Source organism: Amblyomma mixtum, chromosome 9, assembly GCF_055824585.1.
Source record: "Amblyomma mixtum isolate Tamu chromosome 9, ASM5582458v1, whole genome shotgun sequence".
In the NCBI taxonomy this organism is placed as follows: Eukaryota; Metazoa; Arthropoda; class Arachnida; order Ixodida; family Ixodidae; genus Amblyomma; species Amblyomma mixtum.
Window position 1 is genome coordinate 66,698,616 of NC_143020.1, and position 51,002 is coordinate 66,749,617.

The 51,002-nt window shown below is 50.1% G+C and overlaps 3 protein-coding genes across 3 annotated transcripts in view; 1 reads left to right on the forward strand and 2 right to left on the reverse strand.

Moving 5' to 3' along the window:
• Positions 1 to 4,631, reverse strand: part of LOC149329452 (TNF receptor-associated factor 6-like) — a 5,557-nt gene extending 926 nt beyond the window's left edge. The window contains exons 1-2 of the mRNA XM_089562230.1: positions 4,309 to 4,631; positions 1 to 629 (exon numbers count right to left, since the gene is read on the reverse strand). The exon at positions 1 to 629 is cut by the window's left edge and continues 926 nt beyond it. Coding sequence (XP_089418356.1) covers positions 1 to 629; positions 4,309 to 4,596 — 917 coding nt within the window. The 5' untranslated portion in view covers positions 4,597 to 4,631. The remainder of the gene's footprint in view (positions 630 to 4,308) is intronic.
• A 12,752-nt stretch (positions 4,632 to 17,383) lies between these two features.
• LOC149329453 (TNF receptor-associated factor 6-like) lies at positions 17,384 to 24,840 on the forward strand. Its single transcript, XM_089562231.1, has 2 exons — positions 17,384 to 17,703; positions 23,265 to 24,840. The coding sequence occupies exons 1-2, from the start codon at positions 17,419 to 17,421 to the stop codon at positions 24,372 to 24,374; spliced, it is 1,395 nt and encodes a 464-aa protein (XP_089418357.1). The 5' UTR covers positions 17,384 to 17,418; the 3' UTR covers positions 24,375 to 24,840.
• Positions 24,841 to 28,935: 4,095 nt separating this feature from the next.
• Positions 28,936 to 45,361, reverse strand: LOC149329454 (uncharacterized). The gene is made up of 3 exons (XM_089559247.1): positions 45,250 to 45,361; positions 30,323 to 30,678; positions 28,936 to 29,809 (listed from the first exon to the last, which is right to left on the reverse strand). Exons 1-3 carry the CDS (start codon positions 45,359 to 45,361, stop codon positions 29,753 to 29,755), a joined length of 525 nt encoding a protein of 174 aa, XP_089415373.1. The 3' UTR covers positions 28,936 to 29,752.
• Between the last annotated feature and the right edge of the window lie 5,641 nt (positions 45,362 to 51,002).

Sequence of the window (51,002 nt, forward strand, 5' to 3'; positions counted from 1 at the left end):
TTGTCGTTATTTTCCTTCAATTCAGCTTTCATGACAGTCACAGTCTGTGTCATATGGTCTCCAGTCCCGCTCGTCGCTTTGACAACTTCATCTCTCAGCGTTTTTTCAAGGCTGTTGATGCTTGCTGAAACAACGTTAATCTGAGTGCCCTGTGCGTCCCAAATCTTTTCCGCTTCCTGTTTAAAGACGGTGAGGTCACGTATCTTCTCATTAAACATGTCTTGAGTTTGCTGTCTGTGAGCCACCAGTTCTTGTTCCAGAATTTCTTTCACGGCGTTTATGCCCTGACATATTCCGTTGATCCTGTCATCGTGCATGGCGTTACCAACGACCATTCGCTGAAGAAGTTCCCTCATTTCTTTCGCCTGTTTTTCAAACGACTCTCGGAAAGATTCGAAACACGCTTTGTCCTCCTTGCAGCCGAGTGGTACTGGGTCTTCCATTTCAGCACGCCTCCCAGGCGACAAGCAGTCTGATCTCAGATGCGAGCCTACGTCACTGCATAGAATCCTGGTAGAGCACTTGGGGCACGATACAGAGTGGTGTCCACAGTCCTGCTGGAAATGACGGGATATCTCCGAAGCTGCGATCACAGTTTCGCAGCCATACTGCTTGTTCCAGCACGCCACCTGCAAGAATAAAGGCGTCAGTATTTTTCCATTTCATTTCTTACCTTAAACGATAGAGTATAGGAATGTTACATACGGGTGGGAAGTACTGGGTTAACATTGCTATGATAGTACTGATTTTTTTTTACACTTTGAATGATCTCGGATGAGTGCGTCAGACAGGAGATAGTGCTGCTAATAGGTGCACACAAATGTGTTCCGCTCGCTGTTATGTATTTCATCCTGAGGATTGAGTGCGGAACTTCAGAACGGCTCCACCACCTACTTTGCTAATATGGCTTCAGGTCTGTCGCGTGAAGTGAAATTTAGGAAAAGGGGCACGGAATAATGAATATGCTACCAATGAATTATCTGAATTCAATGTAACTCGCGCAATTTCACTACGGAATGTTTAGGACGATTATGAGGAGATTATCATCATATAAATACATGCATGCAGCAAACTGCCGGACGACGGGAAGCTGGATGCCTTAATCTCGAACCATGCAAGCGCACAAAATAGGATCATAGAATAGCGAATTGCTATTGCTGGTTATTGTTCAATTAAACCACGTAAATGTTTTTACCAGGTGTTATCCTTTTATATCTGCCTCCAATCCGCCATTTCCCAAGCTCTTGACTGAGTCCAGATGCAGTCTCACGAGCGGCTGAACAACGTCGTTAATCTCGCAAACAATGAGCGCGTATTACCTATTTTCTCTTTCCTCCTTACCAGTGAGTTCTGAGTAGCTTACACGTTGTGGAGTTATGGGGTATTTCGATGCACTTTGAGTACACTGTAGGTGTGCAGCCTTTCCTTTATGGCATTTACGGATCATTTTCAGTGTTCAGAAACAGAAAGTTTCTCGTTTCCTTTTGAGCCATTTAGACCAGCAACAGCTTCGGCAAACTCCAGACTTCGCCACTGCTCGGTTCAGCTGGGGTTAAACGCAATCGTGAAAGGCACGTGGAGGTTCTGTCACGCATTTGAGCGAGAAAGTACATTCCTGCACATTTACTTTACTTGGACCCACGTAAATTATGTTCCTAAAAACTTAAGCGAAGGTGTAAAGAAAAAACTTGGGGGTGCAAGGCTGGCAAGCAAGAATTAAACGTGCACTAGAGTGGATTCTGAACTCGTCTTTTTACCGCCGGAATTTGATCTGCATGCTCTGAGCATTCTAAGAAACTTCGAATTACTGCCCTGTGCGATCTATTTCAATAATAAGTCGAATTAAACGTCGCGGTTCCGCCATTTTTTTTTAATTTACCCTACGAAAAAAGGAGGAGTCAGCCAACGCGTGGAGTACCTTTCAGCCAGTCGCGTGACGGCTTGCCGCTCTGCCGTCGGCGGAGTGATACGTAGTGGTCGGCGAAAGCAAAGAGTCCACGCGTATTTTTATTTCCGCGGGCCTAATTAGCAGCTATGTAGCCTCTGATTGAAACTATTTATTCGCGGAAACCTCAAAAACAATATAAAAGCGAAAGCAAAGCCGCCACATGACTGACTAAAGGAACTCGACGCGTTGGCTAACTCCTCTTTTCAAAGGTTGGTATAAAAAAAAAGGCGGCAGCCGAGACGTTTGATCCGACTTAAATTATTGAAGTCAGCCACACAGGACAATAATTCGAAGTTTCTAAGAACTCAGAGAGTGTAGATGGAGTTCATGCGGCAAAAAAAGACGATTTCAGATTCCTCTTTAGTGCACCTTTAAGCGGTCATTCAGAGGAGCCCATAGCGGTAAGAGGAAGACACAAAGAAGTGACCCCCCCCCCCATATCTTATTCACCCCTCAAAGCAATCCACCCCGATTGGGAAGTTGCAAATTTGACCTACTGCAGGAAATATCACACTTCACGAAAATATCTATTTTACTTCAATACATCATTTTAACTCCTCCTGGGGGATCTAATGGCGGAGAGCATTGCTAGAAAATTTCTTAGAAAATTGCTGGTTCATCCGGTGACGCAAGCAGACAGAGGCCGGGAGGCGGGGCTTGGTGTCGCCTGCTAGAGCGTTTGAGCAGCCTGTATCGTGCTGCCGCCACGTAGCAGACGACACAAAGCACCGCCTCGAGACTCTTGTGCGCCTGCATGCATCGCTTCGCTTCGATGTGCGGCCACTGTGGGCCCTGTTCGTACTAAGAGTGGACGACCATGTAGAGGTGCGGCCAGAGTAATTCGGAGCACGCGAAAGGCGGCGAAACTAGAAGAAACAAAGCACATGAAGGCTCTGCAAAAGAAACCGCATATAAGCGCCACCTACAACAGCCAGAAAAGAGCGACTCGCTCTCCACGCGCAGCGATAGTGCCCGCCGCCGTGGCCCCCTCTTGGCAGCAACCCTGGAGTTATCAGTGTTCGAAAGGGGCTGAGCTCTTTCGGGCAACACCGCCAGTAATTGCCTTTCTCCAAATGTATTCAGTTTAGATGTAGGGCTGAGTTTAGCGTCGTGGAAGCGATGGCACTGAGCGGGCTAGATAACTCGCAGTGCCAGACGGCAGTCCTGCGCCCGTTCCCAGCGTGAGCCGCTCTTTGATGGAAGCGACGAAGTACCGGCTGCTGTCACCTGAATATCAGTTAAGAGGTGATGGTAGGCATGCGGCAAAATGCGGGTCCGTCCCACTCGAGCCCTGTCTGCGCTCCCAAGTGAAGATAGTTCCAAACGGTACAGCTATGTAGCGCCCATAACCAGTTCTTCGTAATTTTGGCAGCGTTCCTGTCCGCCGTATTACTATGGCCGCACCTGTACATCAAAAGAGTCACGCGGCAGACGTATTTATCATGACGTGCGTCTGCCCCGGCTATAAATGTTCACCATTGTTCTTTCCCTTATTGAAATTGCGAAAGACAGCGCTATTCGCCTAGGCAGCTAATGAGGCTATCGCTTTTCGCCTTTCTGAGCTGAAACATTGAAAGCAATGAAAGTGTGATTCGATGCAAAAGTTCAAGATGAGCCGTTATTTTGTCATACATCGCATAACGCATTGCCGTTATCATGCATATCGGAATACGCATCGCTCTAGGCAGCCAGATTACTTATCGGCATGCGTAGTTCGCAGTTATCGCCATTCAGTGCCGAGAGAAACGCCCCCTCTCAAGCTTCGCTCATGCGGTTCGTTTGCCGCAAACATCTCTCTTTTGATCACAGAGTTCACAGACACATGCAACCCTCGTCGTTTCTAAATCTGATACACTGACGTTCACTGCATACGCACTGCGCAATGCGCGCGAGGTGCAAGACAATATTGTTATATCTACCGCCGCCCGCAAAGCTGGCACAAAGATTACGAAACATTTTCGCGGGATTTTAATCGGAGCAAAAGCACCGAAGCGTGATAATGGTTGCTGAACTGACACATGCGAGAATGCGGGAGTAACTCTGCTCTTAGAAGCGCAACAGTTGTCAAAGGCGCATGCGCAACTCAGCGCGCAGCTAAAATTGGTAGAATGCGCAAGCTCTCCGTAACGGCACTCACTTCCGTGTTGCTTTTCAAGCAGCTTCGGCTGTACTCTAAAGTAATAAGTGCGAAACGGCTTAGAGGTTACGCTCACATACGACCAAACGAGTCACTTGTCCCATTTTTAGTGACACAGAAGTCGCGTGCTTTCCACGTTATGTCTCAAAGCTCCGAACTTCCAACGAAGCGAGTAATAAAACCTACAGACATTTTTTCTGACTTATTTTTCCACCTGGCTTACCTCCCTTCGAAGTATCTCATCTGCAGGGCAGTCCCTCCACTCGACGTCCTCTTGCTGGCACTCGTAGCCGTCCAGCAGACAGACGTGCGAGCCTTCCTGCGTGCTGTGCTCGTAGCAAGATTCGCACAGTACATGGACGCATGGTAGGAACACGGTCTTCTTTCGCACTAGTCCGCAGGCGGCGCACACTCTGTTCGGGGCCAGCGGCTTGCAAAAGCTCAGGGGCCTCCAATCGAGCTCCGGAGAAAACCCGACCAGCGTGTACAGCGTACTACTTCCAGGCGGCATCGTTCGACACGCACGCCCGCGGCAGTGAGCACTGATGGAACATCCTGATGCACCCCGCCAAAGGCCGCTCTTATCTCTCTGTTTCTAAGCCGTCGCCATGGCGACAATCGCTAAACCGTGGCTCTGCACCCTCACCCTGATAGCTCCACGCAGTCTTCGACTGGCTAGGCTTGGGCAATCAGTTCTGCGTCCGCCGCGTGGTTTTCAGCGTTCTTCCAGAACAGTTCATACCCATCGAAATCTCGGTTTCTTTCTTTGAAGAAAAAAGGCAATAGAGTAGCGTAGAAATAAGTGTCGTTTGGCACTTCACAACTACATGCGCACTTATTCTGTGTCATTGGATTAACATTGTTGCTGCAGCTGGGTGCATCTCAAAAATCTCATCACGCCCAATTTTTATATCGCATTATCTTAGCAAAGCACAATGAGTGGGTTTGGTAAAGAAATTTCATATCAGTTGTCTCAATGTAGGCCTCATCGCTTTCGCATTTTAGAGGGATGAAAAAAAGGCAAAGTCCTTAAGAGAACATTTACGAGAAACTTCATAAACGCTCCTTGCATTGACATTTCCTCACACTTGTTGATAGGAAAGTGGCAAGTTTTTAGTTTGTATTAACTATTTTTTAAAGTAGGTTGCCAGCAAACGAAATTATTTTAGTATCAATAGAATGAATTCCTAGAATACTCAAGTGTGATCGTCTTGTACTTCAAGGGTGAAAAGAACTTTCTAAGCAAAAATAGTAGTGACAGTGATATTGCGTTACACAAGCCCAATAATGAGTTCGTTACAGCGAATTCATTTCAGTCATGGCTCGTCCACAAGAATACAGTGATTTCTGCTGTATATATTCGGCCTTGAATTCTGTACTAAAGCAGTCGTAGTCAAGATTAAAAAGATATATCCATTCAGAGCTAATATAGAGTTTTATCAGAGCTGGACTACCGCTCTGCCAATACGGTAACGCGTCCGTGTTGCCATTAGGCACCACTACGGCGTCTCTCATAGCCTTAGTAGCTTTGGGGCGTTAAACCCCATAAAGCAACCAAACCAACTTTTAGCATACCGTGTACTGTGTTAGAGAAACCGGAGTACCGGGAGCCCACGCGTAGCCAGTGCGCATGCGTAAATCGCCTTGACGGCGCCAGATGGCGCCAGGTACCCGGCAGCTGCACGCACGCCTGCAGCATCGGGACCAATCAGCGCGCGCGAACCAGCGGTGGGTGGCCTTCCTGTATTCCGGTAACGACAACGGTAACACGGTACATGGTACGGCAAAGGTGTCTGTTGTTGCAGTTCTTACTAGGCCATTTTACTATGCAGTCGTGTCTGCCGTAATTTATCGTACAAGCCGGAGAACCCGGAATCGAAGCCGACCGCGGCGGCCGCGTTTCGATGGCGGCTGAACGCAAAAAGCGCGCGTGGGCTGCGCGATGTCAGTGCACGTTAATGATCCCCCGTTGGTCTAAATTGTCCCGGAACCCTCCACTACGCCACCTCTTTCTTCCTTTCTTCCCTCAGTCCCTCTTTTATCCCATCAATTACGGCGCGGTTCGGGTGTCCACCCAGATATGCGAGACAGCTACTGCGCCATTTCCTTCCCACAAACACCAATTTTCATTTTCACACAAAACACTGCGCCAGCGAGACTGCCAGAGCGCTTCGCACGGTAAAAGAGCGTGCAAGGTGTCCAATGGTGTGAAGTAAACTCACATAAAACAGAGGCGATGTGTCATCGCGGGCTTGCAACGAGTTTCACACGCCACTCTCCAGTGGCGCGCGGGCGCTCTCAAGATACACACATGTACACTAAATGTCATGAGTCAATGTGTGCACAGTACAGTAAACCATAGAATATGCGCAAATCAAAAACCAACACCAGCGTAGGTAACCAACAACATCATCACACCTGGTACCGCGATGCAGTTACGGGGAACTAGGCAAAGGTCATACAAGCAACAGCGATGAGCGGCAAGGGACGTAGCGTTGCACTGTTGGCGATAGGAACAAAATTAAAGGAAAATTGAGATAAGGAGATTTCTGCGCAGCAGCAGCCCTGAGAGCTAGATAAGAATGTCGATGATAACGCTTCCGCGAATGGCGACAAGCTGCTCATGAAGGGTATATGCTTGGGCTTGTTGGTTCATATTTGAAAGGTAAAAAACGTAGCGCAAAGAGACGAGGACACAGAAAGACAGACAAAACACGGCGCTAACTTCCAACAATGGTTTATTTCAGAAAGAAAGGTGGTTTTATATCGACATCACGACCAACACGCCGTCAAACCATGTGCTAGCAAAGCGTATCAGCCAGATATGCGAGCTCTTTTGCCAGCAATGAGACAAAGGGGGTACTAACACAATCATCCTCCAAAAGTGATATCCATCCCGCTTCTATGATTTCTCGTGTCAACCGATTATTGTGCACTTTTAAAACCATGCATTGTTCAAGAAGCGGAATGCATTGACACGAACGGCAGTGGGCTGACAACCCTTTTCCACGCATATCATCTACGTCACGCCCATGCTCTCGAAGCCTATCATTCAGGCATCTGCCGGTTTGCCCTACATACTGCTTGCCACAGGAAAGAGGAATCTGATAAATGACATTTTCAATACAATTGACAAACTTTTTCCTATGTTTTTTCGTACAACCAGCACCCTTTTTAGATTTTTTCAAATGTTTTGTACACAGATGACTCAACTTCTTAGGCGCCGAAAAAATCACCCTGGCTACCGAACGTTGTGCTATTTTTTTGAGATTATGATAAAGCTTATGAAAATAAGGAATGACGGCAACTTTTCCTTTCTTATTTATGGCTTCAAGGTTATCCTGCCCTTTTCTTTTATTGCAGACTTTCTTCAAAACACCTTCCGCTACAGAGAGTAGGACATGGGAAGGGTATCCAGCATTCTCAAGCCTCTTACACTGCTCATGAGTTCGCCATTTTCTTCCTTTCTTCCCCATTTGGAGTTGCGGTGACGACTTTAATTATGGTTGGTGCGTTCGTAAATAAAAACTACCGAGATTGTTCACGACATTCGAATCAGTGCGGAAGCACGGATTTGTGCTACGTAAAAGACGACGATGAGCGGGCAGTGCAGCCGGACGGAATGCTAGCGCTAGGCCAGCTGCGAACCGTCTAGGGAACATGCAATGGACGATATTGCTCGGCATTCGTTGTTGCTGGTTTTCACCTTCTAGAATGGCACATACCCACACAGGGGGATCGGCCAAGAAGAGGGGTGCATAGGGAGTTGATACCCATCGGATTAGTGCCTACATACCAATAGAGCATGAAGTTCGTATTTAATTCTATAAAGGCAAATTTGCATTTAGCAGTAACAGAGAGCATCACGAAGGAACTGCTTCAAAGCCGTTCGTTAGGGCTATTATTATTAGAGCGAAAAGCTACTCCTCCCATGCTGAGCCTGAAGGTCATCTGGCTCCTAGATTTGACCTCTAACGGGAGGCGCGCCGCATGTGCTAAATCGCGCGTGTCAGGTGCATCGATCTTCTTCTCCATCGACGCCATAGCTGCGCGCTTGACAGTCACGTACGCCGCTGCGCCGATTCAATGCGAGCCGAAGAAGCAGCGATAGCGCTTGCTGCCGCCCACGCAAATTCCAGAATCATCATCACGTACTCCCGAAAAGCATGTGATCATTACCTGGCAGGGGAGATCTCCCCCTTAGCCGCTTGTATTCTAAGACGGGCTGCCACTGATCCAACACCGAAATAGTCATTTAGGTTCCTGGCCATCAGGGCTTACGAGGTAATGAGGCCGCTGACGCGGGTGCCCCAGCGCTTACTCACCGGGCTCCTTATTCAAGCTCTTCTGGATCGGACACAAAGCAGCCGCTGCTGCGGTTCAGGGAAACCATAACACATTATAACGACAACCACCGCCTTTTCCTGGCCCTTGACAAGGGGCTGAGTAAGACGGAGGAGCGATCTTTAAGGCGCCTGAAGACAGGTACTCAACTCTGTCCTGCAATCATCGAACATTACGATCCTAACATGGATGGGCGATGCCCGCACTCTGAACGTCGGCCCTCGCACGGGACGAGTATCTCGAGTTCTGACGTCATACAGCCTTGCAGCTGTCGAAGAGTTAGTAATGAAGCAAACTACAGGATTGTACTTAAGTCTGCTTAAGAGCGCAAATGCGATACCCTTTTCCTTTCTTCTCTTTCTCCCTGCCGTTTTCATTTCCAATTTTTTTTTCTACTTTATTTCTGATTTTTATTTCTGTCATTATCACTATCACCATCATCGCTATCACCAGCTATCGCTATACTCCTCGGCAACACTATCTCTAGCCCTGTCATTGTCTATTTGGCACTATATCAGTAGCTATCCTTATATCCCCATCATCGCTGCAATAATTTGTTGCTAATCAACTTTTAATTTTTATTCTAATTACCATAAAACTTATGTTTGGCAGTTCATGCGGACGCTTTTGCGGACGACAACTTGTCTCCAGCTTCTGTCTGCAACTTCCGTCCATGCAACTCGTGAGCCAAAAAAGGCTGTCGCCTCAAAATCGGTGAGCGACCGTGGCTGAAGCTCCCGGTGCTCTGGACCTTAGTATTGATTCAGCACATTATATCCCTCAACATGTGTTCTTGTTAATGAAAGTGTGTGTAAAATGGGCACCACGTAAGCTGACATCACAGCTGAATTAGGACGTTATGACGTCTGTGAAGAACTTGTATGGGGATTTGAAGAAGGTGATGATTTTGTTACCAGGCTTGTTACTGAGGCTACAAGATGGGCTCATTTCTATATCCTAGTAAAAAATTGAGCGCGTATTAAATGGCATTATTGTTCATCCGCGAACCGAAAAAAGTTTCGCACACCATCACTTTCTCTGAAAGTTACGCTTTTCTGCTGAAATACTTCATTTTTCGCTTGCCTGCTGAGATGCTGCAATGCAAAACGCTTTGCCTAGAAGACGTTCTGGGAATGTTTCTGTGTGAACACGCGGTATCTAGCAATAGCATTCGATTAAAAATGGAATGGATGTAAGCATTTTAAGCTGAACTCATTGGTTCTCGTTTTGATTTTTTTGCTTTCCTGATCGCAGCTGCTTTGGAATCTGCGGAGCGCACAGTTCGCTCTTTCTAGACACGAGTTTCGCCCACTGTACGTTTCACGCCTTCCGACAACGAAGTGAGCCAAAAGAAGAACGGAACCGAACCGATTACTCAAGCCGCCGCGACACCAGCTTCGCTTTGTTATCAACGGGCGACATCCAAGGTCGCATTCTACGATTGTCTACATGGTAACGGCTCGAAGTAAGAAGCAATCAGAGCGGACTTTGGCGGGCCATTAGAGGACGTCCTTTCATTTCCAAGCGAAGCGAACGGACGTGTAGAACAAGATGCCTCTCGGAGGCACGCTGTACACGCTTGTGGGGTTTTCTCCAAAACTCGACGGCGGCCGCTACTCTTCGTCAAGCCTATTCCACAGCACAGGGTATGCAGCGCCTGTGGATTGGTGCGCAAGAGGAGCGCATTCCTTCAATGCATGCACGTGCTGTGCGAGTCCTGCTATGAGCAGCGCGCTGCGCAAGCCTCACACATCTGCCCGCTGGACGGCTGCGACTTCCAGGATGAGGACGTCGATTGGAGGGACTGCCCTGCAGATGAAGTGCTTCGCAGAGAGGTAAGGGATGAGAAAAGAAATCAAGTGGACTTGCGCTTTAGGGTTTGATTCCATTAAACGTCGCATGGTTGAAGGTGACTTTCACGCAGTCGAGAGCTATATCATACGTATCAGCGAACACTTTCAAATTTTTTTTCCAATATAAGCTTTTTGGGGTAGAATGGACTCTTTTCAAAGCTGAATTTAGCTTTCCTGTTCCACGTACCACGCTGTTGTCTATGTTACGTCCTGGAAGAAGCGAACCTGTAAACCACGGTCATGGTACACTAGATTAAGTACGGTACTCTCTACAGTACTCTCGAAAGATTTTCTAATATCTGCGTAGTGGAGGATTCGTGTACCGTAAAAAAAAGAGCAGCAAGAAATCTTATTGAGATGTGTACAAACTAATTTCTCCGAAAACCAACACGTGACCACACATTGCAAACTAAATTTCAGCACCGCCCACCCCGCATACCAGCTTTCAGAAGCTCTTCGGCGCGACATTACTTACAGCTGACCTCTTTTTTCCCAGGCCATTGGCGCCGTCCAGTGGGCAGACGCTACCAACTTCCTCTCCTCACTGCGCTGAACAATAATCGCACAGGACATGCATGCACGGAAACAGCGCGCAAAAGTTGTGCACCAGTCCGCAAGCGCTGCATATCCTGTTCCTCGGAATCTGTATCACTAAGTGCTGTGGCCTCCAGTAAAGTTCGGCACGAGAGTCGACCATTGTGTGTGCAATGCTTGTGAGAGGCATACCACCCTGCGTCCGCTTAAAGCACGGCGCTCAAAAAATTGTGCCGCTCGAACGTCGTCCCAGGGATCTAATAAATCCCTTCCGTACCTACGGGAGGAATTTGTTTCGTAATATATGCCGACGCCTACAAGGCACAGAAGCGGCTGAAAAGAGTGTGGAGTCTGGCTTTCTGCGCGGCCTAACTTACGAAGTCTGTGGGCGAACTAGGACTCAATATTCATTCCTGAAAGATCATAAAATTGGAGCTCATAGCGAGGTGTAGACAGTTTTTATACATCTCAGTTGCTTTAGAGATCAAAAAAATAACTCAAGGTTTTTTTTACTTCTCCGCATTACTTGTTCGAGACTATTTAATCAGCTCATTTGTGGTAAATCAGTTTTTATAATGTCAGTAAAAATATTGAATGCTCGCAAAGCTGATTTCTATAGGCCAGAGAATATATATTTAGAAATTCGGGCTGAGCCCGCTGGAACTGCATTTTGAACATCGCGTAAAAACGAGGTCTAAGAAAGAAACACGCACACACACGAAGCGCGGTGTGTGCGTATTTCCTCATTTTTTCGCACTGTGCAAAATGCAAAACGTTCACCAACTCGCCAACTTTTTGGTTCCGCAGGAATAACCTGTTCTAAGCTATTCAAAACGAATTTTTCTTTCCCACTAGGTCCAATGGTCCATAATTTCCTCACAATTAGGAAATTTCCTTCATCTGTCTTTTTGGACGACTTAATCTGTCTTCCTCACTATCACGATCATGTGGTATAACTGAACCAGCAGCCGATGCGTCCGCATTGATGCTCCAAAAGCACTGCTCTCAGCGCTGGCGCCCTCTTTTTTTGCTAAAGCAACACTACGGAAGTCACCGAGCCATTTCGCGGAGGTGACGAAAGGCCATACTGCGCACGCGCGAGGAGCAGTGACGTCACATGGCGCACAGCTGGTGCGGCGCCGCCGTCGCTGCACGGGTGACTCAAGCGTGGCCCGCATGGAGCGTTTTTCCGGGCGAATCGTCGGTGTCGACGGCACGGGAGCGTTTTTTTTTTTGCCGCCGGAGAGGACGTTTTTGCCAAATCGTCGGTGTCTGTCGAAACAGAAAAAAACGTCGCCGCTGCGCCGACGGCGGGAGAGGGCAGCGACAGAGGGCCAATGAGAGCCGGAGCGGGCGTCACGTGACTCTGGACGGAGCCACGCCGGCCGAAAGAGACACTCGCGAGCTCTCTCTGGCACTGTAGCTTGACCACCAAAACTGCGTCGTGCTTCCCGGAAAGACGAGCGTTTGGCGCTCCGAGGGTACCGAGTTCTAGTTCACTATAGTACCGAGGCTTAGGCTTCGGGTTTCTCGGCCGAAACGGGCGAGCAGCATGTTGTCTTTGGGGGGTGTCGCTTTTAGCTGGCCGCACGGGGGCGCGCGTAAACGGTAGCGCCATCATGTGACAAGATGCCAAAGCACATCAACGCTATGTTGAAGAAATTTTTTATCCGTAATTACTGATAACTACGATGGGTGCATTGCGATCCTTTTTGCGTTCCAAGAAGGAAAACTGCAAATAGATGAAAATGTAGCAAGTGACTAAAAGCTAGACAACTGCTTCACCAGGTGTCGTTCTTGCGAGGTAAACACACTATACTTAAAAGAAAACATTCGACAGAAGTCTGTCTGGTTGGGAAATTTAATGTTAGGAGAAGGTAAGTGACGCCAACCAAGTAAAATACAGGAAAAACACGACGTCTCGGGACTGGCTCGGCCCCTTCTTCACGGTTTGACTACGGGCGAGCGCAGCTTGGCTTTTCAAGCCCCTGTGTGGAGGACCTGCGGGTCCATGGCCGCAGCCCATGGACGTAGGATGAGGGGAGAGTCCCCAGGGAATGATTAACATTCTCTCGTGTTTGTTGAATGTGCCACGACTCGAGTAGAAGCCTCCTGCGTGGGTTAGCTTCCGTTTCCAATACAATGGTGCTGTTGAAGTCAAGTGGTTGGTCACACCCATCACAGTGTTCGGCCACGGCGCTGCGTTGACGATTCATGTGACGGACGTCCGCTCTGTGTTGGTTCATCCTTTCCGCGGAGTTCTTCGTTTCCCCTGTGTACAACGCCGGGCAGACGGAACACGGAATTTTGTACACGACGCCCTGGGCCTTTTTTCTGGACTGCCGGTTTTTTGGGCGGGGGAGAAGGCGACCGATAGTGCTGGTCGGTTTGTGCGTTGCCAGCACCCCTTGTTTTCCGAGAATGCGAGCCAGCGTCTCGCTCACGCCTCTCACGTAGGGGATGAAACACGTTTTCGCTTCTGGCATGCGTCTGAGGAAATAATAGATCGGATTTTGTTTTGCCTTTCTTGTTTCCTGATAATGCGCCGGATGAATGAGCTTGGGAAGCCGTTCTTTTGGAGGTCAGAAATGACTCGGTTCTTCTCCTTCCTTTTTTCTTCACGTGAGGAACATATGGAGTCGGCTCTCTTCAGTAATGATGTAACGACAGATGTTTTGTGCGGGATGGGATGGTTCGAATCGAAATGTAGGTACCGTCCTGTGTGGGTTGGCTTCCTGTGCACCGAGAACCACAGGCCTTTGTCGTGCCTTGTAAGTAGGACATCCAGAAAAGGCAGGCTGCCCTGCTGTTCATGTTCAACAGTAATTTGTATGGCCGGTTCAAGTGAATTTTGATGACTCTGGAGGTTTTCTATCTCTGAGGTTTTCACCGCACAAAAGCAGTCGTCTACATAACGGAGGAATAACATTGGCTTGGGATTAAAGGAGGAGAGGGCCCGGCTTTCGACGTCTTCCATGGTTAGGTTAGCCACTGTGGCTGAAATCGATGCCCCCATAGCAGTTCCGGTTGTTTGCTTGAAATATTCTCCGTTTTAGGTGAAAAAGGTACTGCGCAGACTGAGGTCGAGAAGGCGACATACCTCATCGACGTTGAGTGCCGTTCTCTCGTGCAGCGTTTTGTCGTTTTCGAGTGCGCGGCGAGCAACGGACACAGCAAGGGGAACCGGTACGCAGGTAAATAACGACACCACGTCAAACGAGACTAGGCTTTCGTGTTCCTCCACGGTAAGGTTCGAGACAAGTTGGAGGAAATGCCGCGACTTCTGTACATGTGTGGGTGTTCTGCCGGCGAGCGGCGCCAGTACCTTGTGAAGGTAGTCCGAGAGACGTCGCAGAGGAGACAGGGTGAAGTCTACAATTTGCCGAAGGGGGACGCCAGGTTTGTGAATTTTAGGTAGCCCGTAAATGCCTGGAGCTGAGCGGTTTCTGGAGGTGAGGCGGAGGTAAAGCCATTTGAAATCAGGGTGCCGCTTGAATATCTCTACCGGGGTTTTGTTGAGTGTTGCCTGAGTGTTTGAAGTCGGATCCTTGCGAACCTTCTCATACGCCCCACTGCTCAAAAGGGCTGACGCCTTCTCCTCGTAGTGGCGTCGGTCCATCGCCACTGTAGAGTCGCCCTTGTCTTCCGGGAGGATGACGTTGTCGGTGTCGTCCCTGAGACCGCGTAGGGCTTTTCGTTCCAGTTGAGACAGATTGCTCGGAAATTTGGGGGTACCTTGGCGATGACACCAATCGCTTTCAGGCGGACCTCTTCCCTGACGTGCGGCTCCAGGTGCTGGATCGCATCTTCAACAGCCGCGACTAGTTTTGGGAGGGCGGGACCAGATGATATGTTGAACCCATGTCCTTTTGCGAGAACAGATGATTCGGGCGGTGTTAAGCGACGGGAGGAGAGGTTCTTTACAAAGCCAGAGTTATGGGGGTCAGGCTGTTTCTTCTGCCGCTGTTGTAGGCCAAACAACTTCTTGTTTTGACACTCGCAATGTTTGTTTTCTGCAGTGGAAGCCGCTTCCATGGCAAAGGCGTCCACACGCGGGAAGAGTTCAGGCATCCTGTGTTCTAGTTGGCGGCGGGCGAAGAACCGGTCCAGCTCCTTTTTGCGGAGAAGGGAATGGCAATCGTGTGTCCACGCACTTAATAACTGTTGCTCTGTTTTGGACACCAGCTGTAGACCTTCTGCGGTGGTTACAGGGCGCTTTAGGCGAAGGCTCACGGGTATCACATCCTTTTCCTTGCAGGTCTTTTTGAAGTGGAGGTGTGTCCGGAAGACAGCAATACTCTTGGTGATGTTGACGTACCGCTTCACAAGCTGCAGGGTCTCGATGCCGAAGTCTTGGCGTATAGACTCAAAAGAAAACATTCGACAGAACTCTGTCTGGTTGGGAAATTTAATGTTAAGAGAAGGTAGGTGACGCCAACCAAGTAAAATACAGGAAAAACACTACGTTTCGGGAACGGCTCGGCCCCTTCTTCACGGTGTGACTACGGGCGAGCGCAGCTTGGCTTTTTAAGCCCCTGTGTGGAGGACCTGCGGGTCAATGGCCGCAGCCCATGGACGTAGGATGAGGGGAGAGTCCCCAGGGAACGATTAACATTCTCTCGTGTTTGCTGAATGTGCCACGACTCGAGTAGAAGCCTCCTGCGTGGGTTAGCTTCCGTTTCCAATACAATGGTGCTGTTGAAGTCAAGTGGTTGGTCACACCCTTCACAGTGTTCGGCCACGGCGCTGCGTTGACAATTCATGTGACGGACGTCCGCTCTGTGTTGGTTCATCCTTTCCGCGAAGTTCTTCGTTTCCCCTGTGTACGACGCCGGGCAGACGGAACACGGAATTTTGTACACGACGCCCTGGGCCTTTTCTCTGGGCTGCCGGTTTTTCGGGCGGGGGAGAAGGCGACCGTTAGTGCTGGTCGGTTTGTGCGTTGCCAGCACCCCTTCTTTTCCGAGAATGCGAGCCAGCGTCTCGCTCACGCCTCTCACGTAGGGGATGCAAACACGTTTTCGCTTCTGGCATGCGTGAAGAAAAAAGGAAGGAGAAGAACCAAGTCATTTCTGACCTCCAAAAGAACGCCTACCCAAGCTCATTCATCCGGCGCATTATCAGGAAACAAGAAAAGCAAAACAAAATCCGATCTATTATTTCCTCAGACGCTGCCACGTCGCCTCTGTTTTGTGTGTGTTTACATCACGCCATTGGACACCTTGCACGCTCTTTGACCGAGCGAAGCCCGCTGGCAGTCTCGCTACCTCAGTGTTTAGTGTGAAAAGGAAAACTGGTTTTCAGGAAAGGAAATGACGCAGTAGGTGTCTCACATATCTCGGTGGGCACCCGAACCGCGCAGTAAAGGAAGGGACAAGGAGGGAGTCAAAGAAGAAAGGAAGAAAGGGCTGCTGTAGTGGAGGGCTCTGGAATAATTTCGACCACCTGAGGATCTTTAACCTGTACAGACATCGTACAGCACACGGGCTCCTTTTGCGATTCGCCTCCATCGAAACGCGGCCGCAGCGGTCGGCTTCGGTTCCAGGTAGTCCAGCTTGTACGATAAACTACGGCAACCACGACTGCATGGTAAAATGGCCTGGTAAGAACTGCAACAACAGCAACACCGACGCGTTGCCGTATTGGCAGAGCGGTTGTCCAGCTCTGATAAAACTCTCTATTAGCTCTGAATTGATAGATCTTTTTGATCTTTACTAGGACTGCTTTAGTACAGAATTTAAGGCCGATTACGCAGCAGAAAGCACTGTATTCTTGTGGAACGAGCCATGACTAGAATGAATTTTCTGTAACGAACTAATTGTTGGGCTTGTGTCACACAGTATCACTGCCACTCCTATTTTTGCTTTGAAAGTTCTTCACATATCCTTGAAGTGCAAGGCGATCACACCTGAGTATTGTAGTAATTCATTGTATTTATACCAAAATAATTTCGTTTGCTGGTAACTTACTTTAAACAGTGGTTAATAAAAACTGAAAACTTACCGCTGTCCCATCATTAAGTGTGAGTAAATGCAAATTCAAGAAGTGTTTATGAATTTTGGCGCAAATGTTCTCTCATGGAATTTGCCTTTTTTTTTTCAGCCCTCTAAAATGCGAATGCAGTGAGGCATGCATTTAGACAACGGAAATGAAATTTCTTTAGCAATCCCGCTCGTTAGGCTCGGCTATGAGAATGTGATGTAAGAGTTGTGCGAGTTGAGATTTTGGATATGCATCTAGCTGCAGCAACAATGTTAATCCAATGACACAGAATAAGTGTGCATGTAGTTGTGAAGTGGCAAACGACACTTTATTCTACGCACCTGTATTGCATTCTTTTCTTCAAAGAAAGAAAACGAGATATCGATGGGTACGAACGGTCCTGGACGAACGCAGAAAACCACTCGGCGGACGCAGAACTGATTACCCAAGCCTAACCAGGCGCGGACTGCACGGAGCTATCAGCCAAAGGGTGTAGCGGCCACGGTTTAGCGATTGTCGCCGTGACGACGGCTTAGAAAAAAAGAGATAAGAGCGGCCTTTGGCGGGGTGTAAGAGGAAGTTCTTTCAGTGCTCACTGCCGCGGGCGTGCGTGTCGAACGATGCCGCCTGAAAGTACGCAATACACGTTGGTCGGGTTTTCTCCGGAGCTCGATTGGAGGCCCCTGAGCTTTACCAAGCCGCTGCCTCCGAACAGAGTGTGTGCCGCCTGCGGAATAGTGCGGAAGAAAACCGCTTTTCTTCCATGCGTTCATGTACTGTGCGAATCTTGCTACGAGCAAAGCACGCAGGAAGGCTCGCACGTCTGTCCGCTGGACGGCTGCGAGTGCCAGCAAGAGCACGTCGAGTGGAGGGACTGCCCTGCAGATGAGATGCTTCGAAGGGAGGTAAGCGAGATGAAAAAAAAATTCAGGGGGGCACTTTGTTGACCAAAAGTGCGGTGAGGCGAAAGCCTTTAGCGCGGTGTTGCTACTTGTGTCACTGATGTGTGGTTAAGATGTTAAGATTCGCCTCTAAGAGAGGAACGCGACAGTGTCTTGCGACGCTTCCAGGGAGTCCACAGAACGGCATCGCCTGTTCAGCTCTACGCCTCGCTCGACGGTAAATTGGTTTTTGAGGAAAAGAAAGGTATCTGTCTCGCATATATCGGTGGACACCTGAACCTAGCCGTAAGGAAAGGGAGGAAGATGGGAGTGAACGAAGACGTCGTATTAACTAGTTGTTCATCCCATACCATCGAGCTGGCATGGCGGAGTGGTTAGCGCGCTCGTCTCGCACGACCAATTTCCTACTCGGTTTTGTTTTTAGGCATGCGTCCGAAACGCGGACACATTTGCTAACACGTCTCGGTCACGACAGTATGAGGCATTAAAGGCTTTCACCTTAATTAGTGGGAACACACGGTCTGCAGGTATTCGAGGGTTCGACGGCATACCGCCTGGTCAGGAATCGTGGCTTGATGAGATTCGCTGGTCACTGACTATGGTCAAACACAAATCACATTTCGGGGGTGCTACGGCTCCCTTGTTCACAAACGTTTTGCGAACAAGAGAGCCGTAGCGCTCCCGGAAGGTCATTTGTGTTTGACCACGGTCAGTGACCAGTGAATCTCATCACACGGTCTGTAGACTTTATTACCCGCTTCGCTGGAAGCTCGGAGTTTGGAGACATACCATTGACAGCACGCGACTTCTGTCACTAAACATGGAACAAGTGACGCGTTTGCTCGTATGTGAACGTATCCTCTCAGTCCTTTCGCACTTATTACTTTATAGTACAGCCGAAAGCTTCGTGAGAAGAAACACGGAATTACGTGCCTTTCAGGAGAACTCGCGCAGTCTACCGATTTTAGGTGCCGAGTTGCGCATGCGCCTTCAACAACTGTGGCGCTTCGATAACGAGAGTTTCTCCCGCATTCTCGCATGTGCCAGTTCAGCAGCCGTTAGCAGGCTCCGGTGTTTTTGCTCCGATTAAAAACCGGTGAAAATGTTTCGTAACCTTTTGCCAGCTTTTTGGGTGGCGGTAGGTGTAACAATGTTGTCTTACGCCTCGCGCGCATTGAGAAGTGCGTATGCACGGAACGTCAGTGTATCAGATTTAGAAACGATAAGGGTCGCATGTGTCTGTGAACTCCGTGAACTCTGTAATCAAGAAGACATGTTTGCGAACAGCATGAGCAAAGTAAGCTTGAGAGGGGGCATTTTTCTGGGCATTGAATGGCGATAACTGCGAACTACGCATGCCGATATGTAATCTGGCTGCCTCGAGCCATGCGTATACCGATATGCATCATAACGGCAATGCGTTCTTCGATGTATGACAAAATAACAGCTTACTTTGAACTTTTGCTTCCAGTTACCTTCATTACCATCAATGTTCCAGCTCAGAAAGGCCAAAAGAGATAGTCCCATCGGCTGGCTAGGAGAATAGCGCTCGCTGTCTCAAGTTCGATAAGGGAAAGAACACCGGCGAACATCTATTGCCAGAGCAGACGCGCGTCATGGCAAATACCTCCGCCGTGTGCGTGTTTTGAAAGTACAGGCGCGGCCAGAATAATACGGAACACAGGAACGCTGGCAGAACTACGTAGGGTGTGTTGCTGGGCGAGTTGGTTGGGGTACATCTTGAGAAAAACAGCGCTTGCAGACAAAGGACCAGAACAAGGACACACAACTGCGCAGTTGTGTGTCCTTGTTTGGGTCCTTTGTCTGCAAGCGCTGTTTTTCTCATGAACTACGCAGAACTGCTTATGGGCGCTACCTAGCTGTACGATCTTAAACTATCTGTGCTTGGAAGCGCAGACAGGGCGCCAGTGGGACGGACCCACATTTTGCCGCAGGCCTACCAGCATCACCTCTTAACTGATATTCACGTGACAGCAGCGGACGCTTCGACGCTTCCATCGAGGAGCGGCTCGCGCTGGGAACGGGCGCAGGACTGCCGTCTGGCACTGCGAGTTATCTAGCCCGCTCACGGCCGTGCGGCCATCGCTTTCACGACTCTAAACTCAGCCCGACATCGACGCTAAACTCAGCCCACTTGGAGGAAGGCACTACTGGCGGTGTAGCCCGAAACAGCTCAGCATCTTTCGCACACTGATAACGCCAGGCTTGCAGCAAAGAAGTGGTAATGGCGGCGGGCACCATCGCTGCGCGTTAGGAGCGAGGTGGTGGTGGTGGTGAAAAGCATTTATTTAGTAATTTACAGAGAGGTGCTCGGGGAGAGGCCTCTAATGGGTCTCACCCCTTACAATACTAGGCGGAGTCCCTCATTCTGGGATCCCGTTGGTCGAGACCGCTACACAAGTCCCCCGAACCAGGGCCTGTTGGGCCGATAGTTCCTGGCAGCTGAGCAGGGCCGCCTCCCAGTCCTCTCGGGTAGGGGAAGGGGGGTGATTGGGGAAGAGAAGGATTTTTTCTCCCGACACCATGTGGAAGGTGTCGGCCACCTCCCCACAGAATGAGCAGCGGCCGTCAAAAGGATTAAAGTGCTTGAGAACCGCCGGGCACAGCAGGGTGTTTGTAAAGAGCCTGAGGAGAATTCGTTCGCCAGCTTTACCCAGTCCTTTCATAGGAACTGGGTATCGCCGGTGTTCGGCACGATAGTGCTCAGTAATTTCTTTTAAAGAAAGGTGAGGGCTGTGATCTGGGTTAAGCTCCTCCCAAGGGACGCCTGGTGCCCGGTGAGTGAGTGCGCGGGCTGCCTCATGGGCGGCTTCGTTACCTGGCATGCCATGGTGGCCGGGGACCCATATGATTGAGCGATGAGTTGGATCGCCGTCGCGAGTACTGCGGTGTAAAATTTGGTGAGCGAGTGGAGTGATCCAACCGAACTCAAAGTTACGACAGGCTCCGCGAGAGTCTGTGAGGATGAATTTAGAGTCGGGATGGGAGGCTGCGAGGGCGACCGCCACCTCCTCCGCATGCGTTGAGTTGGGCGCTCTGAACGAGAGGCCGTCCACCTGTTTTCCCTCGAGGCGCTCTTTTCTGGTGGTTGTAGGTGGCGCTTATATGCGGTTTCTTCTAGTTTCGCCGCCTTTCGCGTGCTCCGAATTACTCTGGCCGCACCTCTACAAGGTCGTCCACTCTTAGTACGAACAAGGCTCACAGTGTCCGCACATCGAAGCGAAGCGACAAATCCAGGCGTATACAAGAGTCTGGAGGCGGTGCTTCGTGTCGTCTGCTACGAGGCGGAAGCACGATACAGGCTGCTCAAACGTTCTAGCAGGCGACACCAAGCACCGCCTTCCGGCCTCTGTCTGCTTGCGTCACCGGATGAGCCAGCAATTTTCTAAGAAAATTTCCAGCAGTGCTCGCCACCATTAGATCCCCCACAAAGAGTTAAAATGACGTATTGAAGTAGAACAGGCCACCGCGGTGGCTCAGTGGTTATGGTTCTCGACTGCTGACCCAAAAGACGCGGGTTCGATCCCGGCCCCGGCGGCTAGAATTTTTTTGGAGGAGAAATTCTAGGGGCCCGTGTACTATGCGATGACGTTAAAGAACCCCAGGTGGTCGAAATTTCCGGAGCCCTCCTCTACGGCGTCTCTCATAGCCTTAGTCGCTTTGGGACTTTAAACCCCATGAACCAACCAGCCAAGTAGAATAGATATTTTTGTGAGTGTGATATTTCCTGGTGTGGGTCAAATTTGTAACTTCCCAATCACGTGGATTGCTTTGAGGGGTAAATAAAATATGGGAGGGGAGGGGGGGGGGGGTGCTCACTTCTTCGTTGTGTCTTTCTCTTATCGCTATGGGCTTCTGTGAATGACCGCTTAAAGGTGCGCTAAAGGGGAATCTGAGATCGTCTTTTTTTGCCGCAGGAACTCCATCTACACCCTCCGAGTTCTTATAAACTTCGATGTATTGTCTTCTGCGGCCGATTTCCATAATTAAAATCGGATTAAAAGTCTCGGCTGCCGCCTTTTTTTTTAACTCAGCTTAGAAAAGAGCAGGAGTCAGCCAACACGTCGAGTTCCTTTCCTACAGTCGCGTGGCGGCTTTGCTTTCGCTTTTATACTGTTTTTCAGGTTTCCGTGAATAAATAGTTTGTCAGAGGCTACATAGCTGCAAGTTAGGCCCGCGGAAATAAAAATACGCGTGGATTCTTTGCTTTCGCCGACCGCAACGTTTCACTCCGCCGATGGCAGAGCGGCAGCCCGCCACGCGACCAGCTGAAAGGTACTCCACGCGTTGGCTGACTCGTACTCTTTTCGAAGGTGAGTTTAAAAAAAAAAAAAAGTGGCGGGAGCCGAGACATTTAATTTGATTTAATGATGAAATCGACCGCACAGGTCAGTAATTCGAAGTTTCTTAGCATGCTCCGAGCGTGTAGATCGAGTTCCCGCGGTAAAAAGGAGAGTTAACAATCCCCTTTACTGTTCCTTTAATTGTTGCTCGCCAGGCTTGTACCACCAAGTCTTTTCTTTACACCTTCCCTCCAGTTTTTAGCAGAAGCATGAACGTGGGCCTAAGTAATTAAAGTTATCTACGCCTTGTATCTTTTCGCTCCAATGCGTGACAGTAGCTCCACGTTCTTATCACGATGCCGTTTAACCCCAGCTGAACAGAGCAGTGATGTAGACTAGAGTTTGCCCAAACTGTAGCAGGTCTTAATTGCTTAAAGGCAAACGAGAAACTTGCAGTTTCTGAACACTCAAAAGGATCCGTGAATGCCATAAAGCAATGCCGCACATCTACAGTGTACTACACAACGTGTAAACTACTCAGAACTCACTGGTAAGGAGGAAATAGAAAATAGGTAAGACGTGCTCATTGTTTGCGAGATTAACGACTTTGTTCAACCGCTCCTGAGGCTGCATCTGCACTCAGTCAGGGGCTTGAGCAGTGGCGGATTTGAGGCACATAAAGAATAACACCTCATAAAAAAAATTTACCTGGTTTAATTGAACAATAACCAGCAATAGCAATTCGCTATTCCATGATCCATTTTGTGCCTTTGCATGGTTCAAGATTTAGGCATCCAGCTTCCTCTCGTCTGGCAGTTTGCTGCATGCATGTATTTACGCGATGATAATCTCCTCATGGTCGTCCTAAACATTTGGTAGTGAAAGTACGCGAGTTATATATAATTGAGATCATTCATTGGTAGTGTATTACTTATTCCCTGCTCCTTTTCCTAAAATGTACTCTCACTTGACGGACCTCAAGACGTATTAGCAAAGCAGGTGGGGGAGCCTTTCTGAAGTTCCGCACTCAATCCTCAGTATGAAGTACATAACAGCGAGCAAACCACATTTCTGTACACCGATTAGCAGCATTATCTACTGTGTGACCTACTCATCTGAGATCATTCAAAGTGTAAAAAAAAATCCGTACTATCATAGCAATGTTAACCCAGTACTTCCCACCCGTATGTAACATTCTTATCCTTGATCGTTTAAGGTAACAAAATTAAATAACAAATACTGACGCCTTTATTCTTGCAGGTGGAGTGCTGGAACAAGCCGTATGGCTGCGAGACTGTGATAGCAGCTTCGGAGATATCCCGTCATTTCCAGCAGAATTGTGGACACCACTCTGTATCGTGCCCCAAGTGTTCTACCAGGATTCTATGCAGTGACGTAGGCTTGCATCTGAGATCAGACTGCTTGCCGCCTGCGAGGCGTGCTGAAATCGAAGACCCAGTACCAGTCGGCTTCAAGGACGACAAAGCGTACTTTGAATCCTTCCGAGCGGCGTTTGAAAAGCAGGCGAAGGAAATGAGGGAACTTCTTCAGCAAATGGTCGCTGGTAGCGCCACACATGATGACAGGATCAACGGACTTTGTCAGGGCATAAACACTCTGAAAGAAATTCTAGAGCAAGAACTGGCCACTCATAGACAGGAAACTCAAGACATTTTTAATGAGAAGATACGTGACCTCACCGTCTTTAAACAGGAAGCGGAAAAGATTTGGGACGCACAGGGCACTCAGATTAAAGTTGCTTCAGCAAGCATCAACAGCCTTGAAAAAACGCTGAGAGATGAACTGGTCAACGCGACGAGCGGGACTCGAGACCATATGACGCAGACTGTGACTGGCATTAAAGCTGATTTGAAGGAAAATAACGACGAGACACTAGACAAAATCGGAGAATTCTTGCGGCACCCTCAACTCTTGGTAACGGTGTCCAACTTTACTGTACCAAGTGTTCGAGCACTCCAAAAAAAAGCTTTAAAGGCTGGCTGGGCGAAATATGAGAGCGAGCAGGTATACCTGCGAGGGTACCGCTTAACGCCTGGGATCTACCTGGAAAAATGCGGTGAATCTGTGCAGCTGTTTGCGCGGATGAACCTTTGGAAAGGTGACCTGGACGAGTCTGTTACGTGGCCATTCCACCACAAAGTAAGGCTAAGCATTGTGCACCCCAAAGACGGTTCGAAACGGGAGTACGAAGTGGGGCCAACGCCTCGCAAGAAATATTACCAGAAGCCCACGCAGCTGCGCAACAGAGGTGTTTACTTCTCTTATAACTCGCTCAGCCTCAGTGAACTTCTTACTAGCGGCTACGCTGAAAGCGACAATCTTCTGGTTCAGTTCGAGTTACTGCCTTGAAATGAACTTTAATAAGCACTGCAATCCCTCGGTTTGAAGGAGCCTGTATCAATGTCAACAGTGTATTGCTTGTAATTTGATAATCCAGACTTCAATACCTTGTAAACTCTCTATAAAATGTAAACATTTTCATTTGTCTTCTCTCATGGCAGTGATCTTTGAGAACAATAGAGACACGATGTAGCTATTTTAGTGTGTTGCCGCTGGGGCACTAACTTCAGTCACGTTGTTTACGTGATTATGGTAGAATGATATCTGGGCAAGACGTCCCCAGTTTCACTCCTTGCACAGGCGGCTCCAGTTCAATGGCGCCTCCGTTCCTGTATTGAAATTTCGTGCCCTCTAAAGAACATTGGACGTTTTTTGTGATGCGAATGCTGATTTGTGTATTGCGGTGTATCTCAAAGGATGTGTCTAGAAAATAAAAATTGGCGGATTCTCACAAGGACTGATGCAGCGAATTTCTGATAAGAGGAGGCTTTTGAATTTTGCGTTTATTTCTTTCGCACTTAGGAGAAGTGATTTTCTTGACGTCCGGCGCAGTGTGTTCGGATCACGGGGCGTTCAGATTTTGCTCAGCAATGATTATGAACTTTAAGCCAATGATCGTGGTGGTTGCCTTTGATTGTATATATGATGTCTACCAGCAAAAACACGTCCGTTCTGGGTAAAAGCAAATGAAGCACTGCTTTTTCTCCCGCCGCGGTCGCTCAGTGGTTACGGCGCTCGGCTGCTGTCCCGAAAGACGCAGGTTCGATCCCGGCCGCGGCGGCTGAATTTCGATCAAGGCGAAATTCTAGAGGCCCGTGTACTGTGCGATGTCAGTGCACGGTAAAGAACCCTATGTGGTCGAAATTTCGGAGCCCTTCACGACGGCGTCTCTCGTAGCCAGAGTTGCTTTGGGACGTTAAACCGCAATAAACCAACCAAATCAACCAGCTTTTTGACAGGTGATGGCGTTAACGTGGTCTGGTGTGCGATTGGTTGGCAAAAGGCTGTCAGTCAATCCCGGCGCGACGCAATGACGTGAGCCCGCCAGCGCTTTTCTTACGTTGCGCTTGTGAACTCTCGGAACATCCCTTTCGCTGTTCCCTCCCCTCTTAAGCTGTTCGAATTTGCAGCTATAGCTGTCTATCTTCCCCCTTCCCCGGCACACCGTGGCTCTTTCATCCTCCACATGACGAACAGTCAGCAGCCATTTCACACCCCCACTCACTTTCCATGCGGTGCTTTCGCGTTTGTACTATCCGCGAGGAATGAAACGCGAACAAGACAACTGAGCCACGAGACGCCAAACAAGATTATTTTAGGCAGGGGAATCTCAATAATATCTCATGCTCTTCTGACTTCGGAGGCACGAATACTCTTTTTCAGAAGTGTTATCAACCTCGCTTGCATTTCGTCTCCAGGAGCTAATATTATGGTGTTTTTTTGATGTCACCTCAGTTTCCTTCTTCGCGTTTCGTCAACTACTGATAGTACACGTTATCATCCTCCTTTTTCTCCACCCGAGGTGATGGCTTGGTTTATGGTTTGGTTTATGGGGTTTAACGTCCCAAAGCGACTAAGGCTATGAGAGACGACGTAGTGGAGGGCTCCGGAAATTTCGACCACCTGGGGTTCTTTAACGTGCACTGACATCGCACAGTACACGGGCCTCTAGAATCAACAAGCGGATGCCCTGCTACGCAAAGCGTATAAGACAGCGCTCCGACTACCACGCAACACGTCTACAGAAAAACTCATGGCCCTGGGATTACACAACACCTCTGAGGAGCTACGAGAGGCGCAGCTTGAGGCCCAAAAACTCAGGCTGTTGCAAACAACGACAGGAAGAGCGCTCCTGCAGAGGCTCGGATACCGCGAGCAGATGCGAGAAATGTCGAGGACGGCAACGATCCCCGACGAGCTTCGCAAGACACTCAAGGTAGCGCCAATACCAAAAAACATGGATCCCAACCTCCATCGAGGGAGAAGAGAAGCGAGGGCCGAATTCATCGAGAAAACATACGCTCCTCAAGCCACGACCGTGTATACAGACGCGTCTTGGAGAGGAGGAGATACCAAAATCGCTGTAGCGGCGGTGGTCAATTCGTCTTTACGCAAAATGACCAGCGCGTCTCTCCGAGGCTGCACAGCTGCAGAGTCCGAGGAAGTAGCCGTTGCTCTAGCGGTGGCGGAGGGCTATATAAACCGGGCGGTCACTAGCAATACTTACGGACTCTCAAACAGCCTGCCGAAATTACATGAATGGCAGGATAGGTCGTCACACGCTCCGTATACTCCTCGCAGTGAGTGACAGAATTAAAAACCGTGAAGAACAAAACGACAAGATCCGACACAAAATTGTGTGGGTACCGGGGCACACGGGGGTGGCAGGGAACCGAGAGGCCGACAGGATAGCTCGAGGATACATTACTTTCCGAGCTTCCGACGAGACCGCGGAACTCGCGCCAGCACCCAGGGAACACTCGGCCATACTACAAAACTATAGAGGCAGAAGAATGCGATATCCCCCACCGCACAAATCTCTCAGCAGAGAGGAAGCTGTCACTTGGAGACAATTACAAACAGGCTCTTTCCCAAACCTACATATACTAAACAAAATGCACCCTACGATATACACGAACAAATGTCCCTGGTGCGACGAAAAACCTACACTATACCACATCACATGGGCCTGCCGAAACATGGACGTGGTCCCCAAAATACAAAACCCGTGTGCGGAGCAGTGGGAGACTCTGCTGTCCAGCGTCCGCTGCGAAGACCAACAAGGTCTGGTACAGCGAGCTCAACGGGCGGCAGTGGCCAGCGGAGCCCTGGACTGAGGGCAACCGACCACTGATTAGAGGCGGACGACTTCGACAGAGAAGGCTCCTGGGGGTAGAACCAAGACGTCTCTGAAGATGCCCCCAAACCGCAGGAAAAACCATTAGTGTAAATAAAGTTTTCCCTTCTCTTCCTTCCTTCCTTCCTCCAAAGAAATTCTAGCCGCCGCGGCCGGGATCGAACCCGCATCTTTTGGGTCAGCAGCCGAGCACCATAACCGCTGAGCCACCGCGGCGGCTCCACCCGAGGTGATTCCCTCCCCCTCTCCTGCACTATCAGAATCACTATCACCTCGCATTACAGGGCTAGCCACCCGAAAAACGCCTTTCCTTCTCCCCTGCGCTCACTTCAACGCTGAAGCTTCGACATATCGGAGGCGACACCATGATTTGGGAAACGACACTACTGCCGGTCGCAGTGAAATATACTGCACTCAGTGTTCTTGGATAGCTGCTAGTTTCTCTCGGAATCCGGAGAAATTTTATGGAAAGCAGCCATGGGAATTATTTCAGCTACTAACACTGCCGTCAAGTAAATAAAGCGTAGGCATGTGCCCCCTTTGTTTATGATTCAAATGTTCTCTCTCCTTGGAGATAGTCAGGTATGATCGCAAATGGGAGAGCCAACGCGCTCATCGGAGAGTGTCGGACGCTGGCGCCACAACTGCAAAGCAAAGCTCCAACTTTGGTCTTTATACTTACGACGGCGCCCGCGGGCCGCCACTGCGTTTTTCATTTTTAGCTGTGGTAGTTGTGCTTCATTGACTCCGTCAGACTGAGTAACCACTTACCTGAAAGAGCTTCCCTAAGAACAAGAAGACCGCCCGTTTCGTGGTTTAAAGCTTAGAAAACCAGACGCGGACCCATGCCATCGAGAGCTCGGATAGCTTCTCATACCAGCACCGAACATCGGCAAGCTGATTAGTTACGAGAGTTGAGGTGCGGGGTAGTTGGGCGATCAACATTCATCAACATTGGGTGTTTGATGAAACGGCGCAAGGGCGAGGTCGTAGATAGGAAAGGACAGGTTACTTGGTTTACTTTAAAACAAATGTTGAAACAGATGTTTCACTCCAACACTCTCAAAAACTTCTTTCGGGAAGAATTCGCATACCAAGTAGGAGCTGAAATATAAAAAAAGCAAGATAATTAACACTTTATATGAAACGACGATCTGCGTATTTGTGATTGAATGCGTAGAGCAACTATGAATTGGTAAATAAACCTCGAAAAAAAAATTGTCAGTGGTTTAGCTGTCGTTAAACCTGGAGCATTGCGAATGCAACAAGGAGAGACAGAGAGGCGATGGAGAGCGCGAGGCAGCGGCGGCGGCCCCGGCACGCTACCTACGCGCCGCTACTGCGCATGCGCAACTGGCGAGCGCGGCGGCGGCACCTCTGAGTCCCCCGTGCAGCGACGGCTGCGGCGCACCAGCTGTGCGCCATGTGACGTCACTGCTCCTCCCGCGTGCGCAGTATGGCCTTTCGTCAGCTCCGCGAAATGGCTCGGTGACTTACGTAGTGTTGCTTTAGCAAAAAAAGAGGGCGCCAGCGCTGGGAGCAGTGCTTTTGGAGCATCAGCGTGGACGCATCGGCTGCTGGTTCAGCTTTACCATATGATCGTGATAGTGAGGAAGACAGATTAAGTCGTCCAAAAGGACAGATGAAGTTAATTTCCTAATTGTGAGGAAATTATGCACCATTGGACCTAGTGGGAAAGAAAAATTCGCTTTTAATAGCTTAGAACAGGTTATTCCTCCGGAACCAAAAAGTTGGCAAGTTAGTGAATGTTTTGCATTTTGCACAGTGCGAAAAAATGAGGAAATACGCATACACCGCGTTTCGTGTGTGTGCGTGTTTCTTTCTTAGACCTCGTTTTTACGCGGTGTACAAAATGCAGTTCCAGCGGGGCTGAGCCCAATTATCTACATATAGATTCTCTGGCCTATAGAAATCAGCTTTACGAGCATTCTAATATTTTTACTGACATTCTAAAAACTGATTTACCACAAATGAGCTGATTAAATACTTCCGAACAAGTAATGCGGGGAAGTAAAAGAAACCTTCAGTTATTCTTTAATCTCTAAAGCAACTCAGATGTATGTAAAAAAACTGTCTACACCTCGCTATGAGCTCCAATTTTATGATCTTTCAGGAATGAATACTGAGTCCTAGTTCGCTCACAGACTTCGTAAGTTAGGCCGCGCAGAAAGCCAGACTCCACACTCTTTCCAGCGGCTTCTGTGCCTTTTAGGCGTCGGCATATATTACGAAACAAATTCCTCCCGTAGGTACGGAAGGGATTTATTAGATCCCTGGAGACGACGTTCGAGCGGCACAATTTTTTGAGCGCCGCGCTTTTGAGCGAACGCAGGGTGGTATGCCTCCCACAAGCATTGCACACACAATGGTCGACTCTGGTGCCGAACTTCACTGGAGGCCGCAGCACTTAGTGATAGTGATTCCGAGGAACAGTATATGCAGCGCTTGCGGACTGGTGCACAACCTTTGCGCGCTGTTTCCCTGCATGCATGTCCTGTGCGATTATTGTTCAGCGTAGTGCGGAGAGGAAGTTGGTAGCGTCTGCCCACTGGACGGCGCCAACGGCCTGGGAAAAAAGAGGTCAGCTGTAAGTAATGGCGCGCCGAAGAGCTTCTGAAAGTTGGTATGCGGGGAGGGTGCTGAAATTTAGTTTACAATGTGTGGTCACGTGTTGGTTTTCGGAGAAACTAGTTTGTACACCTCTCAATAGGATTTCTTGCTGCTCTTTTTTTTTACGGTATACGAATCCTCCACTACGCAAATATTATAAAATCTTTCGAGAGTACTGTACAGAGTACCGTAGTTAATCTAGGGTACCATGACCGTGGTTTACAGGCTCGCTTCTTCCAGGACGCAACATAGACAACAGCGCGGTACGTGGACCAGCAAAACTAAATTCAGCTTTGAAAAGAGTCAATTCTACCCCAAAAAGCTTATATTTGAAAAAAAAATTTGGCAGTGTTCGCTGATACATCCGATATAGCTATCGATTGCGTGAAAGTCACCTTCAACCATGCGATGCTTAATGGAATCAAATCCTAAAGCGCACGTCCACTTGATTTTTTTTCTCATCCCTTACCTCTCTGCGAAGCATCTCATCTGCAGGGCAGTCCCTCCAATCGACGTCCTCTTCCTGGAACTCGCACCCGTCCAGCGGGCAGATGTGTGAGGCCTGCGCAGCGCACTGCTTGTAGCAGGACTCGCACAGCACGTGCATGCATTGAAGGAATGCGCTCCTCTTGCGCACCAATCCACAGGCGCTGCACACCCTGTGCTGTGGAATAGGCTTGACGAAGAGTAGCGGCCGCCAGTCGAGTTCTGGAGAAAACCCCACAAGCGTGTACAGCGTGCCTCCTAGAGGAATCTTGTTCAACACGTCCGTTCGCTTCGCTTGGAAATGAAAGAACGTCCTCTTACGGCCCGCCGAAGTCCGCTCTGATTAGTTCTTACTTCGAGCCGTTGCCATGGAGACAATCGTAGAATGCGGCCTTTTATGTATACCCCGTTGATAACACGGCGGAGCTCGTGTGACGTGGGCTTTAGTAATTAGCTCTGTTCCGTTCTTCCTTTATCTCACTTCGTTGTCGGAAGGCGTGAAAGGTACAGAGGGCAAAACTCGTGTTTAGAATGAGCGAAGTGTGTCTTCCGCAGATCCCAAAGCAGCGGCGACCAGGAAAGCAAGAAATGAAGAAGAAATCCTACGATTTTAGCTTAAAATGCTTACATCCAGGTCATTTTTAATCAAATGCTATTGCTAGATACCACGTGTTCAGACTGAAACAAGCCCAGAACGTGTTCCAGACAACCGTTTTGCCCTCTGTACACTAAATTATTATCTTCAGACTGAAAAACAATTGAAGCATTTCAGCAGGAAAGCGTAACTTTCAAAAGAGGGGGTGGCGTGAGAACCTTTTTTCGGTTCGCGGATGAACAATAATGTCATTCAATACGCGCTCCATTTCTTACTAGGATATGGAAATAAGCCCATCTTCTAACCCCAGTAAAAAGCCTGGTAGCGAAATCATCAACTTCTTCAAATCGCCGTACAAGTTCACAGACGTCACAACGTCCCAATTCAGCTGTGATGTCAGCTTACGTGGTGCCCATTTTACACACACTTTCATGAAGAAGAACACATCATGAGTAATACAATGTGCTTAATCAATACCTAGGTCCAGAGCTCTGGCAGCTTCAACCAATTCGCTCACCGATTTTGAGGCGACAGCCTTTCCTGGCGCATGAGTGTCGTGGACGGAAGCTGTGACATAAGCTGGAGACGGAAATTGTCCGCAAAAGTGTCCGCACGAACTGCCAATCATAAGTTGTATGGTAATTAGAATAAAAAGTAAACGTTGATTAGCAACAGATTATGGCAGCGATGATGTTGATTTGATAATGATAGCTACTTATATAGTGCTAAATAGTCAGTGATAGGGCTAGAGATAGTGATACCTAGTAGGATAGTGATAGTTGGTGATAGCGATGATGATGATAGTGATGATGACAGAAATAAAAATCGGAAATGAAATAAAAAAACAAAAAATGGAAATTAAAACGGCAGGGAGAAAGACAGGAAAGGGAAAGGGTATCGCATTTCCGCTCTTTACAAGACTTAATTTCAATCCGGTAGTTTGCTTGATGACTAACTCTTCGTCAACTGCAAGGCTGTATGACGTCAAAACTCGAGATACTCGTCCCGTGCGAGGCCCGACGCTCAGAGACGTCGGGGAATTTTTCCATTTCCTTTTTCGCTGAGAGAGTTGCTGTTGTTGTATGTATGCATCACGCGTAACTTTGCTTCTACGTTGAGTTTCGGTCGATTTTATAGCGATAGCAGTAAAGTTCGTACACCCCTGGGGTGCAAAAATGAAATCTTCTGTAGTGGATTATAAGGCCGGCACATGGCGCAAACACCATTATAACATATAGGAATGAAAACAGTTTGCGATGAAACTAAAATTCATATAATATAAGAAACGAACCGGGGCCCTTGCGTAGTGGGTCAGGTAATTACCGCCAACGTTCCTGCCGCCGACAGCCATCGACGTTCGCTATGTTCCGAGTATTTTGGGAGCACAGGGCAAAAAAGTGGCTGTGGTTCAACTTCTCTAAGCCAGGAAAGCTCTGTTAAGCATGGTTAGCGACGGTTTAGCTTTGGTTCATCTTTATTGCTTCATGACTTCATGACCGAGAGCAAATCGTTTCAGCCAGAGCAAATCACGTGATGCCTAGCTTCCGTGCCTCCAGTGCAAGAGCCAGCCTCCAGAGCGGCGGCCGGGGCAGCGGTGGTGGTGGAGAAAACTTTTATTTGGCGGAATAGAGTTTGAGAGCCACAGAGTGGGCCCGCTACAAGGTCGGCGTCCCTAGTCCGGAGCACCATATGAAGAGGCTCCGTCTCTCGCCCGTTTCACCAGAGCCTTTTGGGACTCAAGCGAGGAGCAGTTGAGGAGGGCAGTCTCCCATGCCTCTCGGGATGGGGTAGCGGAAGGGGGGAGGTGGGGATTTGGAGTACATGCCCACACCATGTGGAAGATATCACAGGTCTCCCCAAAGTGCGGGCATCGCCCATCCATGTTAGGATCGTAATGTTCGATGATTGCAGCACAGAGTTGAGTACCTGTCTTCAGGCGCCTTAAAGTTCGCTCCTCCGTCTTACTCAGCCCCTTTTCAGGGGCCAGGTAAAGGCGGTGGTTGTCGTTGTAATGTGTTATGATTTCCCTGAACCGCAGCAGCGGCTGGTTTGTGTCCGATCCAGAAGAGCTGGGATGAAGAGCCCGGTGAGTAAGCGCTCGGGCACGCGCGTCAGCGGCCTCATTACCTCGTAAGCCCTGATGGCCAGGAACCCAAATGACTATTTCGGTGTTGGATCAGTGGCAGCCCGTCTTAGAATACAAGCGGCTAAGGGGGAGATCTCCCCTGCCAGGTAATGATCACATGCTTTTCGGGAGTACGTGATGATGATTCTGGAATTTGCGTGGGCGGCAGCAAGCGCTATCGCTGCTACCTCGGCTCGCATTGAATCGGCGCAGCGGCGTACGTGACTGTCAAGCCCGTAGCTATGGCGTCGATGGAGAAGAATATCGATGCACCTGTCACGCGCGATTTTGCACATGCGGCGCGTCCCGTTAGAGAGAGAGAGAGAGAGAAAACTTTATTTACAAAGGAATTCGGGGCACGCCCCAGGGTCCCCGCACGACCCCACTGCACTCAATTGTTTATGTTCCTGAGGTCCATAACACTGGCAGCACGGCCGGTGGCGATGGTCTGCACGGCCGGGTCCTCCGAATGCAGCAGGGTCTCCCAGTCCTCCCAGGTCTTGAGGTTCTCTAGGTCCCGCGGGGGAGGGTCCGCCGGGCAGAGGGAAAGGATGTGGAGGGAAGAAGCGAAGGGTTCTGGGCATAGGGCGCAAGCAGGAGTGGGGAAGGAGGGATGATAGTGGGTTAGGGTAAGGGGCGAGGGGAGAGTATGTGTTTGTAATCTGCGCCAGAGTGTTGCGTGTCTGTTATCTAGGGAGGGGTGGGGCGGGGGGTAGAGCTGGCGAGAGACTCTGTATGCCTGGGTCAGCTCACTGAATGAGTGCATGCGATCCTTCGTGAATCCCCGATCCGAGGCCACCTGAGCCCGGTTTAAAGAACCTCGGGCTAAAAGGTTGGCGGCCTCGTTTCCGGGATTCCCGGAGTGCGCAGGCACCCATATCAGCTCCACTTGGCGGGGCGGGGGTGCATCGGGCGAGTCCAGTATGCCAAAAGCAGGGACATGAACTCGGCCTCGAGCAAAATTTAGAATCGCAGTTTTAGAGTCAGTTAAAATATACCGGGCTTCCGTGCGGGTTATAGCAAGTGCAATGGCGGCTTCCTCTGCAGCCTCTGGGGACGTATCTGGAGGGAGAGGTAGTGTGAGGAGGGTGGATGAAGAGGAGTCCACCGCAGCTGCTGTCGCTTCATCACCCGTGCAGGCAGCGTCCACCCATACGGCGTGCGGCTGGGGGCCGTACGCTCGATGGAGTGCCTTCGCACGGGCTCTGCGGCGCTGCTCATGGTGGGACGGGTGCATATTCCTCGGGAGCGGCCTGATGAGAAGCTCTCGGTGAAGGGATCGTGGGATGGCGAGAAGGGTTGGGTCGTTGGCCGGTATTTTGATTCCCAGGGAGTCCAGGATATACCGACCTGTGGAAGTTTTTGTGAGCCTGATGTATTGGGCCTGTCGGTGGGCCTCCACCAGTTCCCCGATCGTGTTGTGGAGGCCCAGGCCTAGTAATCTGTCTGTGGGTGTGTTGAGGGGAAGATGAAGTGCTACCTTGAATGCCTTGCGAATCAAAGCATCCAAAGCGTTTATGTCATGTTTGGATAGTTGTAAGTATGGGGTAGTGTACAGTACACGGCTGAGGACAAAGGCATGAATGAGGCGACATAGGTCGCGCTCCTTCATGCCTCTATGATGTACCGAAACCCTGCGGATGAAGTGCGATATCGCGCCTGCAACCTGCTTGAGTTTCTTGAGGGTAGTGGTGTTTTTGCCATCGTTCTGGATGTGCAAGCCCAATACACGGAGGGTGCCAACCTCAGGTACCGGGTAACCATTCAATTCAATGACAATGGGGGAGCGGGGACAGCGGTGGTTCTTAGGCCGGATGAGGAGCAGTTCGGACTTCTCTGGGGAGCAAGATAGTCCGATGGTCCGTGCGTAATTTTGGGTGAGGGTGGCTGCTTCCTGTAAGGTGTTCTCTATGTCGCCGTCACTGCCGTGGGTGGTCCACAGGGTGATATCGTCGGCATAAAGAGTGTGCTTGAGGTGGGGAATAGTTGCCAATTTCCGGGCGATGGGTATGAGGGTTATGTTAAAGAGAAAGGGGGAAAGGACGGACCCTTGAGGGGTGCCGATACTCTGAAGTGTGTAGGAGGTGGAAGACAGAGGCCCGAAGTGTATCTCAGCCGTGCGGTCAGTCAGGAATGCTTGAATGTAGGCATACGTGCGCACACCCACATTCAATGGGGATAGAGCAGTCATGATCGCCTGATGTTCAATGCGATCAAAAGCTTTGGAGAGATCCAAAGCTAAGACTGCCTTGGTGTGACCTGGAAGAAGCGGGTCAAAAAGGTCGTGTGTGAGTTGCAGCATGGCATCCTGTGCGGATAGATGAGGGCGGAATCCCACCATGCTATGTGGGTAGATATTGTTGTCCGCCATGTGACTTGTGAGTCTCGCTAACACAACATGCTCGAGGAGCTTCCCGAGGCATGAGGTTAGCGAAATCGGGCGAAGGTTTTGAATGGTGAGTGGTTTGTTGGGTTTTGGTATAAATATTACCTTCGCGTGGCGCCAGGACTGCGGGAGGTTACCCTCCCTCCAGCACTGGTTGAAGTATTTCGTAATGTGGGTGATCGATTGGTCATCCAGATTACGGAGCATGGAGTTTGTGATGTGCGGAGTTGGCGCGGAAAGTCAGGAGGGCCGCTCTGACTTCCGTCCCCGTGATGTCGGTGTCGAGTGTTGGATTTTCTTGTCCTGTGTAGTGCGGTAGAGGTATGGCGCCGCCTGGAGATGTGTACATGGTTTGAAGTGTGTCTAGAAGGGTTTCGGGATCGTCAATGTGTTCATGTGTGAGGCGTGTCACGTGGTGCTGTGCTGCTGATTTGGTGCGTGTGGGGTCAATGAGGTGTCGGAGGAGTTGCCATGCACGTTTGCTGGACAGGTTTCCGGCGATGCCGTCACATATCTGTCCCCAGTTGGATCGACAGAGCTCCTCAGAGTGCTGTTGGATTTGTGTCTGCAGCGCGGCCAGCCGCTTTTTAAGCGTTCTGTTGTGTTTGTTGCCTTTCCAGCGTTCCAGGATGCTGTGATAAGCCTCCCAGAGGTGGGCTAGGCGTGTGTCAAGGGTCGGTGTTTCGGTTGTAGTTTCAATGTGTCGTGTGTTGTGGTGAACGTCATGCTTGAGTGATTGCACCCATGCATCGATGTCTGCGATGGGAGTGTCTGGGAGGGCGGTGCGTGCAGCGCGAAAGGCATCCCAGTTAATGAGTTCGTGTGTCATATTTGCGTGACGGGGTGGTTTGTATGGGACAGTGATTTGTATAATGTAATGATCACTGCCCAGTGTATGTTGTGTTCTGTTCCAGGTAACGCCGCGGATACAGCGGCTCAGCGTCAGGTCCGGACTGGTGTCCATGCTGACACTGTTGCCGATCCGCGTAGGCCTCTGAAACGTGTTGTGCACAGTGAGTTGGAGGTTCTGCAGGAGCAGCCAGAGCCTGCGACCTCGATGTGTCGTGGTTGTGTATCCCCAGTCAGTATGCTGACTGTTGAAGTCCCCACCGATGAGTAGGGGATGTTTCCCTGCTAGATGGTGTAGCTTTCGCAGAAGTGATTCTAGCGGGGCCATCGGCAGGGACGGGGGGTGGTATATGTTTGCTATAAATATAGAAGGAAGTGAATGTGTGTGATGTATAATTTCCGTGATCACGCAGGGCGTCTCAGACGTAATGTGATGAGTTTTGTAGGTGAGGCTGCGGTGGATGAGTGTGGACGCCCTGGGTGTGTTAGTGGTATCCGAGTGTGTAGATGTGTAGCTGGGGAGGGTTGCTCGGTGTGCAGTCTCCTGGAGAAGAAGTATGTGGGGCGTGGGTGTGATGGTGGGAAGGAGAAGTTGCAGAGGTGCGCGCTTTGCCCGGAAGCCGCGGCAGTTCCAAGTTATAATGGGGAGATAATTAGTGTTCCCCCCCGCCATATTGGATGGTGGGGGGATTGAGGAGGGTATTAAGACGGGTGTCAATTGGTATGTGTGGCTCAGGGAAGTAGTTTTGTGCTTGTGGAGGTAGGATGGGGGGAGTGGAGGGGGTTTGAAGTTGGGTGAAGCGATGGGTAAGATTATGCTCCAAGAGCTCCATCATCTTGGTAAGCATAGCGTTCATGCGCTGCTCAAGTTTTTCGGTGAGGGCGGCGGCAAGGTGATTGAATCTGGCCTCGAGGCGGGCGTCTAGCTCCTTTAGTTTATGGTCAAATTTTGCTTCGAGTGCTGCTAATTTAGCGTCTATTTCTGGGGGCACGGGAGGGGGTGTGGCGTCTGTGGTGCGCTGTTTCTTTGCAGGAGGGGTGCTCGAAGTGTCTGTGGATGATGAGCTCGAATTAATGACAGGGGGTGCGGGTTGAGGGGGCATGGAGGGGGCGGGGGTGCTTAGGAGAGAGGAAAGGCGGCTTACCTCGTCACGCAAGGCCTTGAGTTCCTGGTCTCTCGGGTCTGCTTGGGAGGACTGGGGTGGCGGGGGTTGACGGGTGGTTTTGCCGGAAACGCGGTCTGCCCAGGTGAGACGCGTGGCGTTCTTGCTGCCATTCTGCCGGCTTGTAGAAGGCGACCGGGAAGCCGTCGAGCTGCGTCTGCTGGCTGTGCCTGGTTGATCGCAGCGGGAAAGCCGCGATGTACCCGGAGGAGAGAGAGCGTTCTTCGGGGACGCTAGTTTGCGGCCCCGTCCCTTGCAGTTCCCGGTGCCGGTCATATGAGGGCCTCCGCAGAGAATGCAGCTGAGGGTGCATGAGGGCGCATCTTCCTTTGGGTGGGACTGCCCACAGCGGGGGCACTTATGGGATCTTGGGTGGACACACACGTCTTCCCGGTGACCAGGGACGCGGCAGTTTGTGCAGGCGTCTATATGCCCTCGATAGGGTGTGCACCTGTGGAGGGCTCCTCCATAAAGGACGGCGCGTGGGACAGGTCCAGCCCGGAAAGTTATTAAGATGGAACGCGTGGAGCCCATTCGGCGGGCGTCCACGATGAGGGCGTCTGGGTTGCCGGTGAGCAGGTCTTGCAGGAGCTCTGACGGGGTCTCATTCCAATAAGCATTGGAGATGACTCCGCGTACTGCTCCGTCCGGCGGGGCTATGTAAGGTGCTACGGCGAATTCCTTGCCTTGGTGTGTGATGGTGTTCACCCGAACCAGAGCGAGCGCGTCATCCTTTAGGGGCGTGCTTACGGTGCAGGTGTTGTTGACCGGGTGTACCCTGATTTGGGTACGCGCTGGCTCCTTAAGCTGGGACGCCGCTTGGAGGATGGCCTCTCGTAGTTGTCAGGGTGGAAGCAGGTCCAGCTGCAGCCCGCCTCGTGATCTAAAAACGATCTTGTAATCTGCAGCAGGAAGCGGTGGCTGCTGCCGCGAACGCTGCGCAGCTGTGCGCGTTGCTTGCAGGTGCGCTGACTTTTCAAGGCATGGAGACTTGGGGGTACCGGTAGCAGAGGCTGCGCCCTCCTGGCGTCGGGTTGTTGAAAGGACGTCCTTGGAGCGAGCAGGCACACTAAGAATGTGCGTCCAGACCCTTGGGTCGTAGTCGTTGGGGTTAAGAACCTCTCCCTGCACCTGCACCTCCATGATGGCGTTGGTGGCGGAAGCGTCCGTCGGAGTAGGCCTAGCTCAGGCGGAGAGGTCACAGAGAAGAAAGGGCCGTGGGTGCCCGAAAAAGGGCGTAGGCGGGCCAAAAATTGATGGCGTGCAGCGCTCACATTCGCAGATCCGTGGGTGGTGAAATTTTGGCTGATGATGCTGGCGATTGGCGAATTCCGCTGTCTTTGTGCGGAGCCGATGTGGGTCAAATCTAGGAGCCAGATGACCTTCAGTCTCAGCATGGGAGGAGCAGCTTTTCGCTCTAATAAGAAGAGCCCTAACGAACGGCTTTGAAGCAGTTCCTTCGTGATGCTCTGTGTTCCTGCTAAATGCAAATTTGCCTTTGAAGAATTAAATACGAACTTCATGCGCTATTGGTGTGTAGGCACTAATCCGGTGAGTACCAACCCCGAGCAATATCGTCCACTGTCTGTTCCCTAGACGTTTCGCAGCTGGCCTAGCGTGAGCGTTCCGTCTCGCCGTACTGGGATTGGGATTGGGATTGGGGTAAACTTTATTTGTGCCTGCAGTTGGACGCTCGCGCGCCCCGACGAGGGCCTACGTCGTCTACGAGGCTGCCGTTACTCGGCGCGGGTCTCCGCTCGCCGTTGCCGGCTCGCTGGATCCTTGCCTTTCGAGCGCCCCGAGGACCTGCTGGACGGCCCATAGCTGTTGGTCATGGTCGTTGCTCTTCGCGGCTGCCTCCAGCCGCGGCGGGATTGTTCCTGATCTTGCTTCCTTTGGATTTTTTATGCAGTCCCACAGGATGTGCGTGTGATCTGCCGGCTCCCTCCGGCAGACTCTACACGTATCGGTCGGGTAGGTCTCGGGGTACATGCGATGCATCAGTCTCGGGCTCGGTAGCGATCCGGTCTGGAGCTGTCTCAGTAGTACCGCCTCCGCTCGACTCAGCCTCGGGTGCGGGGGTGGGAGAGTCCTGCGAGCCAGGCGGTAGGCCTTCGTGATTTCGCTGTAGTCGGTCATGCGGTCCTTGGCTCCGAACCACGTCGGACGGTGTGTTGCCGGGGCGCGGTTGGTTAGCGCTCGCGCCGCTGCATGTGCCGTCTCATTGTGGTTCGCACTGCGTTCCGACGCGTCGCCCGCGTGCGCCGGAAACCACTTGATTCTTACTCTTCTGTCTTGCAGTTTAGTCGCTCGTAGTACGCGCTCGGCCTCCCTGCAGACTTGGCCTTTGGCGAAGTTTCGCACCGCCTGTCTCGAGTCACTCAGCACCGTGTAGCAGTCTGCGTCGGCAATGGCCAGGGCGATGGCCACCTCCTCCGCTTGTTCCGCTCCGGCGCCTCTCACGCTCGCTGCCGTCCTCGTGGCGCCGGTCGACGCCTGTATGACGACCGCTGCGAAGGCGTTCCGTTGGTATTCGGCCGCGTCCACGTACCGCGCGTGCTCGTCGTTGGCGTGCAGGTCGATGAGAGCCTTGGCCCTCGCCGCTCTTCTTTCCTTGTTATACTCGGGGTTCATGTTCTTGGGTATGGGGTCGATTCTGGTCTGGCGTCGGACCTCTTCGGGGACGGGGAGCTTCGTCTGCGCGTCGTTCGAGTGTCCTATTCCCAGGTCGTCCAGTATCTTCCTCCCGGCTTTGGTCGTGGACAGCCGCTCCAGTTGAGAGGTCCGTTGCGCTTCGGCTATTTCTTCGAGCGTGTTGTGGATCCCGAGTTGTAAGAGGCGGGTCGTGCTCGTGGACTCGAACAGGCCCAGCGCCGCCTTGTACGCTCTCCTGATGATTACGTTAATTTTGTTGCGTTCGTGTTGCAGCCATCTATGGTAGGCTGCAACGTACGCGACGTGGCTGATGATGAAGGATTGGACGAGCCTGATTAGGCTCTCCTCTCTCATGCCAGCCTTCCGGGAAGTGACTCTTTTGAGGAGTCGCATAGCGTTGGCCGCTTTTGCCGTGAGACGGGCGATGGTTTCGCCGTTTCTTCCATGCTTTTCGATGACCATGCCTAGGATCCTGATTTTGCTGACCTCGGGGATCACGTTGCCGGATTTGGTTACGATTCTGATTTTTTCGCATTCGCGTTGTCTGGTCTTGCATCTGCCATTGTTGGTAGGTGGGAGTATGAGGAGCTCCGATTTGCTCGGCGAACATCTCAAGCCGGTGCCTTCCAGGTGGTCTTCTATCGCGTCGACGGCTGCTTGCAGAGCGCCCTCGATGTGGGCGTCACTGCCGCCGGTCACCCACAGTGTGATATCGTCCGCGTAGATGGTGTGCCTGACGTCTTCGATGTCCGCGAGCTTCTCGGCCACTCCGATCATTACCAGGTTGAACAGCATCGGCGAAATGACCGATCCCTGCGGTGTGCCGGTGCTCCCGAGCTTCTTCCTCTCATCGTCGTCGTATACGTGCACAAATCCGTGCTTTCACACCGATTTGAATGTCGTGAACATTCTCTGTAGTTTTTATTTACCAACGAACCGACCATAACTAATGTCGTCACCGCAACTCCAAACGGGGAAGAAAGGAAGAAAATGGCGAACCCGTGAGCAGCTTGTCGCCATTCGCGGAAGCGTTATCATCGACATGGTTATCTAGCTCTCAGCGCTGCTGCTGCGCAGAAATCTCCTTATCTCAATTTCTCTTTATTTTTGTTCCTATCGCCAACGGTACAACGCTACGTGCCTTGCCGCTCATCGCTGTTGCTTGTATGACCTTTGCCTAGTTCCCCGTAACTGCATCGCGGTACCAGGAGTGATGATGTTTTAACTACGCTGGTATTGGTTTTTGATTTTCGCATATTATATGGTTTACTGTACTGTGCACACATTGACTCATGACATTTAGTATACGTGCGTGTATTTTGAGAGCGCGAGCGCCCGCGCGCCACTGGAGAGTGGCATCTGAAACTCGTTGCAAGCCCGCGCTGCCACATCGCCTCTGTTTTATGTGTGTTTACTTCACACCATTGGACACCTTGCACGCTCTTCGACCGAGCGAAGCCCGCTGGCAGTCTGGATACCGCAGTCTTTTGTGTGAAAGTGAAAATTGGTTTTTAGGAAAGGAAATGACGCAGTAGCTGTCTCACATATCTCGGTGGACACCTGAACCGCGCCGTAAGGGAAGGGATAAAAGAGGGGGTCAAAGAAGAAAGGAAGGAAGAGGTGGCGTAGTGGAGTGCGCCGGAATAACTTCGACCACCTGGGGATCATTATAACGTGCACCGACATCGCACAGCACACGGGCGCCTTTATCGTTCCGCCTCTATCGAAACGCGGCCGCCGCGGTCGGCTTCGATTTCGGGTACTCCGGCTTGTATGATAAATTACGGCAACCACGACTGCATAGTAAAACGGCCTAGTAAGAACTGAAACAATAGACACCTTTAGCATACCGTGTATCGTTTTACCGTTGCCGTTACCGGAGTATCGGGATCCGCGCACCACCGCTGAGCACGCGCTGATTGGTTCCGACGCTGCGGGCGCGAGCACAGCTGTCGGATATGTGGCGCCATCGGGCGCCGTCCAGGCAATTTGAGCATGAGCATTGGCTGCGCGTGGGCCCCCGGTACTCCGGTACCGGTAGCACGGTACACGGTATGCTAAAGGTTGGTTGGTTGGTTTATGGGGTTTAACGTCCCAAAGCGACTACGGGTATGAGAGACGCCGTAGTGGAGGGCTCCGGAAATTTCGACCACCTGGGGTTCTTTTACGTGCACTGACATCGCACAGTACACGCGCCTCTATGAATTCTCCTCCAAAGAAATTCCACTGCCGCGGCCGGGATCGAACCCGCGTCTTTCGGTTCAGCAGCCGAGCACCGTAACCACTCAGCCACCGCGGCGGCCGGTATGCTAAAGGTGTCTAATAGCAACACCGACGCGTTACTATTGGTAGAGCGGTTGTACAGCTGTGATAAAACTCTCTATTAGCTCTGAATTGATATATCTTTTCAATCTTGACTACGATGCTTTAGTACAGAATTTAAGGCCGAATATACGCAGCAGAAAGCATTGTATACTTGTGGAACGAGCCATGACTGAAATGAATTTGCTGTAACAAACTCATTATTGTGCTTGTGTCACACAGCATCACTGTCACGCCTATTTCTGCTTTGAAAGTTCTTTTCATGTCCTTGAAATACGAGGCGATAACCCTTCTGCATTCTAGGAATTCATTCTATTTACACCAAAATAATTTCATTTGCTACTAACTTTTTTTAAATAATTGTTCGTACGAACTAAAAACTTACCACTTTCCTTCCACAAGTGTCAGTAAATGTCAATTCAAGCAGCGGTAAAGAATATGGTCGTAAATGTTCTCTTATGGATATTACATTTTTGTCCTCCCTCTAAAATGCGAAAGCAGTGAGGCACGCATTCAGACAACTGAAATTAACAAACCCACTCGTTGTGCTCGGCTAAGAGAATGTGATATCAGAGTTGTGCCTGTTGACATTTGGGTACGAAGCCAGGTGCAGCAACAATGTTAGTCCAATGACATAGAATAAGTGCGGCTGTAGTTGTGAAGTGCCAAAAGACACTTTATTCTACACACCTGTATTGCCTTTTTTTCTTCAAACAAAGAAAACGAGATATCGATGGGTATGAACGGTCCTGGAAGAACCAGAAGAACGCTGAAAACCACACGGCGGACGCAGAACTGATTACCCAAGCCTAGCCAGCCGCGGACTGCACGGAGCTATCAGGGAGAGTGTGTATAGCCACGGTTTAGCGATTGTCCCCATGACGACGCCTTAGAAAAAAAGAGATAAGAGCGGGCTTTGGCGGTGTGCATGAGGAAGTACCAAGGTAGATATACCATGCTAGCGAAGGCTCCATAGACGCCCATTGGTCCAAAAAATGGCGGCTCATGGGGCACTCCAGCGCCCCCATTTCGGGGGGCAACCTACGTGTGAGTGACGTTAAATGACGTCACGCATACGTATGCTTTTGGCGCGAATTATAAAGTGGTCTTTTTATAGAACCCGCATTTCTCAGCACGCACCAACCTTTGCCAGTCAAATGTGCTCGCGTTCCTGCTAGTTATGGCCTTGTTAATGTACAATTGGGAACTCAATGAAAGTGACTGGCAAAGAAGGCAGTAAAGGCAGCAACACTTTCAGACGCTGGCTAAGGATGCATGATTCGTAGTGGAAACCTTGGTGAAAATACTGGTGCCAGCACTTTCGAGTACATCAAGGTATGATGCACAAAGCACAGGCTCAAGTGCACAGTTTGCAATACAGTGTACGGCAAGTATGGTTTTCATTTTCATGGTTTATTACGGCAACCAAACAAATACAGTAATAAAGCACGCCAACAAAAAATGCGCGTCACAGGCAGCTCAAGCAGTAGTTTTTTTAAGCTGGCTATTCATCTCAATGTTCACTGTGCGGATAGGAAAAAACCCTGAAGTTCCACGAGCGTTGCCAAGTAGGAAATTGAAAAGTATAGAAAACAATGCTACGACAGCAGCTATGTTTACACCTGCATGACAATATTAAAAACAAGTTTTAGCATCAACAAATCTACTCAACGCTAGAGCATTACGCCATACATAGGGCCTGCGCACAACCTCGAGACCTCATTCTTGTCGCTAACCGAAGTAATTTGAAGCAATTTTAATCGAAATAAAATATACATGAAGTGCAGTTTAAAGTGAAGTGCAAGGACATTCAATACACCACTCCTTCCTCGAGTAGGCACAGTATCGAGACGCAGCTATCCTGGCCGCAGATACACAAACAGTTCCAAGTGCTTGGAAGAAGCCCTCAGGTCTCGCAGCTGGCACGGCGTCTTCTCCAGGCTGAGTGTGGTGTCTGGTTCAGACCAGACGCATGACACCGGACCACGCAAGCGCAGTATGCAGAAACACTCTCCTTTATTCGTCACAGTGAAGCCACTTATATAGGAAATCATATTGAATGACGATGACGATGTGATCACTGAAAGAAACAAAACTGAAACAAGAAAGAATACAACATCGCCTCCCGCTTGAAAATACAACATAGTAATTTGCAACAACCAAAATAACACGAACTAAACACTTATTGTTCAGGTAAAGAAAACCCAAATCTTTCTACAGGTCGGCGTACCCTAGTGCTTCGACGCAAAGGTTGCTCCACCGAATCTTCTAAAGGAGCAACCACTTCTTCAGTAACTTGTTTCCGGCAATCGCAACAATTCACCCTGTTCAGCGCCTGCACGGCTTTCAGGCCCAGCGGTACCCGAGTAGTGATGAGGCAATTCCCATGCCCATTGTTCTATTGTCTGCGGTTGATTGCAGGGAACCCGAACTGGTTTAGACGCGTTCCAGCAACGACCGTCGCTCATCAAAAAGCTATTTTTGCCTTTTCTGCCGACAATCTTGAAAGGTCCCATGTAATTTACCGACGCTTTCCCACCACCTGCTGGCTTGCGTACACGAAAGAAGTTCCCTACTCTAAAGGCTGGTCTTTTCGCACCTCGCCTCCTGTCCGTATACTGTTTTGCATACATCTGTTTCGCCTTCACAATTCCTGGGTGACCTTCGTGCGCAAAACCAACCAGGAGCGAGGTTAATTCACTCGGAACAACTACCTGCTCGCCGCGCATCAAAAGGCCATCAACGAAAGAAAGCTCTTCTCGCACGTTAAAGTACGGCATTACTTCTGCTGGCAAAGCTTTTCTAGGCGCCCAACCATGTACCACGTGCACAACAACCTGCTGCAGTGTGCTGTCTACAGCAGTGGCCACCTGCAGCCGTTCCTTTGTTAGGCACTCTGATACAACGGACACAATTTCTTCCTGCATCGTCTGCTACGAATCAGTCAAGAGGTAGGCGTGACAGCGCATCGGCCACGACATTTTGCGATCCCTTTTGGTACTCTATGTCGAAATTATAATACAAAAGTCGAGCTGACCATCTGGATATACGCAAAGGTCGGCGTCCTGTACCGGCAGCTGAAAGTAACGTCACCAGTGCCTGGTGGTCCGTACGTAACAAAACTTTTCTACCCCACAAGAGTGGCAACGCTTGTTCCTCGCCGGACATGCAGTCGAGTTAGCCATATGCGATGACGAGCCGCACCTGTAGCAACTTCCTTGCTCAGAGTCTGACCTTTTTCGCACATCTTGAATCTTGTTCACAGTGCTATGCGCGAATTCCCCGAGCTCTTGTTGTGTTTGCTCAATTGGCTTCCCGATGTCAACAGCACGCTGCAATGTAAGCGAAGACCCTTCATAAAGCATGCGTTCACGTGTTGTTCGTGACGAAGTGTCTTCCAGTAATTGGTCTCGAATCATGCTATCGGTAGCACTGCCAAAATTGCAAGTAGACGCAAGGTTGCGGCAGAACTGCACCCACGTTTTGCACCTGGACATGATGCAGCGTCCACGTTATAGAACTGCACCCAAATGAATACCATATACTCCAAACGTCAATACGCCAAGACTCCTTTCACCTAAATGAAGTACGTTATAACTATGGCAGAAAATGCTCGCGCCAAGCCTCCAAGCCTCAGAGTGCGGTTACGCTCGCCTGATACCACGAGGCTAGCTGCTTTTCTATGCTCAAAGAGTGACGAGAGCGATGCAGCGAAATGAGTTTAAAACTACATTGACGGTCATGTATACGTAGAACGGCAATAACTACTACTGGCCGAATTCAGTTAAGGCACAGTCAATGCGGCGCACATACACATGGTTGAATTTCGATGCTGTCAGTTGCGAGGGGATCCTCAAATTGGCTTCACGGTGCTGCAAAACCCATTAATGTCATGCTCAGAGCTGTTAGGCAGCGCAGTTGGTTTTAAATTGACCATGCGGCAAGTAGATGGCACGTGCTTGCTCATGAGAGCCCGGTGTCAATTTCACGTTGGTGACAGTCGGCTGCACGAAACTAGCTACAAATAAGACAAATGATTTGTGTCTTCTGTACATCTTATGACGGCAAGTGCGTGCCCTGCAATTTGCTAAAATATCCCGATAACATGAAGCCAAGTGCGTATGAAACGGTTACAGCTACGATAGGCGTGGAAAGCCCGACAAAAGCATATCTAGAGCAGACGACAACGGCAACAGCTCACCTGCGAAAGTCCAGCGGGAAGCGGTGTAGTCTTGGTAAGACACCCACGGTACAACCCACGTTGCCACAATGTGCCACGGAGCAAGGTTTCTTCACATGCGGCAAGCTCATCTTGAAATGCAGAGCTAAGCGCTTGAAGCGATGAGCGCGAAGCCTCGGGAAAAGGTTTCGCACTGGCCGTACACCGAAGGAAACGCTGCAGCGGTGCAGCGGGGTGCAGATCTTGCCAAATGGTGACAGAGAGGCGACGGGAAAGGACGACAAAAACTTCTTAAAGGGGCCATTTCTAAACCGGCGAGCGTAATTTGCACGCTTTCCAAGGCGCGCTATAGCAGGCAGCTGGAGATAAGAAATCGCTTCGTAAGCTGCGGCCGGGTATCGAAATAAGGCCTGCAAAGTCGTGCTACAAATGCACCGCACACTCATCAACCGAGGGCGCAACAAGAGCGCTGCAAAAAATTACAAAATTCGGCGTAATGTTTTGCAGAAATAGTTTACCTATTTTATAAACGTGGCAATAAAATATTCACTTCTTTTTGTTGTTTTGTAGCATTTTTATGTGTGCTTTTGAATTTCATGATATAAGTGTTTCGGCCGCCCAAAGTGGCTGTGCTGCAGTCGCGCTAAACCGTTTTTGGGCCCAGCCTTCGCCACCATTCTACATCCACCTTGGAAGTTCCTTCAGTGCTCACTGCAGCGGGCGTCCGTGTCGAACGATGCCGCCTGAAAGTACGCAGTACACGTTGGTCGGGTTCTCCCCGGAGCTCGACTGGAGGCCCCTGAGCTTTTCCAAGCCTCTGCCTTCGAACAGAGTGTGCGCCGCCTGCGGAATAGTGCGAAAGAAGACCGTGTTACTTCCGTGCATCCATGTACTGTGCGAATCTTGCTACGAGCACAGCACGCAGGAAGGCTCGCACGTCTGTCCGCTGGACGGCTACGAGTGCCAGCAAGAGGACGTCGAGTGGAGGGACTGCCCTGCAGAGGAGATGCTTCGAAGGGAGGTAAGCGAGATGGAAAAATAAGTCGGAAAATACGACTGTAGGCTTTATTACTCGCTTCGTTGGAAGTTCGGAACTTTGAGACATAACGTGGAGAGCACGGGACTTCTATGTCAGTAAAAATGGAACAAATGAGTCGTTTGCTCGTATGAGAGCATATCCTCTCAGCCGCGTCGCACTTATAACTTTAGAGTACAGCCGAAAGCTGCGTGAAAAGCAACACGGAATTGTGTGCTGTTACGGAGAGCTTGCGCATTCTACCGATTTTAGGTGCGCGCTTATTTGAACATCCGCCTTTAACAACTCTTGCGCTTCGATAACCAGAGATACTCCTGCATTCTCGCATGTGCCAGTTCAGCAATCATTATCACGCTTCTATGCTTTTGTTCCGATGAAAATCCCGCGAAAATGTTTCGTAACCTTTGTGACAGCTTTTCGGGCGGCGGTAGATATAACAATATTGTCTTGCACCTCGCGCGCATTGCGAAGTGCGTATGAAGTGAACGTCAGTGTGTCAGATTTAGGAACGACGAGGGTCGCATGTGTCTGTGAACTCTGTGATCAAAAGACAGATGTTTGCGGCAAACGAACAGCATGAGCGAAGTAAGCTTGAGAGGGGGTGTTTCTCTGGGCATTGAATGGCGATAACAGCGAACTACGCATCCCGATAAATAATCTGGCTGCCTAGAGCCATGCGCATTCCGACATGCATCATAACGGCAATGCGTTCTGCGATGTATGACAAAATAACAGCTTACTTTGAACTTTTGCTTCCAGTTACCATTTCATTACCATTAATGTTACAGCTCAAACAGGCGAAAAGCGATAGTCTAATTGGCTGGCTAGGCGAATAGCGTTCTCTGTCGCAAGTTCGATAAGGGAAAGAACAATGGTGAACACCTATAGCCGGGGCAGACGCGCGTCATGATAAATACCTCCGCCGTGCGCGTCTTTTGAATGTACAGGCGCGGCCAGAATAATACGGACCACAGGAACGCTGGCAGAACTACGCAGAATTGCTTATGGGCGCTACCTAGCTGTAGGATCTTGAACTATCTGTGCTTGGAAGCTGAGACAGAGCGCCAGTGAGACGGACCCACATTTTGCCGCAGGCCTACCATCACCTCTTAACTGATATTCATGTGACAGCAGCGGGTGCTTCGTCACTTCCGTCGAGGAGCGGCTCGCGCAGGGAACGGGCAAGGTAGATATACCATGGTAGCGAAGGCTCCATAGACGCCCATTGGTCCAAATAATGGCGGCTCATGGGGCACCCCAGCGCCCCCATTTTGGGGGGCAACCTACTTATGAGTGACGTTGAATGACGTCACGCATATGTATCTTTTGGCGCGAATTATAAAGTGGTCTTTTTATAGAACCCGCATTTTCGAGCCGGTGTCACTTCAAGGTTGCCTTTCAGTGCGCACCAACCTTTGCCAGTCAAATGTGCTCGAGTTCCTGCTAGTTATGACCTTGTTAATGTGCAATTGGGAACCCAATGACAGTGACTGGCAAAGAAAGTAGCATAGAAAGGCTGCAACACTTTCAGACGCTGGCTAAGCATGCATGATTCGTAGTGGAAACGTTGGTGAAAATACTGGTGCTAGTACTTTTGAGTACATGAAGGTATGATGCACAAAGCACAGGCTCAAGTGCACAGGTTGCAATGCAGTGTGCAGCAAGTATCGTTTTCATATTCATGGTTTATTACAGCAACCAAACAAATACAGTGAAAAGCCCACCAACAAAAAAATGTGCGTCACAGGCAGCTCAAGCAGTAGTTTTTTTAAGCTGGCTATTTATCTCAATGGTCACAGTGCGGATAGGAAAAAGCCCTGAAGTTCCACGAACTTTGCCAGGTAGGAAATTGAAAAGTATAGATAACAATGCTACGAAAGCTTCCAATGAGGCAAACATGACATGACATAAGTAGGCGCATCAACACATTGACCATGCAGCACACAGGGATTACTCTTCACACTTCATTTCTTCAACTGAAAGAATACAACAGCTATGTATACACCTGCATGACAATATTAAAAACAAGCTTTAGCATCAACACATCTGCTCAACGCTAGAGCGTTACACCAGACATAGGGCCTGCGCACAACCCCGAGACCTCCTTCTTGTCGCTAACCGGAGAAATTTGAAGCAATTCTAATCGAACTAAAATATACATGAAGTGCAGTTTAAAGAGAAGTGCAAGAACATTTAATACAGCCACTCCTTCCTCGAGTAGGCACAGCATCGAGACGCAGCCATCCTGGCCGCAGATACAGAAACAGGTCGAAGTGCTTGGAAGAAACCCTCAGGTCTCGCAGCTGGCACGGCGTCTTCTCCAGGCTGAGGTTGCGGCAGAACTGCACCCACGTTTTGCACCTGGACATGATGCAGCGTCCACGTTATACAACTGCACCCAAATGAATACCATACACTCCAAACGTCAATACGCCAAGATTCATTTCACTTAAATGCAGTACGTTATAACTATGGCTGAAAATGCTCGCGCCAAGCCTCAGCGCCTCAGAGTGCGGTTACGCTCGCGTGATACTACGCGGCTAGCTGCTTTTCTATGCTCAAAGAGTGACGAGAGCGATGCAGCGAAATGAGTTTAAAAATACATTGACGGTCATGTATACGTATAACGGCAATAACTACTGCTGGCCGAATTTAGATAAGGCACAGTCAATGCGGCGCATATACACATGGTTGAGTTTCGATACTGTCAGTTGCGAGGGGATCCTCAAATTGGCTTCACGGTGCTGCAAAACCCATTAATGTCATGCCCAGAGCTGTTAGGCAGCGCAGTTGGTTTTAAATTGACCATGCGGCAAGTAGAGGGCACGTGGTTGCTCACGAGAGCCCGGTATCAATTTCACGTTGGTGAGAGTTGGCTGCACGAAACTAGCTACAAATAAGACAAATGATTTGTGTCTTTTGCACATCTTATGACTGCAAGTGCGTGCCCTGCAATTTGCTAAAATCTTCCGATAACATGAAGCCAAGTGCGTATGAAACGGTTACAGCTACGATAGGCGCGGAAAGCCCGACAAAAGCATATCTAGAGCAGACGACAACGGCAAAAGCTCACCTGCGAAAGTCCAGAGGGAAGCGGTGTAGTCTTGGTAAGACACCCACGGTACAACCCACGCTGTCACAATGTGCCACGGAGCAAGGTTTCTTCACATGCCGCAAGCTCATCTTGAAATGCAGAGCTAAGCGCTTGAAGCGATGAGCGCGAAGCCTCGGAAAAAGGTTTCGCACTGGCCGTACAGGGAAGGAAACGCTGCAGCGGTGCAGCGGGGTGCAGATCTTGCCAAATGGTGACAGAGAGGCGACGGGCAAGGACGACAAAAACTTCTTAAAGGGG

Excerpts from the sequence above, each read along its gene's own strand:
- LOC149329453 (XM_089562231.1), top strand. The coding sequence starts at position 17,419 with ATGCCGCCTGAAAGTACGCAATACACGTTGGTCGGGTTTTCTCCGGAG. Across the intron at positions 17,704-23,264 it reads ATGAGATGCTTCGAAGGGAG|GTGGAGTGCTGGAACAAGCC; the intron begins GTAAGCGAGATG and ends TTATTCTTGCAG.
- LOC149329454 (XM_089559247.1), bottom strand. The coding sequence starts at position 45,361 with ATGCAGGAAGAAATTGTGTCCGTTGTATCAGAGTGCCTAACAAAGGAA. Across the intron at positions 30,679-45,249 it reads TGTTGTGCACGTGGTACATG|AGCGGACTTCGGCGGGCCGT; the intron begins GTTGGGCGCCTA and ends AGAACTAATCAG. Across the intron at positions 29,810-30,322 it reads ATGAGATGCTTCGCAGAGAG|GCCGTTGGCGCCGTCCAGTG; the intron begins GTAAGGGATGAG and ends CTTTTTTCCCAG.